General features: G+C 37.3%; 1 pseudogene; it reads left to right on the top strand.

Annotated features, from left to right (window-relative positions):
• The first annotated feature begins 25077 nt into the window (after positions 1-25077).
• On the top strand, positions 25078-45058 carry LOC138094067 (WW domain-binding protein 11 pseudogene; annotated as a pseudogene).
• The last annotated feature ends 27031 nt before the right edge of the window (positions 45059-72089 follow it).

Consider the following 72089-nt stretch of genomic DNA (forward strand, 5'->3'; position numbering starts at 1 on the left):
GTCATCCCCTTCTCCTCCTGCCTCCAATCCCTCCCAGCATCAGAGTCTTTTCCAATGAGTCAACTCTTCGCATGAGGTGGCCAAAGTACTGGAGTTTCAGCTTTAGCATCAGGCCTTCAAAGAAATCCCAGGGCTGATCTCCTTCAGAATGGACTGGTTGGATCTCCTTGCAGTCCAAGGGATTCTCAAGAGTCCTCTCCAACACCACAGTTCAAAAGCATCAATTCTTCAGCACTCAGCTGTCTTCACAGTCCAACTCTCACATCCATACATGATCACAGGAAAAACCATAGCCTTGACTAGACGGACCTTAGTTGGCAAGGTAATGTCTCTGCTTTTGAATATGCTGTCTAGGTTGATCATAACTTTTCTTCCAAGGAGTAAGTGCCTTTTAATTTCATGGCTGCAATCACCATCTGCAGTGATTTTGGAGCCCAGAAAAATAAAGTCTGACACTGTTTCCACTGTTTCCCCATCTATTTCCCATGGAGTGATGGGACCAGATGCCATGATCTTCGTTTTCTGAATGTTGAGCTTTGAGCCAACTTTTTCACTCTCCACTTTCACTGTCATCAAGAGGCTTTTTAGTTCCTCTTCACTTTCTGCTATAAGGGTGGTGTCATCTGCATATCTGAAGTTATTGATATTTCTCCCAGCAATCTTGATTCCAGCTTGTGTTTCTTCCAGCCCAGCGTTTCTCATGATGTACTCTGCATAGAAGTTAAATAAGCAGGGTGACGATATATAGACTTGACATACTCCTTTTCCTATTTGAAACCAGTCTGTTGTTTCATGTCCAGTTCTAACTGTTGCTTCCTGACCTGCATACAGATTTCTCAAGCGGCAGGTCAGGAGGTCTGGTATTCCCATCTCTCAGAATTTTCCACAGTTTATTGTGATCCACACAGTCAAAGGCTTTGGCATAGTCAATAAAGCAGAGATAGATGTTTTTCTGGAACTCTCTTGCTTTTTCCATGATGCAGCATATGTTGGCATTTTGATCTCTGGTTCCTCTGCCTTTTCTAAAACCAGCTTGAACATCTGGAAGTTCATAGTTCACATATTGCTGAAGCCTGGCTTGCAGAATTTTAGCATTACTTTACTAGCGTGTGAGATGAGTACAATTGTTTGGTAGTTTGAGCATTCTTTGGCATTGCCTTTTTTTGGGATTGGAATGAAAACTGACTTTTCCAGTCCTGTGGCCACTGCTGAGTTTTCCAAATTTGCTGGCATATTAAGTGCAGCACTTTCACAGCATCATCTTTCAGGATTTGAAATAGCTCAACTGGAATTCCATCACCTCCACTAGTTTTGTTCATAATGATGCTTTCTAAGGCCCACTTGACTTCACATTCCAGGATGTCTGTCTCTAGATGAGTGATCACACCATCGCGATTACCTGGGTCATGAAGATCTTTTTTGTACAGTTCTTCTGTGTATTCTTGGCACCTCTTCTTAACATCTTCTGCTTCTGTTAGGTCCATAAAATTTCTGTCCTTTATCAAGCCCATCTTTGCATGAAATATTCCCTTGGTATCTCTAATTTTCTTGAAGAGATGTCTAGTCTTTTCCAATCTGTTCTTTTCCTCTATTTGTTTGCATTGATCGCTGAGGAAGGCTTTCTTATCTCTTCTTGCTATTCTTTGGAACTGTGCATTCAGATGCTTATATCTTTCCTTTTCTCTTTTGTTTTTCACCTTTCTTCTTTTTCAGCTATTTTTAAGGCCTCCTCAGACAGCCATTTTGCTTTTTTGCATTTCTTTTTCTTGGGGATGGTCCTGATCCCTGTCTCCTGTACAATGTCACAAACCTCATTTCATAGTTCATCAGGCACTCTATCTATCAGATCTAAGCCCTTAAATCTATTTCTCCCTTCCACTGTATAATCATAAGGGATTTGATTTAGGTCATACCTGAATGGTCTAGCAGTTTTCCCTACTTTCTTCAATTTAAGTCTGAATTTAGTAATAAGGAGTTCATGATCTGAGCCACAGTCAGCTCCTGGTCTTGTTTTTGTTGACTGTATGAAGCTTCTCCATCTTTGGCTGCAAAGAATATAATCAATCTGATTTCAGTGTTGACCGTCTGGTGATGACCATGTGTAGAGTCTTCTCTTGTGTTGTTGGAAGAGGGTGTTTGCTATTACCTGTGCATTTTCTTGGCAAAACCTATTAGTCTTTGCCCTGCTTCATTTCACATTCCAAGGCCAAATTTGCCTGTTACTCCAGGTGTTTCTTTACTTCCTACGTTTGCATTCCAGTCTCCTCTAATGAAAAGGACATCTTTTTTTGGTGTTAGTTCTAAAAGGTCTTGTAGGTCTTCATAGAACCGTTCAACTTCAGCTTCCTCAGCGTTACTGGTTGGGACATAGACTTGGATTACTGTGATATTGAATGGTTTGCCTTGGAAACGAACAGAGATCATTCTTTCATTTTTGAGATTGCAGTCAAGATTGCATTTCAGACTCTTTTGTTGACCATGATGGCTACTCCATTTCTTCTGAGGGATCCTGCCCGCAGTAGTAGATATGATCGTCATCTGAGTTAAATTCACCCATTCCAGTCCATTTTAGTTCGCTGATTCCTAGAATGTCATGTTCACTCTTGCCATCTCTTGTTTGATCACTTCTAATTTGCCTTGATTCATGGACCTGACAGTCCAGGTTCCTATGCAATTTTGCTTTTACAGCACTGGATCTTGCTTCTATCACGAGTCACATCCACAGCTGGATATTGTATTTGCTTTGGCTCCATCCCTTCATTCTTTCTGGAGTTATTTCTCCACTGATTGCCAGTAGCATGTTGAGTACCTACTGACCTGTGGAGTTCCTCTTTCTTCATCCTATCATTTTGCCTTTTCATACTGTTCATGGTGTTCTCAAGGCAAGAATACCGAAGTGGTTTGCCATTCCCTTCTCCAGTGGACCACATTCTGTCAGACCCGTCCACAATGACCCACTCATCTTGGGTTGCCCCATGGGCATGGCTTAGTTTCATTGAGTTAGACAAGGCTGTGGTCCTAGTGTGATTAGATTGACTAGTTTTCTGTGAGTATGGTTTCAGTGTGTCTGCCCTCTGATGCCCTCTTGCAACACCTACCATTTTACTTGGGTTTCTCTTACCTTGGGCCTGGGGTATCTCTTCATGGCTGCTCCAGCAAAGCGCAGCCGCTGCTCCTTACCTTGGATGAAGGGGTATCTCCTCACTGCTGCCCTTCCTGACCTTCAAAGTGGGATCGCTCCTCTAGGCCCTCCTGCACCTGTGCAGCCACCACTCCTTGGACGTGGGGTTGCTCCTCCCAGCCGCCACCCCTGGCCTAAGGCACCAGGTGGCTCCTCCTTGCCACTGCCCCTGACCTCGTACATGGGGTAGCTCCTCTTGGCTGCCACCCCTGGCCTCGGACACAGGGTAGCTCCTCCTGGCTGCTGCCCCTGACATCAGACATGGGGTAGCTCCTCTCAGCCGTTCCTGCACAGTCGCAGACTGGCACTTTTGGCCACTGCCTCTGGCCTCATGGAGTAACTCCTCTTGGCCATCACCCTTTGGGCATGGGGTCCTTCCGGCTTCTGCCCCTGACCTTGGACGTGGGATAACTCCTCTTGGCCACCCAAAAAAGCAGGTGCTCAATAAATATGTCCTGATTTTATCAGTGGCTCAGCTGGTAAAGAAAATTCCCCTACAATGCAGAAGACCTGGCTTCGATCCCCGGGTGGGGAAGATTCCCTGAAGAAGCGAAAGGCTACCCACTCCAGTATTCTGGCCTGGAGAATTCCATGGACTGTATAGTCCATAGAGTCACAAAAAGTCAGACACTATTGAATGACTTTCACTTTCTCTTTCTATCAGCTTTGGAGATGATGATCAAAGGAATATGGTGGAAAGGGCATCAAAGCCTCTCACTTCCCTTCTATATTACTAGAAAACTACAGCACAGGCTACCTGTAGGAGATGGTACAAGCTACAAGATTATTTGTAGTGCTAGACCAGAACCTCAACATTTGGATAATCTAGCTCAAGGCAAGGCCTTTAACCAATTAAGAAGCTTCTCAAGGGATTTTATAGTGTGTTTATTCTCCCCATTGATTCTCTACTCTCCTTCTTAGAATTAATTCTACTTTCACATGAAATCCCCAAGTAAGATTGATGATTAGACTTTATAGATGGCCCCTAAATTCATTTTAAATTAATTATCCAGAATACTGATAGAGAGCTGATAAACAGATGCAATGGTTAATGATATATTCTCATTAGGTAATTATGCATGAACTTGGATATATCCTCTGCCTATAAAACCCAAGCATTGTAATCCTACATGAAAACATCTGTCTTTTTGTTTCAATCTGGAATACCCAGGTTAGCAGCCTTCAAGCAAATATCTCTAAAATCAGCTTAAATGAATAGGGATCCTTATGATACTATGATACTTCTTTCCCAAGTGAAAGACATCACAGATAGCAAGTTGAAACTGAAGAAAGTAGTAGGAGGGAGTGATGCAGTCAGCACAGAAATGCAGTATGAATTTATATTGTTGTCGTTCAGTTGATAAGTTGTGTCCTGCTCTTTACAACCCCATGAACTGCAGCATACCAGGCTTCCCTGTCCTTTACTATCTCCCAGAGTTTGCTCAAACTCATGGTCATTGAGTTAGTGATGCTACCTAACCATTTCATCCTCTGCTGCCCTCTTCTCCTCTTGCCCTCAAAGTTTCCCAGAAGCAGGATCTTTTCCAATCAATTGACTCTTTTTATCAGGTGGCCAAAGCATTAGAACTTCAGCTTCAGCATCAATCCTTCCAGTGAACATTCAGCATTTATTTTGATTGACTGGTTTGATCTCCTTGCTTCTAAGGGACTCTCAAGAGTCTTCCCTAGCACCACAAAAAGCATTAATTCTTCAGTGCTCAGCCTGCTTTATGGTTCAACTCTCACATCTATACATGACTACTGAAAAATCCATAGCTTTGACTATATGGACTTTTGCTGGCAAAGTGATTTCTCTGCTTTTTAATATGCTGTCTAGATTTATCATAGCTTTCCTTCTGAGGAGCAAATGTCTTTTAATTTATATAGGCATATTTAAAACATGCTATGATACTATTTAATTAAACCAGTTTAATGCATTCATCATCAACCACATATTGAACATATACTATGAATTCAGGGCTATAAACAGGCAGTAGATGTAGTGATAAATATTTCATTCTTGCCTTGGAGATGGCTTCATCCAAGAAAGAGAGAAAATCCCAGAGGAGACTATGATATTTGCTGCAACAGTATAAGCATAGGAAGTTACAAGTACAGGGAAAAAAGCACCTTTTCCCTGGAAGGATTGGCTAAAGAATGGAAAACTCTAGTCTCTTACCCATTAGACAGAACATGCCTCCTCTGTTACAATGAGAGAGGAAATATGGAAAAAATGGCCAGAATGTTTATTTTTGCAAAAATCGACTGAAAAAACTGGGAAACCAAGAAAATAGATGTTCTTTTCTAACATATGTGGCTAAAATGTTCAAATTAGAGTTAATTTAGTTCTTTTGTTGTTTGGTGGTAAGACAGAATGGTTTCATTTTTATGTAAAAACAAAAACAAAAACAATGTGCCCACAGGAATTATGAGAAGACTTCAAGTCACCATGAAGAGAGCTAGCCTGAAGACAGAGCTGACAGTGGAATAGAGCTAGATCCCCAGTAAACATGACTGTCTGTGTACTGCCTTATTGTGTAACATTTCAGTTTGGTCAATGCCTTCATTTTATTAAGACAATTGAGTTTTTTTTTTTTTTTCCTTTAAACCACAGCGATGACAATGTTTTGTGATTGATATACAGAATGATAGAAAATAAATTTCCTGAAAGATGTTTTAAATGCCCTTAAAGATTTTTTATGTCAAAATATATCATAGATATTATATCAGATTACATACTGTTATTATATATGTTAATAAGCCTAGGATATGTGATGGCATGCTAATATTCTCAGGAAGCACAGGCAATGAGACTTGCTAATTTGTTTTACTTCTTATATCTTGTGTTCTCTTTTCCTCACATTGAAACATTGCTTGTATTGGTCACTGGCAGAGGCAATCTACCTAACTAGATGGGACAGAAATCTAATCTGGTGTGACAAATTAAAGAGACACATAATTGGCTATGTTTCTAGAGTGGAACTGTTATAATTTTAAGCAATTGATGTTCTGAGAACAGCATTATATACAACACAAGTGATTACAATTACCGTGAAGAATCACTGAATGCTCTCTAATCTTTCAGTGGGTTATAAAAATTAACAGAAACTTTTGCTAACTGGTATTTTACTCACATATGGTGATGATCTGAGTTTAGCTTCTTTGATGCAAAATGTTTCTAACCATAAAGCTATTTCTTATTGTGGAAAGTATCCATCTCTAAGTGTAATAAGACTGCTCGTTTTCCTTTCACTTTAAATCATGTCAAATTCTCTTACCTGAAGTACCTTCCAAGTGTGCAGTCTGGGGCACTTGTTTTGGTGACCTCAGCTTCTATTACTCTGCTCACCTTGTGGTCTAGGAAAACTTCTAAAATCACTAATATTATTCTTTGAAATTCTATTGCTCATACACTTTCATATGTACCCTAATTTACCAGAAAACCAAACCCTTTGAGGTTTAAGGGAAGTCTAACTTTCATAACTGAAAGTTGAGAGAAACCCTAAGTAGGCCGTATAAAGAGTCACATACTAATCACTTCCTGGCTTGCATCTTAAGCAACTGATGAAATTTAGCCCAAACTTGGAAATGTCACTCTTTGCGAGAGATTGTGCTATACTACTGGTTATTTCTGTTTTTTCATTCCTCCAATATATCTCAGAGTTGGCTCATTCTCCATTTCACTGTTTTAGTAGATTCTGTATGATTTGGCAGATGGAAAGACGCAAATGAGACAGTTTTCCATGTGCCCACGTTCACCATGTGCTTACAATTAAACTATGCTCTTTAGCATAGCCTGATTTACAGAAAACAACTTTTGACAAAATATTCTGGATAACTCTGAAGCTGAAACGTTGAAAATATCCAGGAGACATTAATTCTCTATTATGTCCCCAAATACAAAATAATACTATAGCAGGACATAATAAATTTCTATGGCTTTGTAGGATTCTTAATGTAGAAGTGATCAGATAATTTGAAACACCTTAACAGGAGAGCTCTAATATTAATAACAACAATAAGATATATTAGTACACATTCAGTTTTTGCCAGGCACTGCATCAAGTGCACCATATACATTAAATTCTAATCCTTTCCACAAACTCTGAACATTTGTGATCACTATCTACTTTTTAGAGTGAAGAGTTTGAAACTCCGGCCATTTACCTGGCAAAAGAATGCACCAGGATTTGAATTCATTTGTGTTTCTCTTTAAAGCATGTGCCTTTTAAATTATAGCACCAAGCTCAGCTTCAAACTAGTAGTGCATTAAAATTTCTTTGTCACAAATTATATAATGGGCAAGAAGTAGATTCATTGTCCTGTTTTAAAAAGAAATAGTTGGAATATAAGGACCCAAAAGAAGGTAACATAGATGTCCAATATGTTATTCTATTAAACTCTAAAAATTCTGTTAAACTCTAACAATAGAGGTCTTAGTTCAGGGTTGTCAGGCAAACATACTGCCAATAAATTAACCAGATTTTTTTTTTTCTTTAAGTAATAAACTAGAACCACATGTAAGGTTTTTTCTTTTTCTTTCTTTTTTTTTTTTTTCCTTTTCTGATTGTGTAAGAAACAAAGCAAAATGTTTGAGTCATCAAAAACATTTCCTATTGCTTAGTGACTATAACTGTTTTATAGTAATATTGACTCCCATAATAAAAAAAGAATCCAAATGATTCAAGATTATCTCTGGGGATTAATTTGGAATTATTTAACTGGTAGATGTATTCTGGAAAGGAATTTAGTTTGTATAGCTATCAAAGGACTTCAAAATAAAGTTAGCTCACCGTTCTTATATACTAGAGCCTGATTAGCATTATGAGTTAAAGAAGACTTTTGTCACAGACAAAAGTTATTTGGACAAAGCCAAATTAAGGTGGAAATAAGTCCTGATACACAAAAACACTGCTCACTCCCCAATGAATCTAATGATAATTTATGTCTGGCTTAAAGGAACCTTTGGGAATGACTTGGAATGTTTTAATTTGTCCATCTTACTTGCCTGCAGGCTTTTCTGTTGTGGAGATGATTTAAGCCTCTCCTTGCTTTCAGTTAAATCTCAGCATGTCTCAGATTTCTGAAGCCACCTTTATCGTTTGAGGCCTTAAGGAAAATATGAATTATAATTCAGCTTTCATCTTACTTCATGGAGAATTAGAGTGTTACCATAATTTTAAAGAGAGAGTTGATAAAGAAAGCAGGAATCAATCACAAAACAAACAAAAAAAATAATAACTAGGAATGGATCTTTAGGAGTCCACTAATATGTATGACCTAATTTTTTCATGTAAAATATATCATATGAATATATATTTTAATTTAAAAGTCATATAAGATTGTTTGCCAAAATCACTGGGGAGACAAATTGAGATATGTTGAAATAGTACAAAGCCATAAATTTTCTAAAATCTATCAATATTTGGCATTCCTGTAACGAAATGAGACATGAAAATTACTGAATGTTAACTGTATTCTCTGCTTATATATTTTTACTGTTGAATACTTTGAATGAAACCCATCTGAGAGTGGTTATCAAAATAATGATATCCATTAAGAGTGCAGATCTAATTGAAGGCATTATCAAATGTGGTAATACTTGCATCTGGACCATCATGGAAATGGAAATAAATATGCAGATGGTTGAAACCCAGTCTGCCTGTCAATGAACCATTAAGGCACGTTATTCCAGCTGTCAAAATTTTTCCTATTTATATTGAGTATTCATCTTTGCTAAGTGGTAGACAGGCAAATTAATCTGTTTATCTTTTAAGACTGTATTTTTATAATTTTAGAAAACTAAACTATTGCTCGGACTTCTCTGCTGGCTCCGAAGTAAAGAATCTGCCTGATGCAGGAGACATGAATTTGATCTGTTGACCAGGACATCTTCTGGAGAAAGAAATGGCAACCCACTCCTGTATTCTTCCCTGGGAAATCCCATCAACAGAGGAGATTGGCAGGCTGCAATCCATGGGGTCTTGAAGAATCAGACACTACTTAGTGACTAAACAACAACAACCAAACTGTTGCTTTCTGGAAAGTTTTTATATTGGTTTGTTCAGTCACTCTCTTACTGTAAATGATATTATCCTAATTACAGATTATATCTATTATTATACTATCTATATTATAGTATGCTGCTGCTGCTGTTAAGTTGCTTCAGTCGTGTCCAACTCTCTGTGACCCCATAGACCACAGCCCACCAGGCTCCTCTGTCCTTGGGATTCTCCAGGCAAGAACAGTAGAGTGGGTTGCCATTTCCTTCTCCAAAGCATGCATGCATGCTAAGTCGCTTCAGTCGTGTCCGACTCTGTGCGACCCCATAGATGGCAGCCCACCAGGTGCCTCTGTCCCTGAGATTCTCTAGGCGAGAATACTGGTTTCCATTTCCTTCTCCATATTATAGTATATTACTAATTAAATATATTTGATATTAACTGCCTTAACATTTATTAACACATTTATTTTTCATGTAAATTCCTTTCATATAAACATCAAATCATTATTATGAAATTATGAAGAACACATCTCTTACTTTGGTTTTGAGCTATGTAGTTGTAGATGACATGTTCAGAAATGAAAATTTTAAAAATCTTTTGCCTGCAGAGAGAAATGGACAGCAACATATTTTATTTCCTTTTTTTGTTACTTTCACTACACACACACACACATAGAAGTCCCAGTATTTCTATTATGCAGAAATAGAAATGTCAGAATGAGTAGAAAGTAGAGTCCTGCTGTCACTGAGAGTACTTGAATCTCTAATTCTGAATGAGTTATCTGAGGGTGGCTGGTAAATAAAGGAAAATTCTTGTCAATCTTGTACTTAATTTGATGTACTTACTTATTTGTATCTATGGAGAGAAACTCTCTCAAAACAGTGGGCCAATAAAGTTTATAATTAAAATACTACACTTAAAGTTTTGCTTTCATTTAAGCTGGACAGATTTATTCTTTTAAGTTTCATATGAACACATTAACATGAAATATATGCAACAGAATCTGTGTAAGGTGAATATATACATGAATTTGAGTTAAAAAAATTTGTCTTGAATCTCTATCATTTCTAAATAATTTTTTCCAATTTTATGTGGAAAGAAATCATTGTTTTTTTTCACATTTGAGTATGGTGAAGTGTAGTGATATTCCATCAAAAAGTAATTTTGATACTAGTAAGAATTAAACTTGTGATAGGAAATATGTGAGAATACATTCCAAAGTTGCCCATAACCCAGATTCATCTTCAAATAATTAAATGGCTATGAAACAGGAAAAGAAATTGCAGTGGAAACCAGGAAAAAAAAAACAAAAACTTGTATATATGTGTCAAAATATAAAGACACTTCTGCCAGCAAAGTAAAGGTAAAAACGGACGAATGAAAGGAAAAATGATGAACGATGAACATGACACACCACAAATCACTTTAAAATTGATAGTGGAATTCATAATTTGAAGGGGTAAGAACTAGATCGTGTCAGGGAAATCAGTAGCCTTTCCAGGAATGTTTCTCAGATGTTCATGAGGCCATGTTGAACAGAGATCCTGATGTGCTCATTACTCCAGTCTGCAGTATCTGACAAAAGCACAATATTAGTCACAGCAAAGTGGCTGAGCACTGACCTTCCTGCTGTTCAGCTATTGCATCCATGCCAGGTGATAAACAGTTGGCTTCAGCTTAGAGTCCAGGTGCTTCCTCAACAAAGGAAAACCACCCATCCTCTCCTGTTTGTCTTCTCTCAATATCTTACCTATTGTCAAGTCTTACAACTAAATTGACTGTAGGAAATCTAAATGTTGTCCTTCATAGCAAATTGAAAGAAGAGATCAGTGTTTCCTACATTCTCTGGCAGAATCTTAGTTCACAATATGAAAGTTAATTTCTCTTTCCGTTAAACATGGAGCAAAGAGAAAAATTATCTGACATGAGAAAAAATATTGCAGTTCCAAGGAAAGAGCACAATATTAAGAAACAAACATGTCTCACTATGATAAATAATTATAAAGAGTCAAGAAAATATGTAGACAATGTATAACTGTACTTAAATTTATTAAGTTTAATATTACTTCTAGAACAACTCACTAAGAGTTGTGAGTAATAATTCTAAAGAGTGTTACATATAACAAATAATTTTTATCACTATAGTAAATTTTTGTTATAATCCCCTTTTCACAGATTTTATTCTTAAGAAGAAAATCAAGAGCATGCTCTATATAGGAAAATAGAGGCAAAAGACATAAAAAGGGAAAAATATAAGATCAAAAAAGGATCATGGCTTTGGAATAATACATAGCACATAGTAGGAGCTCAATAAATATTTGTTGACTTGAATTTTGTTGTATTTGGAAGAGAATTTCTGATTTTATAAATATATGTGTTGTACTGTGCTTAGTTGCTCAGTCATATCTGACTCTGCAACCCCATGGACTATAGCCCACCAGGCTCCTCTGTCCATGGATTCTCCAGGCAAGAATACTGCAGTGGGTTGCCATGCCCTCCTCCAGGGAATCTTTTCAACACAGAGATCAAACCCAGGTCTCTCACACTGCAGGGAGATTCTTTACTGTCTGAATGACCAGGGAAGCCCTTAAATGAGATTGAGTTATTCACATAGAAACAGTTCAGTTCAGTTCAGTTCAGTTCAGTCGCTCAGTCGTGTCTGACTCTTTGCGACCTCATGAATTGCAGCACACCAGGCCTCCCTGTTCATCACTGTCTCCCAGAGTTCACTCAGACTCACGTCCACCGAGTCCATGATGCCATCCAGCCATCTCATCCTGGGTCGTCCCCTTCTCCTCCTGCCCCCAATCCCTCCCAGCATCAGTGTCTTTTCCAATGAGTCAACTCTTCTCATAAGCTGGCCAAAGTACTGGAGTTTCAGCTTTAGCATCATTCCTTCCAAAGAAATCCCAGGGCTGATCTCCTTCAGAATGGACTGGTTGGATCTCCTTGCTGTCCAAGGGACTCTCAAGAGTCTTCTCCAACACCACAGTTCAAAAGCATCAATTCTTTGGCACTCAGCCTTCTTCACAGTCCAACTCTCACATCCATACATGACCACAGGAAAAACCATAGCCTTGACTAGATGGACCTTAGTCAGCAAAGTAATGTCTCTGCTTTTGAATATGCTACCTAGGTTGGTCATAACTTTTCTTCCAAGGAGTAAGTGTCTTTTAATTTCCTGTCTGCAATCACCATCTGCAGTGATTTTGGAGCCCAAAAATATAAAGTCTGACACTGTTTCCACTGTTTCCCCATCTATTTTCCATGAAGTGATGGGACCAGATGCCATGATCTTCGTTTTCTGAATGTTGAGCTTTAAGCCAACTTTTTCGCTCTCCTCTTTCACTTTGACACAAAGAAAATATCAGCATCAAAATAATAAAGAAGTTCAAGAATTTCCTACATAGTTAAAAATAAATGATAGAGGTAAAAATGAAATAAAGAAATAAAATATATTTATTAACAATTTTAGATAGTATTATAAACAGAATGCCAGGATGAAAAAATGGAAGAGAAGCAATACTAAGGAAATAAGATTTTTATAAAAGTTTAAGAAAATTTCTTTTTTAATATAAGCATTCATGATATATTTGGTAATTAAATTGATAATGGTAATGATGATAACTAGCATTAAAGTACAAGCATACCTCTGAGATATTTAGGATTTGGTTCCAGACCACTGCAAATCACAATAAAGTGAATCACATGAATTTATTGGTTTCCTAGTGCATACAAGTTATGTTTATATCATACTGTAATTTATTAAGTATGCAGTAACAGTATGTCTTTAAAATGTACATACCTAATTAAAAACACTGTATTGCTAAAAAATCCCTAACTAATCCTCTGACAACACAGAGTTGCCACAGCCTTCAGTTTGCAATACATAGTATCTGTGAAGCACAATAAGGTGAAGAGCAATGAGATAAGTTATGCCTATAACAATAATGATTAACTTCTAAAGTGCTCTATGTCTATAAATTCACTTAATGTTCATAACTTATTAACCCTATAAAAGCTTATTAAAGGAGTACTGTTATCAGCACTTTGCAGAAGCAGAAATTGAAGTGCATGACGAAAGTTAGAGCCTGGATTCAAACCCACAGAGCTTTTCCCTGAGCCCTTTCCTCTAATCACCTCTAACAAATTCTAGTGATGAAAAGAGACTCACATCTTAATAGAATAAGTAACTTCAAGAATAACAACAGCAACAACAGCTATACTTATTCGTGCAGAAATACATAAAAAATAAACAATACAAAGGAAAAAAAGAAAAAAACTCACAACAACTTGGTGCCTAATAAGATAGACATGAGAATTTTCAGACAAAAATAGGTGTCAAAGACTGTGAATCCATTTCCATATAGTTTTGAGTAAAACAAATTGTGATTCAAATTTTAAAGCGGGCCATAGACAATCTCAAAAAAGTTTACTTCTTGGAATAAAGAGTAATTCAAAGGCATATTTGGAATTAACCATGAGGTATATCAAGATAATTTATTTAGAAATATGGAAACTTGGTTAAAAGTAAATAGTTAATGAAATATAAGAAACTATTAATAGATTCATAAATTACAATGTATATGTCAATATACCATTAGATGTAGATGTTACATTATTAATTTAATCTTTTATTCTGTAATATTTACTGAGAGGTAACTCAGTGCTTGGTGCTAGAGATTCAACAATGAATAAGACAGATAGGTGAAAGCATGAAAGTGTTAGTCACTCAGTGGTGTCCAACTTTCTGTGACCGCTCACACTGTAGCTTGCCAGATTCCTCTGTCCATGGAATTCTCCAGGCAAGAATACTGGAGTGGGTAGCCATTCCCTTCTCCAGGGGCTCTTACTGACCAAGGGATCAAACTTGGGTCCCCTGCATTGCAGGCAGATTCTTTACCACTACAGCCATCATTAAGCCAAAACAGATGCATCCTTCTCTTATGTAATTTACTTTTAGCAAAGAGGGTGTGGTCACAAACACACACACACACATACACACAAATCAGGTTGTAATGAATGCTGTGAAGTAAAATAAAGCAGAGAAAGGCAATAAGGAATGACCTTTGTGTTAAGGAGACACTTGAATGAGATAAAGTAAGGGAGTGAGCCTTGTAGGTGTCTGGAGAATGATAATCCCAGGATGAAGGGACAGAAAGTACAAAGAACCTGGGGTTGAAGAGTGCCTGGCAGGTTTCAGAGTTAAGAGTGAAATGAGTGAGGGAAGTGAGTTAGTTTTTAAGATTAGAGAAAGAACCAGATTTTTAGGCCAGGAGTTGGCAAATGGTAAACGTATAGCTCAAATACTCGGTGGGTGCAGGTGGGCCGACAGGAGCTACCCCACGATCAAGGTCAGGAGGGGCAGCTGTGAGGAGATACCCCCTCCTCCAAGGTAAGGAGCAGTGGCTGTGCTTTGCTGGAGCAGCCGTGAAGAGATACCCCACGCCCAAGGTAAGAGAAACCCAAGTAAGACGGTAGGTGTTGAAAGAGGGCATCAGAGGGAAGACACACTGAAAGCATAATCACAGAAAACTAGTCACTCTAATCACACAGACCACAGCATTGTCTAACTCAATGAAACTAAGCCATGCTGTGTGGAGCCACCCAAGATGGGCGGGTCATGGTGGAGAGGTCTGACAGAATGTGGTCCACTGGAGAAGGGAATGGCAAACCACTTCAGTATTCTTGCCTTGAGAACCCCATGAACAGTATGAAAAGGCAAAATGATAGGATACTGAAAAAGGAACTCCTAGGTCGGTAGGTTCTCAATATGCTACTGGAGATCACTGGAGAAATAACTCTGGAAAGAATGAAGGGATGGAACCAAAGCAAAACCAATACCCAGTTGTGGATGTGACTGGTGATAGAAGCAAGGCCCAATGCTGTAAAGAGCAACATTGCATAGGAATCTGGAATGTTAGGTCCATGAATCAAGGCAAATTGGAAGTGGTCAAACAGGAGATGGCAAGAGTGAATGCCGACATTCTAGGAATCAGCGAACTAAAATGGACTGGCATGGATGAATTTAACTCAGATTACCATTATATCTACTACTGTGGGCAGGAATCCCTTAGAAGAAATGGAGTAGCCATCATGGTCAACAAAAGAGTCTGAAATGCAGTACTTGGATGCAGTCTCAAAAATGACAGAATGATCTCTGTTCGTTTCCAAGGCAAACCATTCAATATCACAGTAATCCAAATCTATGCCCCAACCAGTAACACTGAAGAAGCTGAAACTGAATGGTTCTATGAAGACCTACAAGACCTTTTAGAACTAACACCAAAAAAAGATGTCCTTTTCATTATAGGGGACTGGAAGGCAAAAGTAGGAAGTAAAGAAACACTTGGGGTAACAGGCAAATTTGGCCTTGGAATACAAAATGAAGTAGGGCAAATGTTAATAGAGTTTTGCCAAGAGAATGCACTGGTCATAGCAAACACCCTCTTCCAACAACACAAGAGAAGACTCTACACATGGACATCAGCAGATGGTCAACACTGAAATCAGATTGATTATATTCTTTGCAGCCAAAGATGGAGAAGCTCTATACAGTCAACAAAAACAAGACCAGGAGCTGACTGTGGCTCACATCATGAACACTTTATTGCCAAATTCAAACTTAAACTGAAGAAAGCAGGGAAAGCCATTAGACCATTCAGGTATGACCTAAATCAAATCCCTTATGATTATACAGTGGAAGTGAGAAATAGATTTAAGGGACTAGATCTGATAGACGGAGTGTCTGATGAATTATGGACAGAGGTTCATGACATTGTACAGGAGACAGGGATCAAGACCATCCCCATGGAAAAGAAATGCAGAAAAGCAAAATGGCTGTCTGAAGAGGCCTTACAAATAGCTGTGAAAAGAAGAGAAATGAAAAGCCAAGGAGAAAAGGAAAGATATAAGCATGTGAATGCAGAGTTCCAAAGAATAGCAGAAGAGATAAGAAAGTCTTTCTCAGCAATCAATGCAAAGAAACAGAAGAAACAACAGAATGGGAAAGACTAGAGATCTCTTCAAGAACATTAGAGATACCAAGGGAACATTTCATGCACAGATGGGCTCGATAAAGGACAGAAATGGTCTGGACCTAACAGAAGCAGAAGATATTAAGAAGAGGTGGCAAAAATACACAGAACTGTACAAAAGAGATCTTCACGACCACGATAATCACGATGGTGTGATCACTCACCAAGAGCCAAACATCATGGAATGTGAAGTCAAGTGGGACTTAGAAAGCATTACTATGAACAAAACTAGTGGAGGTGATGGAATTCCAGTGGAGCTATTTCAAATCCTGAAAGATGATGTTGTGAAAGTGCTGCACTCAATGTGCCAGTAAATTTGGAAAACTCAGCAGTGGCCATGGGACTGGAAAAGGTCAGTTTTTATTCCAATCCCAATGAAAGGCAATGCCAAAGAATGCTGAAACTACCACACAATTGCACTCATCTCACACGCTAGTAATGTACATAATTCTCCAAGCCAGGCTTCAGCAATAAGTGAACCATGAACTTTCAGATATTCAAGCTGGTTTTAGAGAAGGCAGAGGAACCAGAGATCAAATTGCCAACATCTGCTGGATCATCGAAAAAGCAAGAGAGTTCCAGAAAAACATCTATTTCTGCTTTATTGACTATGCCAAAGCCTTTGACTGTGTGGATCACAATAAACTCTGGAAAATTCTTCAAGAGATGGGAATTGCAGACCACCTGATCTGCCTCTTGAAAAACCTGTATGCAGGTCAGGAAGCAACAGTTAGAACTGGACAAGGAACAACAAACTGGTTACAAATAGGGAAAGAAGTCAAGGCTGTATATTTTCACCCTGCTTATTTAACTTCCATGCAGAGTACATCATGAGAAACACTGGGCTGGAAGAAGCACAAGCTGGAATCAAGATTGCTGGGGAAATATAAACACCCTCAGATATGCAGATGATACCACCCTAATGGCAGAAAGTGAAGAGGAACTAAAAAGCCTTTGATGAAAGTGAAAGAGGAGAGTGGAAAAGTTGGCTTAAAGCTCAACATTCAGAAAACGAATATCATGGCATCCGGTCCCATCACTCCATGTGAAATAGATGGGAAACAATGGAAAAAGTGTCAGACTTGATTTTGGGGGGCTCCAAAATCACTGCAGATGGTGATTGCAGCCATGAAATTAAAATACACTTACTCTTTGGAAGGAAAGTTTTGACCAAGTTAGATAGCATATTAAATGGCAGAGACATTAGTTTGCCAACAAAGTTCCATCTGGTATGGATGTGAAAGTTGGACTGTGAAGAAAGCTGAGTGCCAAAGAATTGATGCTTTTGAACTGTGCTGTTGGAGAAGACTCTTGAGAGTACCTTGGACTGCAAAGAGATCCAAACAGTCCATTCTAAAGAGATCAGTCCTGGGTGTTCTTTGGAAGGACTGATGCTGAAGCTGAAACTCCAATACTTTGGCCACCTCATGCAAAGACTTGACTCATTGGAAAAGACTCTGATGCTGGGAGGGATTGGGGGCAGGAGGAGAAGGGGAGAACAGAGGATGAGATGGCTGGATGGCATCACGGACTCGATGGACGTGAGTCTGAGTGAACTCCGGGAGTTGGTGATGGACAGGGAGGCCTGGCGTGCTGCGATTCATGGGGTAGCAAAGAGTCGGACATGACTGAGTGACTGAACTGAACTGAACTGTGCTGAACTGATAAGTCAAATTCTGCCCACTGCCATGTTTTTTTAACAAAGTTTTTTTGGAACGCAGACACATCCAGTCTTTTATTCACATATTCCATAGTTGTTTGCAACCTGCAATAGCAGAGTTTAGTTGCATATTATGCTTATTGCCCACAAAACTGAAATATTTACTTACTGATCTTTACAGAAAATTTTGCTGGAATCTCATTTATGCCACTGTTAAGTTTCTGAATAGAAAAGTGATACTATCTGACTTGGTAATATATAAGAAACATTATTGATGATATTTAGCCAATGATACTTTATTGAGACATGAGACAGAGAAAGGAAGTATTTGGTAGATTGTTTTCATAATCTGCACAAAGTTAGCTATGACTAGGTTGTACCTTAAATTTATATAATATTGTAAAGCAACTATACCTCGATTTTCAAAGAGAGAAGACTAACTGGGATGAATTAAACAGAAATTTGGGACAATATACAGTATTGGGGGGAAAATATAAATGTGCTTGCCTAAGATATTTACTTGATGATTTTTGAGCAGCCCTCTGTATGTGCCAAGCACTATTCTAAGCATTGGGAATAGTGTGGCAATGGAAACACACCAATTCCCTACCCTCCTGAAGTCCTGATATGGACAGTTGACACCTAAGCAGTAAGTTTTTACTGAAGTGCTAGTGAATGTTTCCTGAGCTCTCCCAATATAACACTACTGCCTCAACCTCTTGTGCTTACAAACAATATTGTTAATTGTTCTACAGAGCATTTGTCATTCTTGATTAAGATTAATCTATAGCAACATTTGTCTTTGCACATTCTAGGTACTTCAAAATCCCTAGTCTCAGACGAAAACAAGAAAACCTTGAGCATATTCTAAGTTCCTTATGGAAATGGGTTAGCTTACTGCCTGGATTTGGAATCATATTAGGAACTTAACATTTCACAACAGAATGTCAATTCAGCTGCCTGAGCGTCTGAAATGTAAAGCATATGGATCGTTTTATCAACAACACAAAATATTGGCATTCAGACACTCATTAAAAATGTCAATCATAAATTAACTGTGATGCCAAAAACTTGCTTGAGACATCTGATATTTGAAAGATAGGATCTAAAAGATATATGAAGCATCCATTTCTCTAGTCAGGCAATCAAGAAACTAAAGCTCCAATTTTCATTTAGTTCCAAATTACATGACTTGAAGGAACATGGAATCTGGTCTTTCACTCATGCCATTATGCCTATGATTTCAGAGAATAAACTGTGATGATTTAATTACTGTGTTCCTTCTTCACAAATATTTATAGACTTATTTCCAACCATTATGCCAAATATAAATATAAAGGACATATTAAATAATAAACTTGCTTTTTTCATAACAAAAAAACATTTTAGTAAAGAGCTCTACACTCAAACCAAACATGAGTTTAAATCACTTCCTATCTTACTCATAAGCTATATCCTTTTAGGAAAATTATATTAACCTTCAAAACATCAATATAGGGATTAATAACTTATGCCTGTTATAGAGTTCCCACAACAATTTAAAAATGATATTACAAGAGCCTAGCACTGTATATGATGCCTAGTAAGTAGCTGTTATGATCATGATAGTTAAATTCTGATTATTATTAAGAATGCTTTTTCAAAAAGTTTTATTTGGGGATAATTGTAGATTAACATTTAGTTTTAAGAAACTAGTAAAAAAATTCCATAGAAACTTTATTCAGTTTCTCTCAGTCTGAACATCTTGTTTTAACTGTAATATACAGAAGCAAAAAATAGTCATTGATGCATCACTGGCCTTATTCAGATTTCACATGTTTTATATATATTAATTTGTGTATGTTTAGAGCTATGCATATATTTTTGTGATAATGACCATAGTCAAGATACAGGATAATTCCATTTTTAAGGATTACTCTCCCTACTGTAAATGGCAAGAGCTTTGTCCCTCCCTCACCTTCTCTATAATACCTGATTATAACAGATAAGAACACTTATCTCTTTTCTATCTTTATAATTCTGTTATTTAAAGGATATTTTATGAATACAGTGATACAGAATGTGGAATTTTTTGTAACAGCATAATTCTTTTATGATCCATCCAAAATTTCAGATATAAGGATAATCTTTACCTTTCTAAAACTGAGTAGTCCTCCATGGAATAGAGTAACTATAGTACTACATTTACCTTTTCATCTACTGATATAATTCAATTGTGTCCAGATTTGGATCATTAAAAATAAAGCTACAATGAACATTTGTCTACAGATTTTGGTTGAACATAAATTTTCACTTCCAAGAGTGTAACTGCTTAATCTTATATGGTAAGCAAATGTTTAGTTTTTTAATTAATTGCCATGTGTTTTCCAGAATAGATATCCTATTTTTAATTCTCACCAATAACGTAAGAGGGATTTAATTCCTGGGCATCTTTGATGGCATATGATGTAATCGCTATGATTTATTTCAGCCATTCTTATTCAGTTCAGTTCAGTTGCTCAGTCGTGTCTGACTCTTTGCAACCCCAGAGATTGCAGCAACCAGGCCTACCTGTCCATCATCAACTCCCAGAGCTTGCTCAAACTCATGTCCATCAAGTCGGTGATGGCAGCCAAGTATCTCATCCTCTGTCGTTCCCTTCTCCTCCTGCCTTCAATCTTTCCCAGCATCACGTTCTTTTCTAATGAGTCAGTTCTTCACATCAGATGGCTGAAGCATTGGAGATTCAACTTTAGCATCAGTCCTTCCAATGAATATTCAGGATTTATATCCTTTAGAATAAGGGACTCTCAAGAGGTTTCTACAACCCACAGTTCAAAAGCATCAATCCTTTGGTGCTCAGCCTTCTTTATGGTCCAACTCTCACATCCATACATGACTACTGGAAAAACCATAGCTTTGACTAGCTGGATCTTTGCTGGCAAAGTAATGTCTCTGCTTTTTAATGCACTGTCTATGTTGGTCATAGTTTTTCTTCAAAGGAGCAAGCGTCTTAATTTCATGGCTGCAGTCAACATCTGCAGTGATTTTGGAGCCCCTCAAAGTAAAGTCTGTCACTGTTTCTCCATTTATTTGCCATGAAGTGATGCGACTGAATGCCATGAGCTTCGTTTTTTGAATGTTGAGTTTTAACTAGCTTTTTCCACTCTCCTGTTTCACTTTTATCAAGAGGCTCTTGAGTTCCTCTTCACTTTCTGCCATTAGGGTGGAATCAGCAGCATATCTGAGGTTAGTGATATTTCTCCTGGCAATCTTGATTCCAGCTTGTGTTTCATTCAGTCTGGCATTTCTCATGATGTACTCTATATATAAGTTAATAAGCAGGGTGACAATATACAGCCTTGATGTATGTACTCCTTTCATAATTTGGAACAAGTCCGTTTTTCCATGTCTAGTCCTCTGTTGCTTCTTGACCTGCATACACGTTTCTCAGGAGGCAGGTAAGGTGGTCCTGTATTCCTATCTCTTTAAGAATTTTCCACAGTTTGTTTTGATCCACATAGTCAAAGTCTTTGGCATAGTAAATGAAACAGAAGTGGATGTTTTGCTGGAACTCTCTTGCCTTTTCTATAATCCAACAGATTTTGGCAATTTGATCTCTGGTTCCTCAGCCGTACCCAAATACAGCTTGAACTTCTGGAAGTTCTCGACTTACTTCCTATTGAAACCTAGGTTGGAAAATTTTGAGCATTACTTTGCTAGCATGTGAGATGAGTGCAATTGTGCTTCAGTCAACATTCTTGGCATTGCCTTTCTTTGGGGTTGCAATAAAAACTGGCCTTTTCCAGTCCTGTGGCCACTGATGAGTTTTTCAAATTTGTTGGCATATTGAGTGCAATACTTTCACAGCATCATCTTTTAGGGTTTGAAATAGTTCAACTGGAATTCCAATCACCTACACTAGCTTGATGCTTCCTAAGGCCCACTTGACTTCACATTCCAGGATGTCTTTCTCTAGTTGAGTGATCACACCATTGTGGTTATTTGGGTCATTAAGATCTTTTTTGTATAATTCCTCTGTGTATTCTTGACACCTCTTTTCAATATCTTCTGCTTCTGTTTAAGTCCATACCATTTCTGTCCTTTATTGTGCCCATCTTTGCGTGAAATGTTCCCTTTGTATCCCTAATTTTCTTGAAGAAATCTCTATAGTCTTTCCCATTCTATTGTTTTCCTCTATTTCTTTGCATTGATCACTTAGAGAGGCTTTCTTATCTCTCCTTGCTATTCTTTGGAACTCTGCCTTCAGATGGGTGTATCTTTTCTTTTCTCCTTTGCCTTTGGCTTGTCTTCTTTTCTCAGCTATTTGTAAGGCCTCCTCAGATAGCCATTTTGCCTTTTGGCATTTTTTTTCTTGGGGATGGTTTTGATCACCGCCCTCTATACAGTGTCATCAACCTCTGTCCATAGTTCCTCAGGCAATCTGCCTACCAGATCTAATCCCTAGAATCTATTTGCCACTTCTGCTGTATAATTGTAAGGGATTTGACTTAGGTCATATTTGAATGGTCTAGTGGTCTTCTCTACTTTCTTCAAGTTAAGTCTGAATTTTGCAATAAGTCATTTATGATCTGAGCGATAGTCAGTTCACTGTTTTTGCTGACTATATTGAGTCTGCAAAGAATGTAATCAATTTGATTTTGTTATTGACCATCTGGTGATGTCCATGTGTAGAATCATCTCTTGTGTTGTTGGAAGAGGGTGTTCTTAACAGTGTGTATTATATAATATTGTAACTTTAATTTGTATTTTCCTTATGACTAACAAAATTGAATATATTTTCATGTACTTATGTGATACCTGTTAAATAGTTAATAAATAGCTATTTTGTCTTCTGCCCATTTTCTAACTGTATCATTCACTTTCTCCCTGCTGCTAAGTCACTTCAGCCGTGTCTGACTCTGTGTGACCCCATAGATGGCAGCCCACCAGGCTCCCCCATCACTGGGATTCTCCAGGCAAGAACACTGGAGTGGGTTGCCATTTCCTTTTCCAATGCATGAAAGTGAAAAGTGAAAGGGAAGTCGCTCAGTCGTGTCCAACTCTTCTTGACCCCATGGACCACAGCCTACTAGGCTCCTCTGTCCATGGGATTTTCCAGGCAAGAGTACTGGAGTGGGGTGCCATCGCCTTCTCCGCACTTTCTCCCTAGAGACCTCTTTACATATTCTAGGTATACTTATTATCTTAAACACATGACTTGGAATATTTTTTCTCTTTTGGAGCTTAATTTTTACCCTCTTTACAGAATTTTTTACAGAGAAGAGTTTGTTTGTTTGCTTGTTTTAAATGAGATCCAATTTTTAGATGATGTCCAATTTATCAGTTTTTCCTTTTTTTTTTTTTAATTGTGCTTGTGGTAATAAGTCTCAGAACTTGCCACATAACCCTAGCTCCCAAAGAATTCTTTATGTATTTTCTAAAAATTCTACAGTTTTAGTGTTGTATGTAAGTTGATAATCCATTTTGAGTTAAGTTTTGTATTACAGTATGGTTTTTTCCTGCCTTTTTATTTTGTTTGTAAATATTCAATTGCTTCATCACTGAAAAATAATTTATTTTGTTGAATTGCTTTTTCATTGTCTCAGGCACTTATTTGTGGGTCTGTGTCTCAGTTCTCTATTCTGCTTCATTATGGGACTCTCCTCCACCAAGACCATGCTATGTTCAGTCACTAGCTAATAAGTCCTAATACCAGAGAGAGTGATTCCTTATACTTCATTCCCACTTATCAAAACATTTTTTTTTAGATTTTTCTAGGCCTTGTATCATCCCATATAAATTTTAAGATAAGCTTGTCTAGGCTGTAAAATAATTTGCTGGGGCTTTTATATACCTTACATTAAAGAATTGGGCTAATTTGAAGAAAATTGACATCTTTTCATGTTGAATCTTCACCACAAATATAGTGTATCTTTACATTTACTTAGGTCCTGATTTCTTTGATCAGGATTTTATTACTTTCAATATACAAATTCAGGAGATATTTTGTTAGCTTTATATCTAAGTGTTTCATTTTCCTTAAAGCAGCTAAGGAATTTTGTTTTTCTTTTTTTCTTTAAGAATCAATATTGTTAAGGTTAACATACAACCCAAGGCAACTCACAAAGGTGATGGAACCCCTATCAAACTACCAGTGGTAATTTTTCAAAGAATAGAGGAACAAAATATTTAAATTTGTATGGAAACACAAAAGCCATTGAATAGTCATAGCAATCTTGAGAAAGAAAAACAGAGCTGGAGGAATCAGGCTCCCTGACTTCAAACTATACTACAAATCTACAGTCATCAAAACAGAATGGTACTGGCATAAACATAGACAAAGATCAATGCAACAGAATAGAAACCTCAGAAGCCCACTCACTTATGGTCTGTTAATCTATGAGAAAGGAGGCAAGAATATGCAGTGAAGAAAAGACAATGTCTTCAAAAAATGGTGTTCAGAAAACTAGACAGGATGGACTTCCTTGATAGCTCAGTTGTTAAAGAATCCACCTGCAATGTAGGAGACCCTGGTTTGATTCTTGGGTCAGGAAGATCCACTGCAGGGATGTTCTACCCACTCCAGTTTTCTTGGGCTTCCCTTGTGGCTCAGCTGGTCAAGAATCAGCCTGCAATGCAGGAGACCTGGGTTCAATCCCTGGGCTGAGAAGATCCTCTGGAAAAGGGAAAGGCTACCCATTCCAGTATTCTGGCTTAGAGAATTCCATGGACTGTATAGTGCATGAGGTTGCAGAGTCAGACATGACTGAGCAACTTTCATTTTCACATGTAAAAGAATGGAAGTAGAGCATTATCTAACATCATCTACAACAATAAACTGAAAATGGATTAAAGACCTATGTAAGATCAGACACTGTAAAACTCCTAGAGGAAGACATCAGCAGAAGACCTCTGGCATAAATTGCAGTGATTTTTTTTTTTTTTGAATCCATCTCCTAGAGTAACGGAAATAAATACAAAAATAAACAAATGGCACCTGATTAGGCTTAAAAGTTTTTTCACAGCAAAGGAAACCATAAAGAAAATGAAAAGACAACCTACAGAATGGGAGAAAATATTTGCAAGTAATGTGACCTAATGGGATTAATTTCCAAAAAATACAAACAACTCATATAGCTCAATACCAAGAAACAATCAATCAAAAAATGGGCAGAAGATCTAAATAGATATTTCTCCAAAGAAGACATAGAGATGGCTAACATCCATATGAAAGAGGGCCCAGCTTTGCTAATTATTAGAGAAATGCAAATAAAAACTGGTCAGAATGGCCATCAACCAAAAGTCTATAAAGTAATAAGGGCTAGAGAGGGTGTGGAGAAAAAAGAACCCTCCTACACTGTTGGCAGAAATGTAAATTGGTACAGCTACTGTGGAGAATGGTATAGAAAGTGAAAAGTGAAAGTGAAAAGTCGCTCAGTCCTGTCCAACTCTTTGCGACCCCATGAACAATACAGTCCATGGAATTCTCTAGGCCAGAATACTGGAGTGGGTTGCCATGTCCCTCTCCAGATCTTCCCAACCCAGGGATCAAACCAAGGTCTCCTGCATTGCAGGTGGATTCTTGACCAGCTGAACCAGAAGGGAAATCCACGAGGGAATGGTATGGAGGTTCCTTAAAAACTATAAGTAGAGTTACCATAAGATCTAATAGTCATGTATATGTATGTAGATATGTATATACATACATACATATATATGTATATACATATACCTGTATATATATATTTTTTCAGATTCTTTTCCATTATAGGTTCAGGATATTGAATATAGTTCAATGCACCAACAGTAGGTCCCTATTGTTTACCGATTTTAATATAGTACTATATATATATTACCCGAAACTTAATTTATCTCCCTCCCACACTACTATTCCCTTTGGCAGCTATAAGTTCCATTTATGTGTATGATTTTTAATCAAATTGAGGAAGTGTACTGGTTTGCTAGGGCTTCTAGAGTAACGTACCACAAACTAGGTGCTTTAAACCATGGAAATTTATTTCCTTACAATTCTGGAGACTAAAGATCCAAGACAAAGTGGTGTTAAACTTCCTTTCTTCTGAGGCCTCTCTCCTTAACTTGTAGATGGCTCTCTTCTCCTTGTTTCCACATAGTCTCTTCTCTGTGTGTATTTGTGTCCTAATCTCTTTTTGTAAAGTCACCAGTTATATTGGATTAGGGCACACTTCAATGACTTCATTTAACCTTAATTATCAAGTAGGCCTTAGGAAGCATCACTACAAACAAAGCTAGTGGAGGTGATGGAATTCCAATTGAGCTATTTCACATCTAAAAGATGATGCTGTGAAAGTGCTGCACTCAATATGCCAGCAAATTTGGAAAACTCAGCAGTGGCCACCGAACTGGAAAAGGTCAGTTTTCATTCCAGTCCCCAAAAAAGGCAATACCAAAGGATGCTCAAACTACCACAAAATTGCACTCATCTCACACACTAGTAAAGTAATGCTCAAAATTCTCCAAGCCAGGCTTCAATAGTACGTGAACCATGAACTTCCAGATGATCAGCTGGTTTTAGAAAAGACAGACGAACCAGAGATCAAATTGCCAACATCATTGGATCACTGAAAAAGCAAGAGAGTTCCAGAAAAACATCTATTTTGCTTTATTGATGATGCCAAAGCCTTTGACTGTGTGGATCACAACAAACTGTGGAAAATTCTTCATGAAATGGGAATACCAGACTACCTGACCTGCCTCCTGAGAAATCTGTACGTACATCAGGAAGCAACAGTTAGAACTGGACTTGGAACAACAGACTGGTTCCAAATAGGAAAAGGAGTATGTCAAGGCTGTATATTGACACCATGCTTACTTAACTTATATGCCGAGTATATCATGAGAAATGCCAGGCTAGATGAAGCACAAGCTGGAATCAAGATTGCTGAGAGAAATATCAATAACCTCAGATATGCAGATGACACCAACGTTATGGCACAAAGTGAAGAGGAACTGAAAAGCCTCTTGATGAAAGTGAAATAAGAGAGTGAAAAAGTTTGCTTAAAGCTCAACACTCAGAAAACTAAGATCATGGCATCTGGTCAGATCACTTCAAATAGATGGGGAAACAATGGAAATAGTGACAGACTTTATTTTGGGGGGCTCCAGGTCAGTTCAAACACTCAGTTGTGTCCAACTCTTTGCGACCCCATGAAGCGCAGCACGCCAGGCCTCCCTGTCCATCACCAACCGCCGGAGTTCACTCAGACTCGCATCCATCGAGTCAGTGATGCCATCCAGCCATCTCATTCTCTGTCGTCCCCTTCTCCTCCTGCCCCCAATCCCTCCCAGCATCAGAGTCTTTTCCAATGAGTCAACTCTTTGCATGAGGTGGCCAAAGTACTGGAGTTTCAGCTTTAGCATCTTTCCCTCCAAAGAAATCCCAGGGTTGATCTCCATCAGAATGGACTGGTTGGATCTGCTTGCAGTCCAAGGGACTCTCAAGAGTCTTCTCCAACACCACAGTTCAAATGCATCAATTCTTCGGCGCTCAGCCTTCTTCACAGTCCAACTCTCACATCCATACATGACCACAGGAAAACCATAGCCTTGACTAGACGGACCTTAGTCAGAAAAGTAATGTCTCTGCTTTTGAATATGCTACCTAGGTTGGTCATAACTTTTCTTCCAAAATCCCTGCAGATGTTGACTGCAGCCATGATTAAAAGACACTTGCTCCTTGGAAGAAAAGTTATGACCAACCTGGACAGCATATTAAAAAGCAGAGACATTACTTTGCCAACTAAGGTCCATCTAGTCAAGGCTATGGTTTTCCCAGTGGTCATGTGTGGATGTGAGAGTTGGACTATAAAGAAAGCCGAACACTGAGGAATTGATGCTTTTGAACTGTGGTGTTGGAGAAGACTCTTGAGAGTTCCTTGGACACAAGGAGATCCAACAAGTCTATCCTAAAGGAAATCAGTCCTGAATATTCATTGGAAGGACTGATGCTGAAGCTGAAACTCCAGTACTTTGGCCACCTGATGTCAAGAACTGACTCATTTGAAAAGACTCTGATGATGGGAAAGATTGAAGGTGGGAGTCTAAGGGGGATGGCAGAGGATGAGATGGTTGGATCGCATCCTTGACTCAATGGACTTGAGTTTGAGTAAACTTCAGGTTTTGGTGATGAACAGGTAGGCCTGGCATGCTGCAGACCATGGAGTCACAAAGAACTGGACAAGACTGAGCAATTGAACTGAACTGAAATGATCACTTCAAAGACCTTATCACCAAATAGTCATTAGAGACACTTAGGTTAGGATTTCAACATAACAATTTTAAGGGTTGGTAGAGAGACACAATAAGCCCATGACAGGAAGTTCCTATCTATTTCTTGTTTGCTATGAGTTTTTATCACAAACAAATGAATGTTGAGTTTTGTCAAGTCTTTTCTGTATCTGTTGATAGAACTGCATAAATTTTTTTTAAGAAGTTGGTGTGGTGGATTGAATGAATTATTTCAATGAATTATTTTTTTAATGTTGAGCCAACCTTGCATCAGTTCAGTTCAGTTCAGTCGCTCAGTCGTGTCCGACTCTTTGTGATCCCATGAATTGCAGCACGCCAGGCTTCCCTGTCCATCACCAACTCCCAGAGTTCACCCAAACTCACGTTCATTGAGTTGGTGATGCCATCCAACCATCTCATCCTCTGTTGTCCCCTTTTCCTCCTGCCTCCAATCCCTCCCAGCATCAGAGTCTTTTCCAGTCAGTCAACTCTTTGCATGAGCTGGCCAAAGTACTGGAGTTTCAGTTTTAGCATCATTCCTTCCAAAGAACACCCAGGACTGGTCTCCTTTAGGATGAACTGGTTGGATCTCCTTGCAGTCCAAGGGACTTTCAAGAGTCCTCTCCAACACCACAGTTCAAAAGCATCAATTCTTCAGCGCTCAGCTTTCTTCACAGTCCAATTCTCACATCCATACATGACTCCTGGAAAAACCATAGCCTTGACTTAGACGGACATTTGTTGGCAAAGTAATGCCTCTGCTTTTTAATATGCACTCTAGGTCTTAACTTTCCTTCCAAGGAGTAAGCATCTTTTAATTTCCTGGCTGCAATCACCATCTGCAGTGATTTTGGAGCCCCCAAAAATAAAGTCCAACACTGTTTCCACTGTTTCGCCATCTATTTCCCATGAAGTGATGGGACCAGATGCCATGATCTTCGTTTTCTGAATGTTGAGCTTTAAGCCAACTTTTTCAGTCTCTTCTTTCACTTTCATCAAGAGGCTTTTTAGTTCCTCAACCTTGCATACCCGGAAGAAATCCACTTTGGTCTTAGCATATAATTATTTTCATACATTGCCTGGTTCAATTTGCTAATACTTTATTGAGATTTTTACAACTAGGTTAATGAGAGCTATTGATCCATATTTTTATTTTTTTTATGTCTAATTTGGGTATCAAGGTAAGAGTACACTCACAATGAATTGGGAAGTGTTCTCCATCTTCTCTTTACTAGAAGTTGTTGCATAAAATTGTGTTAATTATTTGATAGGATTCTCCAATGAAATCATCTAGGCCTGAAGATTTCTTTGGGGGAAACTTAAACTAAATATTTAATTTCTTAAGTGGTTTTAGGACTATTCAGATTTTTTATTTTATCTTTTTGAGTTTTAGTAGTTTGACATTCTAAGACCGTTTTTTTTTCTAAATTGTATAATTTATGAATATAAAGTTATTGACTAATCTTTTACTATCCTTTTGATGCTGGCAGGGCCTAAAATGAATATTCCTGGCTTTATTTCTAATATTGATAATTTTAGTCTTTTTTTAATCTATGTCTGTTTTCTGAGGTTTTCATTTTGTTGATTTTTTAAAATACATCTGCTTTTAGAGTCATGCATTTTTTATTGTTTCCTCTTAAAAATTGAAAATTTTATTGATTTTGCCTTAATCCCTAATATTTCCTTTCTTTGGCTTGCTTTGTGTTTCAGTTCAGTTCAGTTCAGTTCACTCACTCAGTCGTGTCAGACTCTTTGAGACCCCATGAACCACAGCACACCAGGCCTCCCTGTCCATCAGCTACTCCCAGAGTCCACCCAAACCCAAGTCCGTTGAGTTGGTGACACCATCCAACCATCTCATCTTCTGTAGCCCCCTTCTCCTGCCCTCAATCTTTCCCACCATCAGGGTCTTTTCCAATGCATCAGCTCTTCGCATCAGATGGCCCAGAGTACTGGAATTTCAGCTTCAACATCAGTCCTTCCAAAGAACACCCAGGAATGATCTCCTTTAGGATGGACTGGTTGGATCTCCTTGCAGTCCAAGGGACTCTCAAGAGTCTTCTCCAACACCACAGTTCAAAAGCATCAATTCTTCAGCACTCAGCTTTCCTTATAGTCCAACTCTCACATCCACACATGACCACTGGAAAGACCATAGCCTTGACTAGACAGAGCTTTGTTGGCAAAGTAATGTCTCTGTTTTTTAATATGCTTTGTGTTTATTTTTTGTTAAAACATTTTTTTCCTGAAAGGTCTTTGATTTGAGACATTTCCTTTTTTTCTAATGTAAGAATTTGGTGCTGTAAATTTCCCTCTAAGCATGGTTAGTTGAATTATGCATACTTTGATATCTCACATTTTCATCTTTATTCATTTCTACATTTTTTTTTAAACTTTCTTTTGACCCTTTCCCTTAGACCTATGAATTAATTAGAAGTGTGTTCATTGTCATGAGTTTGGAGATTTCCTCTTGTCCTTTAATTATTAATTTTCTACTTTGATTCAGTTACAGTCAGAGAACATACTCTATTAGCATACTTTTAATTCTTAGGTTTTTTAAGATTTATTTATCGCCTATGCTATGGTCCATCTTGGTAAATATTTTCTTGAACCCAGTGTAATAGTTAGGACAGTTTTTTAACTTTAGCCAAAAATGAAAAAATGGGGCTTCCCTGGTGGCTCAGAGGTTGAAGCGTCTGCCTGCAAGGCAGGAGGGCTGGGTTCAATCCCTGGGTCAGGAAGATCCCTTGGAGAAGGAAATGGCAACCCACTCCAGAAATATGTTTTTTTTAATGTAACATAATAAGACACCAAAAAAGAGACTCTTAATCCTTTGTGCAAAGAATTTCATATAATAAGTATGTAGCTTGTTCATTCATAAATTAATAAAATTAGTGGTATAAGTGTTTTATTTGTATGTGAGCATATATTGAGGAGCTATTTAATAAGAAATGGCTACTTATATAGAGAGGATGATAGGCAAACTTGCAATGATATTATCTAACAAATTCTTCTAACTAAGTTATCAGTAAACTCCTTGGCTATAAATAACAAGAGATAAGTGAAAGATAAAATAACTCTGGTTATAATCTGAGTCTCTCATCTTTTCTTCCTCTGAAATTTTATGTATGTATTAGTACCAGATATTAGTTTTAGACAGTCATTGCTTCTAGGCTGAATCCTTTACAAATTCTGTGTTTTATGTTTGTTTTTTATTTCAATTTTAAATGTATAATTTATTCTACAGATTATCAGTTACATCTTCACAAACCTGAAAACACAGAAGGTGATTTGGTGATTATGGTGATCACATAGAAGTCCCCAGAGACACATCAGTTCATCTTGATTTATAACAGAGACAAAAAAATATACTGAATGGCATAGAATCATATCAGCATCAGGAGCAACATGTCCTATTCATTTATAACCAGGAACTGAATGTGTATCTGTGTGTGCATGTGCCACCATCTTCATAATTCAAAAACTTTATTTAAAGTATTGATGCGTATCCGCACAACAATCCTTCATCCCCCTCTTCCCTTCAGTGAGTATGTGTGGACCTTCTAGGTTCTACAGAACACTTTCCATGGAATAATCTGAGACTATGCTACCCTATATTTGCCTTTTGGTGTTCAATCACAGATAACTTATATATTTGAGATGCTCAATAAATACTTGATAATTATGGTGTGTGTTCAAAGTCACTTCAGTCATGTCCGGCTCTTTGCATCCCTATGAACTGTAGGCCACCAGGCTCCTCTGCTCATGGGATGCTCCAGGCAACAATACTGGAGTGGGTTGTCATACCCTCCTCGTGGGGATCGTCTGGACCCAGGGATTGAACTCTTGTCTCCAGCATCTACCTGCATTAGCAGGTGGGTTCTTTACCAATAGCACCACCTGGAAAGCTCTGATAATTATAGTAGTTGAAATTTTTTTCTATACCTATATTTGTATCTATATCAGGCTCAGAGTGGGAGATACTTTGTGTGGTGACATTTGAAAGGGGAAGAAATCTAGTTCTTATTTTTAGAATCTTTTTGTATCTGGGGTTGATTTCCAAGAACACTGTGGCTTAGGTCAAAACCACTTTGGCTATGGAAGTTCAAAATAAAATTAGCTTGTGTCTAATACTTCTTACAGAGAAGGCAATGGCAACCCACTCCAGTACTCTTGCCTGGAGAATCCCATGGACGGAGGAGCCTGGTAGGCCGTAGTCCATGGGGTCGCGAAGATTCGGACACGACCGAGTGACTTCACTTTCGCTTTTCACTTTCATGCATTGGAGAAGGAAATGGCAACCCACTCCAGCATTCTTGCTTGGAGAATCCCAGGGACAGCGGAGCCTGGTGGGCTGCCATCCATGGGGTCGCACAGAGTCGGACACGAGTGAAGCGACTTATCAGCAATACTTCTTATGGGCTTCCCTGGTGGTTCAGTGTAAAAAAAAAAAAAAAAATTCTACCGGCAATGTAGATGCAGGTTTCATTCCTGTGTCAGGAAGATCCCCTAGAGAAAGAAATGACAACCTAGCCCAGTATTCTTGCCTGGAAAATCCCCTGGACAGATACAGTCCATGGCATTGCAAAACAGTTGGACGTGACTGAGCAAGTAAAACAACAACAACAAATACTTCTTACAGAGTTTAAAGTGCCATATTAAAAGCTTTTGATAATTAGAATAAAACATAAAGTTACAGTGTGATTTGTGGGACCATACAGCACCAGCTCCCTGTGAATAGTCACTAATAATCAACAAGGAAGGGAATGAATCTTGATCTTGGTTAGTTAACAGAAAATCAATTTCAAATCAATTTCAAATTTCCTCTGAACACCCATTGTTGACTCAGTAAGTTTTGGTCACTGGTTTTGTATAAGATGTGAGTGTGGACATGGTGGTATTAGCTATCTCTTGTCACACAAGAAATGACCCCCCACTAAAATTAGTAGCTTAAAACAATGAACACTAGCTATTTCAGCTTTGTGAGTAAGGCATCAGGGTGTAACTTATCTAGATCCTATACTTCAGGGTCTCCCAGGAGACGGCAGTTGTGGTGCAGGTTGGTGCTGTGGTCACATCTGAAGATGTGAGTGGGAGAGGAATTGTTTCCAAGTTCATGAGAGTGAATACTGACAGGATTCGGTTCCTCACAAGCTGTTGGTTGAAGGTCCACCTTAATTCCTTATCATGAAGGTCTTTTTATAGCACAGATGAAAACATGGCAGGCAGCTCAATTCCCTCTGAGTGAATGAGCAAAAGAGCAAACGAGGTCACTCAAGACTGAAGTCGCTTTCTTTGTATAACTCAATTTTGAAAATACCTTTCCATCAGTTTTGCTTCATTCTATTCAATCCCTAGGTCTAGGTCACACTCAAGAGGAGAGGGTAATAAAAGGGCACGATAAAAAGTAGGCAGAGATTATTGGGGTTGCACTAGAAGCTCGCCTGTCACAAGATCTCTGTTGTCAGTCATGATATAAGCAAATTATTTTCTTTAAAAATCCAATTTGATCTTTTTCTTTCGTACTTGTAATTAAAGAAAATGCATATAAATGATCAGGAGAACAGACATACCCTGAGTATAATCCCGTTTTGGTGATATGAGTAGCTGTGTGGTAGGTGGAAAACTAACCATATGAAAGATTAATAAATTTAAATGCTACAGAGGCACACTGTCTCACCTTCAAAATAGCCATTTAAGTTAAATATTTTTAAATGTCAACAGATTCTACCAACATTTAAGACTATATTTATAACTCAACAAAAACATCTTGAAATTTCTGACTTTTTAATTGATTTTTTCAATATTGGGATAAAAGATATCTAGTTACCATGTTTCATCTTTATACCAAACTATTGCTTAAAGAGAAGACAACATTAGACCAAAAACATATTAAATAGCTTTGCATAAAATGATAGGGAACTATTACATTATTAAAGAAATGCATTTATACACTTTAGAAAATCAAGGTGGTATTTTGTTTTTAATTTTTATTTTTCTGTTTTGCTGTTAGTTTTTTAAGTATAATATTTTACCCCTGAAAAGGTCCCTGTTTTTAATTTAATTAATTAAAATGCCAATTTATTTTTTTCTCAAAATAATTTGTTCACCATGTCCATTAAAGTAGAATATAACCATAATTACAAACATCAGGTGATTTTGATACCTTCTTTCTTTCTGAATTCAGGTTTTCTAATCCAATATTACATCGTATTGATTTTTTCAGTAAAATCTCTTATTGTTGTTGTATGCAATATTGAACCACTGAATCCCTTTCTTGCTGTGAAATTAGACATGTAACCATTGTCTCATAATGAATATGCTGCCTAACAATGGACTCCTTTATAAACACAACAATAACATTTTGAATTTCATCATTATGAAAGATTAGAAATGTACAATTTAATTCCCAGGGTTTTAGCGTTAATACGATACTAGCTAAAATATTTACATTTCACTGCCAGTTTAATTAAGCATATTCATTGTCTTGAATCAAAACATAATTTGCACTGGGTTTAAATATTTCAGCATTATGTTTGTACAGAGTTTGAACACTGTCACAGAGGGTCTGGAGAGTTTATTTTAAACTCCAACAAATGAGTCATTTTAAGCTAACCCAAGCTTCTTGGTGCATTTTAACACAGCTTTACATTTTGTGACAAATTGAATTCCAGCCAGGTGTCACTTTTTAGAATCCCCAAGGTTTATCTCTGCCCTTTCTGCTCTGACATATGCTTTTGACATACCCAGAAAATTGTGCAATAGAAACCTGTGGAGTGGTAATACCCTCTACAGCAGGGGTCACTTGTAAAGAACCATTAATGAGACCTCCCATAAACAAACAGTTCTGAGCAGTGACAGTGGTAGAGGAAACAAAAAGAGATACGATCTACTATTATATATTGGATATAGTGCAAGATTCTCTTATAACACATTTTTAAGAATGTTTTACAGAAAACAAGCTGGTTTTTCTGTCCATCTCTCCCATGGGAAAATTATTTGACCTTGTTTAAATTATTATTTTTCCTTTCAATTAGAGAAATACTCAATATTCATTTTTATTGATGTTTCACAATGGGTGTATCATCTACTGTCTGTCTTCATTAAAAATGCCACCAGTCTTTGAAGACATGTACCAGAGCCCTTGAACTGAAATCAATTAATATTTAAATAAATTGCAATAAACTGTTCCTTGTGGACCCCACCATGTAGGTTATTCTGGAGTGAAAATAATGAAGAACAGAAACCACCTACCTACAATAAGTAAAAACTATCAAGTAAAAATGAAGTTGGACTTTCTGCTCATAAATTCTTAAAGTGAAATCTGCTGGAAATGTAATATTGTGTTTCAGGAGAAGCCCTTCAGTCATATTATTTACATTAATCCATAAGAAATAGATAGGATATCCTGGTACAGGAAGCAGGAATTAAGGTTTTGAGTAGATGACCTGGATAACAATTTAGTGGTTATTAACTAATTTGTTTAGATGTGATATTTGATAGTTATTTTTCATTTGTATATTTGTTGACAATTAATGTTTTGCTTCTTTATGTTATATGTAACTACCCTCCAAATAATTCATTAATATACAAAACTTTATAATTAAGTTCAAACCCAAAAAGTGAAAAAGTAGAAAAGTTTGCAAAACATTTAGCATGTTGCAATATGCTTCAAATTTCTTGAACTTGACATAATTTTTCTCAAGTTTGTTGGTTATAAATAGTGCACACATAGATTTTTTTAAACTCAGCATACCATATATGAAGATATAATTGAAGTTATTATATTAAATTTAAAAATAATTAGGAAAAATTCCTCTTCAGATTTTTATAAAATATGCTTAATAATATTATAAAGTTGTGCAGATGTATGATCTGTTTGTTTCACTGACCCAAAATGAATAAGTCAGCAAAGTAGAGTGAAATGAGATAAAGGGTTAGTGTGTAAATCACCACAAAATGAAATACTGACTTATGGAGTAAAACTACCCAAAGACTGTTGCCCAATTTCTTATCCCCACTTCACAAGTCTCCTGGACTATTCTAACATGCCTTTCTATCCAGTCTTAACTTAAGTTCAAGGACTCTGAATGAAAGAGATTTTATTTGCAGATTGTCCTCGTCTTTCCCCATCCTAATTCTAAGATAATAATACTATGAGCCTTAGGGGATATATTAAATGTGACAAAGTAGTGTGTGTGTGTGTGTGATGACATCATACTAACTGCATTGTCAATGATTTACATATATTAACAGTGCCTTAGAAATTTACCCTTTGGGAAAAATATCGTTATTATTTGTAACTTTTATAATTCCTCAATAGATAAATCAATATTCCTTACTTTGATTAGATGAATTTTGAATAGATTTGGGCAAACCTGACCCTCAAATATTCCTTTTATGAATTTCTCTGTAGCTTTGATATGGTAGGTGATGTGCCATGGAAAAAGTCCAACATGGATGAAAACCAGTTCCTGCCTTCAGTGGGCTGTATTTCCATAGGAAGGGACAGACATGTGCATAACTCTGTTAATGTTGGTATTCTTGTCTCTTTTCTCCTTACAGTTTTCTAAGTGTCTTTCTGGAGTTTTAAAATAAACATCATGAATAAACTTTCAAAAACATCAAACCTAAGAAATGTTAAAAGGTAAAGATTAGGTGGATGCAGTCATTTTGTAAACTATTGGCTTCCCAAAATCTTTTTTCCTATTTCAAGGAATAACATATTAGGTTGAACAAAAAGTTCCTTTAGGTTTTTCCATAAGCTCTTACTGGGAATCCCAAACAAATTTTGGCCAACTGAATACATCACCATATCAGATAATATGTACGGTCTAATGGTTTAATTTACATATATTATGTAATAATTACCAAAAAATCGAGTTAATATACATCATCTCATACAGAAACAATTAAAAAAAAATCTTTGTTATGAGAACTCTTAGGATCTACTCTCTTAATAACTCCCCTGTATACCATATGCAGTGATAACTGTGGTCATCATGTTCAGTGTTTCTGGTACTTATTTTATCATAAAAACAGGAAGATTGTACCTTTCAACCACCTTCCTCCAATTTTCCCTCCCACCCCCTACCTATGGTGACCACAGATCTGATCTCTTTTTCTATAATTTGGAAGTTTTATTTTTGGACTTCATATGTAAGTGAGATCATGCAATATTTGTCTTTCTGAGTCTGACTTATTTCACTTACCACAATCACAGTACCTTCATGGTACATCGATTTTGTCACAAATGATAGATTTCCCTGTTTCTTTCTTTTTTTTCCCTTTATGTCTGAATAATATTTCATTGTATATATATACTGTCTCCTTTATCCATTCATTAATCAGTGGATATTTAGATTGTTTCTATGTCTTCACTATTGTAAACAATGCTACTATGAATATGGGGTTAACTCAGTTCAGTTCAGTCACTTAGGCATGTCTGACTCTTTACAACCCTCTAGACTGCAGCATTCCAGGCTTCCCTGTCCATCACCAACTCCCGGAGCTTGCTCACACTCATGTGCATCGAGTCAGTGGTGCCATCCAACTCATGCTTTGTCATCCCCTTCTCCTCCGGCCTTCAAACTTTCCCAGCATCAGGGTTTTTTCCAGTGAGTCAGTTCTTCCCATCAGGTGGCCAGTGTATTGGAGTTTCAGCTTCAGCCTCAGTCCTTCCAATGAATACTCAGGACTCATTTCTTTTAGAATGGACTGGTTTGATCTGCTTGTAGTCCAAGGGACTCTCAAGAGTCTTCTGCAACACCAGTTTAAAAGCATCAATACTTCAGTCCAGTTCACTTCAGTCACTCAGTCATGTCTGACTCTTTACTACCCCATGTTCTACAGCATGCCAGGCCTACCTATCCATCACCAACTCCCAGAGTTTACTCGAACTCATGTCCATTGTGTTGGTGATGCCAACCAGCCATCTCATGCTCTGTCGTCCCCTTCTCCTCCTGCCTTCAATCTTTCCCAGCATGAGGGTATTTTCCAATGAGTCAGTTCTTCCCATCAGGTGGCCAAAATATTGGAGTTTCAGCTTCAGCATCAGTCCTTCCAATGCATATTCAGAACTGATTTCCTTTAGGATGGACTGATTGGATCTCTTTGCAGTTCAAGGGACTCTCAAGAGTCTTCTCCATCACCACAGTTCAAAAGCATCAATTCTTTGGTGCTCAGCTTTCTCTATACTCCAACTCTCACATCCATACATGATTACTGGAAAAAACAGCTTTGACTATACAGACCTTTGTGGGCAAAGTAATGGCCTTGTTTTTTAATATGCTGTCTAGGTTGGTCATAACTTTCCTTCCAAGAAGCAAGCGTCTTTTAATGTCATGGCTGCAGTCACCATATGCAGTGATTTTGGCGCCCCCCCCCAAAAAAAATAAATTCTGTCACTGTTTGCACTGTTTCCCCATCTATTTCCCATGAAGTGAAGAGACCATGATCTTAGTTTTTTGAATGTTGAGCTTTAAGCCAACTTTTTCACTCTGCTCTCACTTTCATCAAGAGGCTCTTTAGTTTTTCTTCTCTTTCTGCAATAAGGGTAGTATCATCTGTGTATCTGAGGTTATTGATATTGCTCCCGGAAATTTTGATTCCAGCTTGTGCTTCATCCAGCCTGGCATTTCACATGATGTACTCTGCATAGAAGTTAATAAGCATGGTGACAATATACAGCCTTGACGTACTCCTTTCCCTATTTGGAACCAGTCTGTTGTTCCATGTCCAGTTATAACTGATGCTTCTTGACCTGCATACAGATTTCTCAGGAGACAAGTAAGGATTTCTGGTATTCCCATATCTTTAAGAATTTTCCATAGTTTGTTGGGATGTACACAGTCAAAGGCTTTGGAGTAATCAATAAAGCAGAAGTAGATGTTTCTCTGGAATTCACTTGTTTTTTTCTATGATCCAATACATGTTGGCAACTTGATCTCTGGTTCCTCTGCCCTTTCTAAATTCACCTTAACATTTGGAAGTTCATGGTTAATGTACTGTTGAAGCCTGGCTTGGAGAATTTTGAACATTACTTTGCTAGCATGTGAGATGAGTGCAATTGTGCAGTAGTTTGAACATTAATTGGCATTGCTCTTCTTTGCGATTGGGATGAAAACAGATCTTTTCCAGTCCTGCGGCCACTGCTGAATTTTCCAAATTTGCTGTCATATTGAGTGCAGCACTTTTGCAGCATCATCTTTTAGGACTTGAATAGTTCAACTGGAATCCCCTTACCTCCACTAGCTTTGTTCATAGTGGTGCTTCCTAAGGCCCATCTGACTTTGCACTCCAGGATGTCTGGCTCTGTGTGAGTGATCATACCATCATGGTTATCTGGGTCATGAAGATCTTTTCTGTATAGTTCTTCTGTGTATTCTTAACACCTCCTCTTAATATCTTATGCTTCTGTTAGGTCCATACCATTTCTGTCCTTTATTGAGCCCATCTTTGCATGAAATGTTCCCTTGGTATCTCTAATTTTATGAAGAGATCTCTAGTCTTTCCCATTCTATTGTTTTCCCTATTTCTTTGCATTGATCACTGAGAAAGGCTTTCTTATCTCTTCTTACTATTCTTTGGAACTCTGCATTCAGATGGGTATATCTTTCCTTTTCTTCTTTGCCTTTAGCTTGTCTTCTTTTCTCAGCTATTTGTAAGGCCTCCTCAAACAACCATTTTGCCTTTTTTCATTTCTTTTTCTTGGGGTTGGTCTTAATCACTGACTCCTGTACAATGTCACGAACCTCCATTTATAGTTCTTCAGGCACTCTATCAGACCTAATCCCTTGATCTATTTCTCACTTCCACTGTATAATACTAAGGGATTTGATTTAGGTCATACATGAATGATCTAGTGGTTTTCCCTGCTTTCTTCAACTTAAGTCTGAATTTGGGGTGCAGATATATTTTTGATTTAGTGCTTTTATTTCCTTTGGATAATTTCCCAGACATAGAATTGCTGTATTGTATGGCAGTTCGGTTTTTAACTTTTTTAGTAATCTCCATTTTGCTTTCCATACCGGTTGTCCCAGTTTGCAGTCCCCTTGACAATTTACAAGAGTTCCCTTTTGTACACACCCACACTAGCATTTGTTATCTCCGGTTTTTTATTTTTTAATTTTTATTTTATTTATTTATTTATTTTGATTCTTACATGATAGTATACATGTCTCAATGGCATTCTCCCAAATCATCCCACCCTCTCCCTCTCCCTCTGAGTCCAAAAGTCCGCTATACACATCTGTGTCTTTTTTGTTAATAATAATTCCAACAAGTGTAAGATTATCCCTCATTGTCGTTTTAATTTGCATTTTGCTTGTGACTAGCAGTGTTGAGCATCTTTCATGTACCTATTGGCCAACTATATATTTTCTTTGGAAATGGTCTAGTCAAGTCTTTTGTCCATTTTACTTGCATTTCTTCATTATTGAGTTGTATGAGTTCTTTGGATATTTTGGATAGTAACCCCTTATCAGATATATGGTTTGCAAATTTTTTCCCCATTCTATGTGTTAACTTTTCATTTATTGATGGTGTCTCTTTCTGTAAAGATTCTTTGTTTGGTTAAGTCCCAGTTTTGTTGGTGGTGCTTTGCTTTAGGTGCGATTTCTAAAATGTCGTTACCGAGACTCATGTGACAGGAGACTTTTTTCTATGTTTCTTTTTCCCCCCTAGGAGTTTCATGGTTTCAGGTCTTACATTTAAGTCTTTAATCTACTTAGAAAAATTTTTGTGAGTAGTGAAACATCCCAAACCTATTTTTAATGATTAGAACATCCTTTAAGTTAAAATAGGAAACACAGGGGTCACCAAACACACAGGAGTCACTTCAATAGTTCTTTACCTTTTGTTTTTGCTTTACATGACCCTTTCATAACATGACTCTTTCACTGAACACATGTATACAAACAATTACATTAACTAAATAGTCTCAACATGTTCTTTACTGAAAAATAGCAAATGAAATTTATAATGACATGATCTATCTGGAGATTGTTAAAATAGTAATGGGATGGAAGGTAACTCTAATATTTTTATTAAACATGTGGGATGATTAAATAATATTTAAAATATTACATCCAGAACACTGATTAAATTTTATTTCTCTTTATCCTACATTGAATTTATATTATTCAGCTACTGCAATCTAGCCTGTACATATGTACAATGGGATCAACATCAAAGGAATCTATTTATTTGTTCTTGTACTTGCATTTCCTTATAGTTATCAAAACATAAAGTCCTTAAGTGAATAATTACTTTATCACAGAACTAATACAAAGAAACACAAATTGTTTCAATTATTTGCTATTTTGCTTTGCATTAATTAACCGATATCTCCTGATACATATACATACCTATTTATATTCATTTATTTATAGTCATGAATTAAAATGTTTTTGAAATGTCTATAGCAAATGTATTAATATTTGAACTGCAACAAACAGGAAATGTGTTAAACCCAGTGAGACTTTGAAGTAGCATTATTTTCAGATGATACATCCCACAAGATTAAGGAGTTTTACTCTATTTCACATTGAATTGAAGTTCTCGTTTAGAGTTATTGGGATTACAATCCAAACAAAAAACCTCAAATTTTTATTCTTGCACAATAAGGTTTGTATTATATCTATTAGTAAAACATATACTTCCAGAGCTTCCTCTATCCTTTTAAGAATAAGAAAGACTGACAATCTTTACTCCTTGAGTTATAGACCTGAAGATAAACCAGTGAAAGCCTTCAAAGAGAAAAACCTTGCTTGGTTAACACAGCTTCTCTGATAACTGTTCCAAAGCTGTACCTTTCACTCTGGGGCGGTGGCAAATAAACCTCTCCATGATCCTTTCTCCAGCAGTGACAGAACCCACGGTTTTGGACTTGGTTCATGGAGAAGCAATGGCACCCCACTCCAGGACTCTTGCCTGGAAAATCCCATGGACGGAGGAGCCTGGTGGGCTGCAGTCCATGGGGTCATGAAGAGTCGGACATGACTGAGCGACTTCACTTTCACTTTCACTTTCATGCATTGGAGAAGGAAATGGCAACCCACTCCAGTGTTCTTGCCTGGAGAATCCCAGGGATGGGGGAGCCTGGTGAGCTGCCGTCTATGGGGTCGCACAGAGTCGGACACACCTGAAGTGACTTAGCAGCAGCAGCAGCATGATGTCTTAACCTAAATTTTGGAGCAAAGACAAGAATCTTAAAATCATGAATATATTTTAAGCTAGTGATCCCCGTTTTGATGATTCTACTCTAAAGAATGAATTTGAAAATACATAAAATGTTTTATGTTGTATCATAATGTAAATTGGTATAGCCGGGAAACAGTATGGAGGTTCCTCAAAATACTAAAAGAATGACCATATGATCCAGCAATCTCACTTCTAAGTTTATATACAAAGAAATGAAAACAATATTGACAATAGCCAAGATAAAGAAGTAGTAACCCAAGTTGTCTTTTAGTGGATGAGTGGATAAAGAAAATAAGGTGTAAGGTCTAAAGATCTAGTGTAAAACATGGTGACTATAGTTGATAACACTGTACTACACAATTGAAGTTTGCTAAGACTATAGAACCTTAATGTTCTCATCAAAAACAAAAACATAAATAGGTAAAGTGATATGTTAATTATCCCACCATTATTAAATGGTGGGAATTTCACAGTGTATACATACATCAAATCATCATGATGTACAGCTTAAATGTCATAATTTTATGTCAAATTTACCTCAACACTTGTAAAAAAAAGCTTTTTATTATATCATTTCCCCATTATTTATAATAACAGTTAAAATAAATTGTGGACCCCAAATTAATGATATACATTATGACTGAAATAAAATATTTTTACAGGCTAATTCAATGAAAAGTGACATATTAGATTGGATTAGATTAAACAATTAGCATGAATATTCAAAATATATAACTTCTTTCTTTTTTTAATATAAATTTATTCATTTTAATTGGAGGTTAATTACTTTACAATATTGTATTGGTTTTGCCATACATCAACATGAATCTGCCACAGCACTATTATATATTGAAGATATTTACTTATAAAATTTTAAAAATTGCTAAAGAAAATTAAAGAAGAACAAAAAACAGCACATGATGGTACGAGCTACAGTTTTAAAGATGAAGGATCCCAAACAAATTATCCGGGACATGGAAAAATTGGATGAAATGGAGTTTAACCCAGTGCAGCAGCCACAGTTAAATGAGAAAGTGCTGAAAAACAAGCGTAAAAAGCTACGTGAAACATTTGAACGTATTCTACGACTCTATGAGAAAGAGAATCCAGATATTTACAAAGAATTGAGAAAGCTAGAAGTAGAATATGAACAGAAGAGGGCTCAACTTAGCCAGGATTTTGATGCTGTCAAGAATGCCCAGCATGTGGAAGTGGAGAGTATTCCTCTGCCAGATATGCCGCGTGCTCCTTGCAACATTTTGATCCAGGACATTCCACTCCCTGGGGCCCAGCCACCCTCCATCCTTAAGAAGACCTCAGCCTATGGACCTCCAACTCGGGCAGTGTCTATACTTCCTCTTCTTGGACGTGGCGTTCCACGTTTGCCCCCTGGCAGGAAACCTCCAGGTCCTCCCCCGGGCCCACCTCCTCCTCAAGTCTTACAAATGTATGGCTGCAAAGTGGGCTTTGCCCTAGATCTTCCCACTCGTAGGCGAGATGAAGACGTGTTATATAGTCCTGAACTTGCTCAGCGGGGTCATGACGATGATGTTCCTAGCACCAGTGAAGATGATGGCTATCCTGAAGACATGGACCAGGATAAGCATGGCGACAGTACTGATGACAGCGACAGTGACAGATCAGATGGAGAAAGTGAAGGGGATGAATTTGTGCACCGTGATGACACTGAGAGAGAAAACAAAGAAGAAAAGAAATCAGGTCTGAGTGTACGGTTCGCAGATATGCCTGGAAAATCTAGGAAGAAGAAGAAAAAGAACATGAAGGAGCTGACTCCTCTCCAAGCCATGATGCTTCGAATGGCAGGTCAGGAAATCCCTGAGGAGGGATGCGAAGTCGAGGAATTTTCAGAGGACAATGATGAAGATTCGGATGATTCCAAAGCAGAAAAGCAATCACAGAAACAGCATAAGGAGGAATCTCTGATGGCACGTCTGCAGCTTCCCAGCAGCAAGCCCCTCCACAGTCTGTTCCTCCATCTCAGATACAAGCACCCCCCATGCCAGGACCACCTCGGCTTCGACCGCCACCTGCTCCACCTTTACGGCCACCTGGACCACCTACAGGCCTTCCTCCTGGACCACCTCCAGGAGCTCCTCCGTTCCTGAGACTGCCTGGAATGCCAGGACTCCAAGGGCCTCTATCCCGCCTCTTACCTCCAGGCCCACCACCCGGTCGACCCCCTGACTCTCCTCCTGGCCCACCCCTAGGTCTGCCTCCTGGCCCTCCTCCTCAGGGACCCCCACCACGGCTACCTCCCCCTGCAACTCCAGGTATCCCTCCACCCCGTCCTGGCATGATGCGCCCACCTCTGGTGCCTCCTCTTGGACCTGCCCCACCAGGGCTCTTCCCACCAGCTCCCTTACCCAACACGGGGGTTCTAAGTGCTGCCCCCAACTTGATCCAGCGACCCAAGGCGGATGACACAAGCGCAGGCACCATCGAGAAGAAAGCCACGGCAACAATCAGTGCCAAGCCACAGATCACTAATCCCAAGGCAGATAACACACGATTCGTGCCGACCGCACTGCAGGTGCGTCGGGAGAATAAAGGGGCTGCTGCTGCTCCCCAGAGAAAGTCTGAGGATGATTCTGCTGTGCCTCTTGTCAAAACAGCACCCAAATCTGGCCCATCTGTTCCCGTGTTGGTGCAGACTAAGGACGATGTCTATAAGGCTTTCATGAAAGAGATGGAAGGGCTGCTGTGACAGCTTTGGATGCTAGATCAGGCTTCTGTTCACATCAGTGGTTCATGGAGAAAGAGGCTCTTACTCAGCTTAGGTGGAAGAGTTGCTTTCACTGTCAGGGTATTTTTAATTTCATTTCAAGGAATATCTTAAAGTTTAGCCTTGTTCAGAATTTACTGCATATAAAAGAGAGGGTATTTCATTCAAAATAAATTGGTTATTGAAGCAGTGCTGCGAATAACATCCATCCCCTTTCGTACCACCATTTTCATCAGATTTCTTCCCCTACTCCAATTCCTTGGAAACTTGTGATCAAGGGGAACTTTGTTATTTGTTTTGGCTCTCTTATCGTGTGCTGTGGGCACTGGAGTAGAGATTTCTGGAAAAACCAGTTTATTTCATCCCCATTTTGCCTTTCATGTTTGAGTTATTTTTAATATTTTCTTGTAAATATTCTGTAATATTGTAGTGAAATGGACCACAATGTCATTTCCTGTGGGAAGAAAATGTACAATTCTTTGATTAAAATTCCCACTGATCTAAACTTTGAGTGTTCCATGGAATAAATAAATAAATGTTCTACATCAAAAAATAAATAAATAAATAAAATTTAAAAAAATATTATGTGGGTAATGTATATTTCATTCTCTGAATTGTGATCAATATGGTTTATTTTCAAAATAATATTTTCCACTATGTATCAGGAGTAATGGTGACTCAGAGGTTAAAGCATCTGCCTGCAATGCAGGAGACCTGGGTTCGATCCCTGGGTTGGGAAGATCCCCTGGAGAAGGAAATGGCAACCCACTCCAGTATTCTCGCCTGGAGAATCCCGTGGACAGAGGAGCCTGGTGGGCTACAGTCCACGGGATCGCAAAGAGTCGGACATGACTGAGCGACTTCACTTCGGGTAACATAAAAGATAAGCACCCTAAAGAGTGATATTAATATTTCCTTTAGCCTTCACAATGTCATTATGAATGAAACAGTTTTTTTTTAATTTCTAGATTTAAAAGGTTATTTTAAGTTATTATAAGAAGTAGTGCATGAATTTAAATCAATGCTTTGTATAAAAGTAGAAGTTAGCTGCCCTTGCTTCAGTACATTTGATTATTCAGTGTTTAAGAATATGGGCATACACAAAAAGAGATTTAAGAGAATTCAGACATAAGAGATAATGAAAGAGAGATGTAGAAAGTGAGAGAAAATGACAAAGAGAGGAAAACTTTATGTGTATGTATATATATGTGTGTACACACACGTATAATATAAAAACATTAAAAATGAAATAATATGGCTGTGGCTCAGCTGGTAAAAGAATCCGCCTGCAATGCAGGAGACCTGGGTTTGATCCCTGGTTGGGAAGATCCCCTGGAGAAGGGAAAGGCTACCCACTCCAGTGTTCTGGCCTGGAGAATTCCATGGAGTGTATAGTCCATGGGATCTCAAAGAGTCAGACACGACTAGGCAAATTTCACTTCACTAATAAAAGTTTTAAGTACCATTCAGAGCATGAAATATATTTGGAGGAATTTGAGAGTTTGCTTTGTTAAAGGAAAATTAAATTTTAAGCAAGTTTTCAAAAAAATCTTTCTGATGAGGTAATCTATTTGATTAAGGATTCAGGGATAGGAACATTAAAGCCAGGTGGTTCAAAGCACTCAGGCTATCTCAGAGTGGCTTTGCTCTGAAAGCAAGCACGGAAGTTATTTGATCCACTCTTTCCTTCTCCAGTCTCTACAATTTCATTCTAAATGAAAGAATACACACACATCAAGATCTTTTTTTGGAACAAATTATGGAATACAAATTATGCTAGCTTAATTTTTTTAATGCTTGATTTATATTTTCCCCTAAGTTTTTATGTTTTATTTTGTCTTATGGGCATGAAAAGTTTCTATTTGTTAAAAAGAGAAGTGCTTGTTTTGGAGGTGACAAATAGCTAAAGAAAAAGGATCATATCAAAGGACTGCATTATCACATAATCAGTGGTGGGGATAGCACCTTAAAAACTGCACAAACTGCTAAGTTTTTTCTTACAAGAATAAGAAGTTACAGATGAACAAATGACTACTTTTTCAGCAGTCCTGTAAGTTCCTTAGGTGCTAATGTTTCTAAATGAAAATGGTAGAGTACCACGGCTATTTTAGGGACATTAGTGCTTAAAACTTTTACATGACTCACTTTTATTATAGATAGTCATTAACCAAGACTTATTTGAGGTTTTCTTTTTTTAAAAAGTACTTAAATTTTGACTTCTGAAACTAAATCGTTTGTTTGTGGGAGTCTGGTAAAAATACATTTTTTATTACTTTAAAATAATAGAATACTGGAACTGTGATCAGTGTATCAATGATGTTTTCCTCCTATACAAAGTCCATGAGAAATGTGTTGCACCATCATTAGATAAGACCACCTGAAAAATAGCAGTAATGTTTGGTTTATAATAAATACAGAGATCTAAATAGAATTATAGTCCTCATTTTAGAATGTGAGGACTCTGTTCTGATCCTGGGTAGATATTTATTGCTCTGTTTTTTTTGTTTGGGTTTTTATTTTTTAATAAGGAATTGCAACATCGTGTAGGTGCTGATCATTTGACCAGTAGGTGGCAGCATAGCTCTTTGGTTGCTCGGAAGAAGTGTTCTCCAATTTTGAATCAAAACAACTCTACGGTGATTTAAAAAAATAAACTTTTTCTATATGCTTCATATGCTTCTTTTGTTTTCACACCATTTTCATGCATGAGCATATAATATTTAGGCTTTAGTTTTACAGAAGATTAGCAATCTGCCTTTTCAGATAGATTATGTGATGTTTTTATATATAGGCTGTATTTACAATATAATTTTCATTTTTAGATCATAACATTTTAGACCATAAAGGGGCACTTTTAAATTTATTACTTCACCCTGATCATTTTACAGATGAAGCAAACATGGAGTTCCAGAAATATAAAGTGATTTGTCCAAGATCAACCACAGGCAGTTTCAGAAATCAATTCATCCTCCTCTCTCAATAAAAAGTTATCTGCAACAAATTTTCTTTTGTACAAATGTTGATGTATGAACTAGAGAGTATAGACAACTACTTATATTTTATTTTGTTTATATTTTAAAGTAAAATCTCTCTCTCTTTTTCTTTTATTTGATCAGCTTAAACTGTATGGAAAGGCCATTGATGTGTGACAGTATTTTTTCCTGGTCACCAATGTTTTTAATCAATAACAACATCAGATTAGGTGACTAGTCAATGCCAGCTGATGTGACAGGTTTAAATTGTGAGATGTCACGTTAGTAACCACTTGTCTCCAGTCTTTCAGAATTTTGGTAATTTTGGTAATTTTTCTTCAGCTTAAAGATAAAAGTAAAGCTTGAAGTTGTTATTGTGGGAAAGGACCCTAACAAACCTCCCCTCCCTTACTTCTTAGAATTGGTGCTCCCCTTGGCCCTCACCTCACTCCATTACTCAGACTCCAGCCGGCTCCTGGAAATTGCCAAACAGATTCCAAGCCAGACCCAGGCTTTCGCATTCACTAAAACAGTGGTACCAAATATTTTCAAAGATTGCTCTGTTGTCTTCTTTGGGTTTTGGCACAAATATTATCGTTGCAGGGAAATTGCATGATCATCTTAAATTACAACTGCCCCCTTGTCATTTTTCCAATCCGTATTCTCTGATTTCTTTAGTACTTCTTTTGGCTGCCATAAATTTGAGAATATTTCTTCTCAGCAACCAAAGAACTATGTACTATTATCCACATAGGCAAACAATATATGTCATTTATTTATTTTATTTATTTATTAATTAGTGTATTATCATTTATCCCACTAAACTATAAGCCTCAAGGGGCCCCAGATTATGGATATCTTGTTTTCTTCTATATCTCCAACACCTAGAATAGTCACTGGCAAATAGTAATAACTCAAGAAATGTAATGTATTTTATTCTTTTAAATAAAGCTCCTGAGATTGTTGGAAGGAAGCTGTATATAAGAAATTGCTACTTAAATGCCTAATTAACATACAGCTTACTTCCTGAATTATTTGTAATTCTTACAAAGTATTACAGCCTTGATTTGGCGAGTTCCTATATCTTTGCTAGTAACTGACGACTATTGTAAGGAAAAAAAAAAAGAAAACATTGATGGTGTATTATGCTTTCCAGATACATGGTGAATATCTTTTCTCCCCCCTCTTATTCTATTTTTTTTTTCTTCTTCTCTTTTTAAAATAACTATATAATAAAATACATAAGTCAAACTAATGAAGCCATCTTGGAATTTTAATAATCTCAAGTTTGTTGTTGTTGCTGTTGTTGTTCAATCGCTAGTCATGCTCAACTCCTTGTAACCTGATGGACTGCAGCATGCCAGACTTCTCTGCCTTACTATCTCCCAGAGTTTGCTCAGATTTATGTCCACTGAGTCACTGATGCTGTCTAACCATCTTGTTCTCTGCTTCCCTCTTCTCCTTTTGCCTTCTATCTTTGCCAGCCTCAAGGTCTTTTCCAGTGAGCTAGCTCTTCACTTCAGTTAGCCAAAATATTGGAGTTTCAGCTTCAGCATCAGTCGTTCCAATGAATATTCAGGACTGATTTCCTTTAGGATGGTCTAGTGTGATCTCCTTGCTTTCTAAGAGACTCTCAAGAGTCAACTCCAGTGCTGCAATTCAAAAGCATCAATTCTTTGTTGCTCAGCCTTCATAATGGTCCAGCTCTCACATCCATGCATGACTACTGGAGAAACCATAGCTTTGACTACACAGACCTATGTTGGCAAATTGCTGTCTTTGCCTTTTAATACACTATCAAGTTTTATGATAGCTTTCCTTCCAAGGAGCAAGCATCTTTTCACTTCATGGCTCCAGTCACCATCCACAGTGATTTTGGAGCCCAAGAAAATGAAATCTGTCTCTGCTTCCACTTTTTCCCCATCTATCTGCCATGAAGTGATGGGACAGGAGACCATGATCTTAGTTTTTTGAATGTTGAATTTTAAGCCAGCTTTTTCACTCTCCTCTTCCAATTTCATCAAGAGGCTCTTTAGTTCCTCTTCACTTTCTGCCATTAGAGTAGTATCATTTACATATCTGAGGTTGATACTTCTCCCAGCAATCTTGATTTCAGTTTGTGGTTTATCCAGCCCAGCATTTTGCATGATATACTCTGCTTATAGGTTAAATAAACTGCATAACAATATACAGCCTTGTATTCCTTTCCAAATTTTGCACCAGTCTGTTGTTCCTTGTAAGATTCTGTTATCTTAAGTTTAGATACAGAATAATATTGACTTTGACAGATGTATTAATGTGCTACCCATTCTGAGGTGAGCAACTATGCACATTTTGTGTGCACATCCTTATTTCACTAGAATGTTCCTTTCTAGTCAAAAGGCTTATTTTTGTTACTAGTCACATACTGCTGGTACTTTGTGGCTTTGTGACTATAAAACCACCTAATCTAGGCTACAAATCAGTGACAAGTGATGGCAGAAGAGATAATGCTAATGATATGCATGGCATTTTTCCTTCTAAGGGAATATTGATCCCGGGTTCTCACATTCAGTTTGTAGGGAGAATTTTTTTTACATGAAACACTGTCTTATGAGAAACATAGACACCATATCCTTTGCTTTGGGGTCATTCCAGATTCTCACATGTGTAAAATGCTATAATCTATATTTTGAAATATATATTAAGCAAGCTCCGTCTGTTCATATTAAATTCACACTACTCTTATTCATTTAGGTTCAATGATATGAATTTTGTATTATGAAAGGATGAAACCTTTTTTTCATACAAATGACCCATGAACGCATTAATTGCTCCAATAATGCATTTGTGTATGATGTTATCACCAACAAAGATCTAATAAAAAGGAATTCTTATTGTCATAAAAGTAAAATTGAATGAAGTAAAATGTGCATTTCCTCATTTAAATCATGAGTGATTGATATTGCTCACTTTGAACAATTTTTTTTAAAAAATAGTGAGATGAAAGAGTGGATCATGAGATGACAGGCGGTTTTACATCCATATACATACATGATCACCTTCTTCAGGAAACAGTATCAAAAATAGTAAGTGCAGAGTTATCAAAATCTCTGAAATCACTTGATATTGCCTTAAATGAGATCTGGATATTTTATGTAGGAATGCAATTAGTCACCTGTCAGTCCACTAATGTAGAAAAAAATGTAATGCAAAAAGTGTAATATCAAAAATGTCCATTTTTATATTAAATTTGAAAAATAAAATGAATTCACACATGCAAAATTTTTGCGTTACAGAGGCACATACTTTTTATAATGTTATTTACTATGTGAATGATCATATGGCATATTGTCACTTCAAATATTTTAGAGGAAAGATCTGAGTAAATTAACCAGATGATGTGGAAAATAAGCCAATAAGCCACCTGTAGTTTTGTTTGTACACAATATCATACACATATAGTTGATCCTATTGATTTTGGACAACACAATCTGTAACATCTCTAAACATGAAATGAATATCCATAGTAGCCTCCTTAGGTTCCATCTATGCAAACAGTTTCCTGAGCACAGAGCTTAAATGGCATTAGGACTCTGCATGACTGCTGTAATTTAGAAAACACACTAAGGTTTTTGGAAAATTTAAAATATGGCCCTTAGCATTAATATTACCTACTTTCCTCATGGATAAAAAGAATGTTTTTTTTTTTCCTTAGATTAGCATTTTAAAGTCAATTGTGACTCTTACATATTAAAATTATTATTAGACATTATGTTACTGAACAAATTGAGATATAATTTATTGAAGAAATTAATATTTTCATACCATGCTGGAAAGCATATTCTATCATGCTGCTGTATTATAGTCCATTCATACCAATGTAGCATTCACCTCTTTTATACTAATGATTAGTTTGTTTCTGTCTTCTCCCAGTAGGTTGTGATCTCTTAGGCAATGGAACTGTTTTTATTTTTATTTTTTGTCCGTTTTGGGACTTCAGGTATCTAATATAGTGGTTGGCATCAGGTATTATTCAAGAAATGTTTATTATATGGATCATAAACATTATGGAATTTTTTCCTTTTTAAAGCTTCTTGAGGCATATAAAAACTGAACAACAAATGAAATATTATACTTATTTACACATTATTTTAATTTAAATGATAGTTATAAACTTTTATAGAAATTAATTAGCTTAGTCTTTATTTGCTTTTCTTATTTCTACACTATTTTTGATGAAAATATATAATAAGAAAATGAAACCTATTTTCATCAGGGCTTGCCATTTACAGGGCTTCTTTTACATAAATTTTGACAAACATTTATGAGAAAAATGTAAAAACACTAGAAACTATCTCAGTGCATTTTGAGGACGTGATTTATACTTGCTAGCTTTATTTCCTTTTTTATTCTTTCTGACCAATAAACAAAGACTTCTCAGTCAGGTCATGTCCTTTCTGATATGTCTCATATTTGAATCCAAATATGCATACACTTTTATATTACTTACCAAAAAAAAAAAAAAACACTAATATAAAAACAATTTGTTTTCTCTGTTTTGTTGTTGTTGTTGTTCTAAAGTCAAGACTTGTCATCAGCTTTCTGTGTAATATTCATAAGACAAGAGTCTGAATGTGAAAATTATCACATTTATTTGTTAATATTTGTCTTAGTTAAAATAAGACCCTTTTATGGAGAAGGAAATGGCAACCCACTCCAGTGTTCTTGCCTGGAGAATCCCAGGGATGGGGGAACCTGGTGGGCTGCTGTCTATGGGGTCACACAGAGTCGGACACGACTGAAATGACTTAGCAGCAGCAGCAGCATGAAAAGTAAATGAAAAAAATGGGGGTCTTAAAAAAGAAAGTCTTGAGAAAATTAAAAAGGAACAGAGGCTATGCTTGTGTCATTGCATTTCTTTTGTGTTATTAAACTATTTTTAAATTTCATGAAGAGGAAGTCAATCTTATATCTTGTTAAACTTGTTTTAAAGCATTTTCTCTTTCTAAATCAGTGTTGGTGTGAATGTATATGTACTTGCAGGCCTTACAGGACACCATCTCACAAATTGGTGTTGCATTGTATCTTGGGCTTAAGTTCTATCTCAGGCTTCCTTAATTACCTAAGTGTAGAAGAAACCAGTCTATAAGGCATGGTGTTCATTCTGCTCCCTTTGGCCACCAATACTGGTTTGCAATTTTCTGTAGATTCATCAGACACAGGCACCTATCTTTTCACATATATATTAAGTAGATAAATTTTAAAATTGAATATTATGAAGTTAATTCAATGCATTTGGTAAGAAAATAATTAAAAGATACCATGCAGTAAAATTTTATATATTTTTCATTTTAACCTAAAGATGACTAAAACTACAACTTTTATACATACAAAATCACAGTACATTTCTGATATTAACTTATACGTCTTCTTCTCTAGAAGTTAGTGTCACTTTTAGTGGTTATGAGTTGATGTAGTTTCATTATGGTCTGGTTCAGCCCCTCCATTGCTTTCATCTTCTGTTAATCCTTTCTTATCTTTTGATGCCAACCGATATCTTTCTGATTCTGTTACATCTATCTGTTGTTACTAAGAGGGAAGATAATTAAAAACAAAGTCATTCATTTTATTTTTAAATAACTTCTTAGTAATGTTTTGAATCTTACTGCAGAAGTGCAAGTAATTCTAGAAATTAAGAAGATATTTTTTCTAGGTTATAGTAGCATCTTCCATCTAGAAATTATGAGTTGTGTTTCTTAAAAGGTGTTTTGGGTGTAAACTACATACGTGAAAACAATTTTTTAAGTCATTGTTATCATTATCCTCATCTCATCTAGACTGATTATTTTGAAAACAAAATGCTGGTTGAGAGCAAGTTCATGAAGGATTATGGAACCAGTAGTGTTTGTAACATAGCTATTCAAAGCCTACCAATAAAATAAGAAATATTCAGTTCAGTTCAGTTGCTTAGTCATGTCCAACTCTTTGAGACCCCATAGATTGCAGCATGCCAGGCCTTCCTATCCATCGCCAACACCCAGATTTATTCAAACTCATGTCCATTGAGTTGGTGAGGCCATCCAAACATCTCATCCTCTGTCGTCCCCTTCTCCTCCCGCCTTCAATCTTTCCCAGGATCAGGGTCTTTTCCAATGAGTCAGCTCTTTGCATCAGGGGGCCAAAGTATTAGAGACTCATCTTTAACATCAGTCCTTCCAATAAACATTCAGGACTGCTCTCTTTCAGAATGGACTTGTTGGATCTCCTTGCACTTCAAGGGAATCTCAAGAATCTTCTCCAAAACCACAGTTCAAAAGCATCAATTCTTTGGCTGTCAGCTTTCTTTATAGTCCAACTCTCACATCTGTACTGACTATTGGAAAACCTATGGCCTTGACTAGACGGACATTTGTTGGCAAAGTAGTGTCTCTGCTTTTTAATATGCTGTCTAGAATGGTCATTACTTTTCTTCCTAGGAGCAAGCATCTTTTAATTTCATGGCTGCAGTCACCATCTGCAGTGATTTTGGAGCCCCCAAAATAAAATCTGTCACTGTTTCCACTGTTTCCCCGTATTTTTGCCATGAAGTGATGGATTGGAGGCCGTGATCTTAGTTTTCTGAATGTTGAGCTATAAGATGAGTTTTGAGATGACTGCAATTGTGTGATAATTTAAGCATTCTTTGACATTGCCTTTCTTTGGGATTGGAATGAAAACTGACCTTTTCCAGTCCTGTGGCCACCGTTGAGTTTTCCAAATTTGTTGGCTTATTGAGTGCAGCACTTTCACAGCATCATCTTTCAGGATTTGAAATAGCTCAACTGGAATTCCATCACCTCCACTAGCTTTGTTCATAGTGATGCTTCCTGAGGCCCACTTGACTTCACATTCCAGAATGTCTAGATATAGGTGAGTGATGATACCATCATGATTATCTGGGTCATGAAGGTCTTTTTTGTACAGTTCTTCTGTGTAATCTTGCCACCTCTTTCTAATAGCTTCTGCTTCTGTTAGGTCCTTACAATTTCTGTTCTTTATTGAGCCCATCATTGCATGAAATGTGCCCTTACTATCTCTAATTTTTTTGAAGAGATCTCTAGACTTTCCCATTCGATTGTCTTCCTCTATTTCTTTACACTGATCACTGAGGAAGGCTTTCTTTCTCTCTTTACTATTCTTGGGAGCTCTATATTCAAATGGGTATATCTTTTCTTTTCTCCTTTGCATTTTGCTATTTTCTTTTCATAGCTATTTGTAAGGCATCCTCAGACAGCCATTTTTCTTTTCTGCATTTCTTTTTCTTTGGAATGCTCTTGATCCTGTCTCCTGTACAATTTCATGAACCTCTGTCCATTTTTCATCAGGCACTGTGTCTGTCAGATCTGGTCACTTAAATCTATTTCTCACTTACACTGTATAATCATAAGGGATTAGATTTAGGTCATACCTGAATGGTCTAGTTGTTTTCCCTACTTTCTTCAGTTTAAGTCTGAATTTGTCGATTATGAGTTCATAATCTGAGGCACAGTCAGCTCCTGGTCTTGTTTTTGCTGACTGTATAGAGCTTCTTAATCTTTGGCTGCAAAGACTATATCTGATTTAGGTATTGACCATCTGGTGATGTCCTGTGTAGAGTCTTCTCTTGTCTTGTTAGAAGAGGGTGTTTGCTATGACCGTGTATTCTCTTGGCAAAACTCTTAATATCCTTTGCCCTGCTTCATTCTGTACACCAAGGCCAAATTTGCTGTTACTCCAGGTGTTTCTTGATTTTCTACTTTTGCACCCCAGTCCCCTATAAAAAGGACACCTTTTGGGGTGTTAGTTCTACAAGGTCTCAGAGATCTTCATAGAATCATTCAACTTCAGCTACTTCAGAATTGCTGGTGAGGGCATTGACTTGGATTACCCTGATATTGAATGGTTTACCTTGGAAACAGAGATAATTCTGTCATTTTTGAGATTGCATCCAAGTACTGCATTTCGGTCTCTATTGTTGAATGTGATGGCTACCCCATTTCTTTTAAGGGATTCTTGCCCCTTTATATTAAAAAAAAAAAAAAATCTTTCAGGTCTTCTTAGGAAACAATGTTAATTGAGACTGTGGTATACTGACAGGAGTACAGGAAAACTTGGCCTTGGAGTACAGAATGAAATAGGGCAAAAGGTAAAAGAGTTTTGCCAAGAGAACACACTGGTCATAGCAAACACCCTCTTCCAACAACACAAGAAGAGATTCTACACATGGACATCACCAGATGGTCAATACCAAAATCAGATTGATTATATTATTTGCAACCAAAGATGAAGAAGTTATATACAGTCAGCAAAAACAAGACCAAAAACTGACTATGTCACAGACCATGATCTCCTTATTGCCAAATTCAGGCTTAAATTGAAGAAAATAGGGAAAACGACTAGACCATTCAGGTATGACTTAAATCGAATCCTTTACTATTATACAGTGAAAGTGAGAAATAGATTCAAAGGATTAGGTGTGATAGACAAGAATGCCTGAAGAACTATGGACGGAGGTTCATGACACAGTACAGAAGGCAGGAATCAAGACCATTCCAAGGAAAAGAAGTGCAAGAAGGAAAAATGGCTGTCTGAGGAGACCTTACAAATAGCTGTGGATAGAAGAGAAGTGAAAGTCAAAGGAAAAAAAGGACAGATATATGCATTTGAATTCAGAGTTCCAAAGAACAGCAAGGAGAGTTAAGAAAGCCTTCTTCAGTGATCAATGCAAAGAAATAGTGAAAACAATAGGATGAGAAAGACTAGAGATCTCTTCAAGAAAATTAGAGAAACAAAGGCACATTTCATGCAACGATGGGCTCAATAAAGGACAGAAATGCTATGGACCTAACAAAAGCAGAAGCTATTAAGAAGAGGTGGCAAGAATACACAGAAGAGCTATACAAAAAATATCTTCACAACCCAGATAATTACGATGGTGTGATCACTCACCTAGAGCCAGACATCCTGGAGTACAGAGTCAACTGTGCCTTAGGAGGCATCACTATGAAGAAAGCTAGTGGAAGTGATGGAATCCCAGTAGAACAATTTCAAATCCTAAAAGATGATGCTGTGAAAGTGGTACACTCAATATGCCATCAATTTGGAAAGCTCACCTGTGGCCACTGGACTGGAAAAGGTCAGTTTTCATTCCAATCCCAAAGAAAGGCAATGCCAAAGAATGCTCAAACTACTGCACAATTGCACTCATCTCACACGCTAGTAAAGTAATGCTCAAAATTCTCCAAGCATGGCTTCAACAGTACATGAACCATGAACTTCCAGAAGTTCCAGTTGGTTTTAGAAAAGACACAGGAACTAGAGACCAAATTGCCAACATCCATTGGATCATTGAAAAAGCAAGAGAGTTCCAGAAAACATCTATTTCTGCTTTATTGACTATGCCAAAGCCTATGGCTGTGTGAACCACAGCAAACTCTGGAAAATTCTTAAGGAGATGGGAATACCAGACCACTTGACCTGCCTCATGAGAAATTTGTATGCAGCTCAGGAAGCAACAGTTAGAACTGGACATGGAACAACAGACTGGTTCTAAGTCTGGAAAGGAGTACATCAAGGCTGTATATTTTCACCCTGTTTATTTAACTTATATGCAGAGTACATTATGAGAAATTCTGGCCTGGATGAAGCACAAGCTGGAATCAAGATTGCCAGGAGAAATATCAGTAACCTCAGATATGCAGATGACACCACCCTTATGGCAGAAACCAAAGAAGAACTAAAGAGCCTCTTGATGAAAGTGAAAGAAGAGAGTGAAAAAGTTGGCTTAAAATTCAACATTCAGAAAACAAATATCATGGCATCTTGTCCTATCACTTTTTCACAAGTAAATGGGGAAACCCTAAAAACAGTGACAGATTTTATTTTGGGGGGCTCCAAAATCACTGCAGATGGTGACTGCAGCCATGAAATTAAAAGATGCTTGCTCCTTGAAAGAAATTTATGACCAACCTAGACACCATATTGAAAAGCAGACATTACTTTGCTAACAAAGGTCCATCTAGTCAAGGCTATGGTTTTTCCTGTGGTCATGTATGGATGTGAGAGTTGGACTGTGAAGAAGGCTGAGCACCAGTTCAGATGCCTTTGAACTGTCATGTTGGAAAAGACTATTGTGAGTCCCTTGGACTGAAAGAGATCCAACCAGTCCATCTTAAAGGAAATCAATCCTAAATATTCATTGGAAGGACTGATGCTGAAGCTGAAACTCCAATACTTTGGCCACCTGATGCGAAAAGCTGACTCATTTGAAAAGACTCTGATGCTAGGAAAGATTGAAAGTGGGAGTAGAAGGGGATGCAGAGGATGAGATTGCTGGATGGCATCACCGACTCGATGGACATGAGTTGGAGTAAACTCCAGGAGTTGGTGATGGACAGGGAGGCCTGGTGTGCTGCAGTCCATGGCATTGCAAAGATTCAGACACAACTGAGCACCTGAACTGAACAGTGGTGTATTAGAAAACTACTCTGAGATTAGAGTAGTAAGTGTCTTTTTCAGGCAAAGAAAAACTGTTAATGCTTCATGTGCTTTGCGTGCTTAAAATACAAGTACTTCAGATAAAAGAGTATTTGTGCCACATATTTTCAATATACGGCCTACTAGCTGATTTTATTTCTTTTTCCACCTGTATTTTTAAAGTGATATGTTTACTTAGCCATTTCATCTCTTCATTTGGCATTGCATGGGTGATTGATTGATGGTTGGTGACATCACATAAATTGTAGCTATGTCAAACTTTGGCAAAATGAAATGTAAAGAATCTTGTCATCATTACTTGACCTTTGCTTTAATGCAGTTCTTATGAGGCTGCCGGTTAGTTTTGGGGATATACTGAAAGAAATGCAGTGCCTGCCCTCGATCATATTAAAAAAGAAAAAAGAATGCACTCTCTTAGCATACTTATGTTCTCCTATACATAATGGTTATTATTATATTGTTGTTTCTCTCATGATAAAGTCAAAGAATTATCCTTGTCTGTGAGTTTCCCCATCTGTAGTAATAATTTTTTACATTACTATTGTGTAAATGGGGTATAGCTTGACTCACTGTTGGTTAAAATAGTAAGAAACACCTAGAAAACAGTCAGTACGATATAAAAATGATTTGCTAGTTGGCCCAGTGCACAAACAATTTACCTTTCATAAGTGTTTTACCTTTCACTTGTAAACAAGTAGTTTAAATTAGATTCACTCATTCATTAAAAATATAATTAAAATTGACTGTATCATTGTAATGTATTAGAAAGAAGAAGCTCATTATTAGGTTAATTTTGTAAGTGGCATATCATTAGAATATTTAATAAATATAAATATATTTAAGTTGTTTATGATAGTAACAGTTGATGTCGTATTCAGACTTTTCAAAAAAGCTAATCTAAGCTAAACCATATGCTCTCTATCTAGAAACTTTAAGGTATTTTTATAAAAGATTTGTCTGATGTTATTTTATCCAAATAAGCAATGTTTCATATAGTTGCAGAAAAATATTTTTTTCAAAATTATTATGAATATTTAGTTTATTTTCAAAGAAATAAAGAGACATTTTTATTTAAAATTAAAGGGTTAAAAATTCCTATTACTCTATTATATATTAAATGGAGCCAGCCTTGTTTTTTCAGTTAGACAGCATTAAATTTCAGAAAAGGTATTTCCAGGCTTTGGACCACAGGCAGGGAGTGACTATAAATCTGAAGAAAGGAGAACAAACAAGGTGAGCCTGTCACAGAGTCAGCATTTCTGACTCAGAAGACCTTCTCTCCCACAGTGCTGTAAGTTGAAGTCCAACCAGAGTACAACAGCCTCACTGAATTGAGGGAGAATACTATAGTTTAGGGCAACTAAAGTGGTTGAAATTGATAGGACAGATGCTGGAGAGGAGAGAATGCCAAGAGAGGTCTCAGAAATCTGCAGAGTATGCCCCATGTTTCCATGACACAGGGAAAATTTGCAGATGTGCTGAGGAAGCTACTATTAATAGAAAGTTAGTAGATAGTCACTGGTACAAGGGACCAAGAACAGAGAGAAATACCAGAAATTATGAAGTGCTGAAAGGCACTGGTTGTCTAGCCCATTCAGATACAGAGCCCTCCCCAAGCTCCTTATACATTCAGTTGAGACTGTGAAATAATCAAGACTTGAGAAAAACATATATATTTGTTTTTTAATATCCTGGGATTAAGGGAAAAACTAAAATAGCTGTGTTCTAACAAAGAATAAAACCAAGCTTACAAGTCTAGAAGTAATGTATAGTAATTTAACAACTTACTAGAGCAAACAAAACGTAAACACCTTGAAATGTACTGCAGTCTCACTGAAATGTACCATATGGTATCATGGTATAAGAAAAAAAACACCGGATCTAAAGGGAGCAGCAAACTGTAATCCACAATGTAAAAAATTAGAAAGCATGCATAGAGGCAGGAAAATAACCAGTAACCAGGAGCAAGGAAAATCAATCAATAGGAACAGAAAAGAATCATGCCTAAGATGATAGTATTGGAATCTGTGCGAATGCTAAGTTGCTTCAGTCGTGTCCCACTCTTTGCAACCCCATGGTCTGTAGACCTCAGGCTCCTCTGTCCATGGGATTCCCCAGGCAAGAATACTGGAATGGGTTGCCATGCCCACCTCCAGGGGATCTTCCCAACCCAAGGATAGAATCTGCGTCTCTGAATTGGCAGGCAGGTTCTCTACTGCTAGTGCCACCTGGGAACCCATACAGATGTTAAAATAGCTATGACTCACAAAGGAGTAAACGTAGAGTGACAGCAGGCTTTCACCTGGAACCACACAAAACAAAAGATAATGGAACGTTATTTTTAATGTAACAAAACAAAAACAACTGTTGACCTATATTTCTATACCCCCAAAACACTTTTCGAAATGAACGGATTAATTCCTAGCTTAAGAGCACTGGGGGTTTTTGATAACATAGTCTCCAGTGAAACTCATGGAAATTATTTGTAAAAGCAACCATTTAAACCCTCTGGAAATAGTACTGTGGGCAAACAGAAAATGAAGAAACATCTACTGAGAAAAATATATGAAAATTCAGTTGTGTTTTGTTGTTCAGTCACCAAGTCGTGTTCAACTCTTCACGAGCCCATGGACTTCAGCAGGCCATGCTTTGCTGTCCCTCACCATCTCCCGGAGTTTGCCCAAGTCCATGTTCATTCAATAGAAAAGACAAAAATCTGTGATATTTGAGCCAAGATCATTCCCTCTCTTCTCTCTCCCAGCTCAGCAATAATGAGACTCCATTCCAGACTGCTCTAGCCAAGAAACAGAACATTCCTCTCTTTCCAGCTCCCAGTCAGAGGTCTTTCTTCCCAAGAGAGGCATGACTTCAGTATTTCTCATCTTGCCCATAAACACTGATGGCTGAGGCTAAATAAATCACATGCATCTGCAGCCTAGAGGAGGGGGCTTCCTTCTTTGTGACCTTCATTTGTGGAATGTAGGCTCTACTTTGAGTGTGGCATGAGTGTGGAAAAGCCATAGCTCTTCCTCCAGTTTGTGAAGTAGTGGGTTCACATGAGAGGTAAGCTCAGAGAGATATAGACTGTAGCCTTCCTCTCCACTGACTCTACTCTTAAAACAAAGATGTTACTAAGAGAGAAGCTTTCCGTTGTCCATCCTCAACTGTTTAAGAGATTGTACCTTTGGGCAAAAGCAAGATGTAAAACAGATAGTTTCTAATCTCATCAAAGAAACTGACTTCTTTAGCAAGAGAGTATGGAGAACTTTAAATCTAAGTGCACTCTCAAGGGCAGTTGACGTTTTGATGAAAAACAATTGGGAGGAGATTGGTTGCTCCAATGAAGATATCTTATACTATGGGCCTGCTATTTTTCAGGAGGAAACTCTGCAATAAGACAGCTAGGGTTTGCATCTATGTTCATCAGTGATATTGGCCTATAGTTTTCTTTTTTTGTGGCATCTGGCTTTGGTATTAGAGTGATGGTGTCCTCATAGAATGAGTTTGGCAGTTTACCTTCCTCTGCAATTTTCTGGAAGAGTTTGAGTAAGATAGGTGTTAGTTCTTCTCTAAATTTTTGGTAGAATTCACCTGTGAAGCCACCTGGTCCTAGGCTTTTGTTTGTTGGAAGATTTTTTATTACAGTTTTGATTTCCATGCTTGTGATGGGTCTGTTAAGATTTTCTGTTTCTTCCTGGTTCAGTTTTGGAAGGTTATACTTTTCTAAGAATTTGTCCATTTCTTCCAAGTTGTCCATTTTATTGGCATAGTGTTGCTGATAGTAGTCTCTTATGATCCAATATCAGAAAATATTTCCTCAAAGGAGACAAATTTGACTGCCTTAGTTCTAAGACTAATTTTGCTCCAGGGCCTTACTGGAATTAATAGAAAATTTTTCCAGCAGGGAAATTAGTGGCATTTCACAGATAGGTGGAGCCAGGAATAAAGTGGAAGAGAGCCCTACCAGCAATACTGGCATGCCATGGTGACTGTGGGCTTATTGAACACTGTGACCCTCAGAGGAGAATTTTCAGGGTCTTACATTGTGGGGTTAGGGGACATGAAAAAACTTCAGTAAAATAATCCAGCCAGCCACTGAACAAATAAACAAGTAAATTGTAATAATAAATCCAGGAGGAGAGACAGTACCCAAAGAATACCTAGAGTTGCTACAATATGTTATCTAAAATGTCCACCTTCAAAAAAAAAAAAAAAGTGAGACTGGTCAAGAAATTGGAAAATATGACCCATACACTGGGCAGGGGTGGGGGCGGGGGAGGGTGGCGGTGGGAAAGGCAGGAAAAAAAAAATGCCTGTAAGAGGAACTATGTCACGTTTAATGTCAAAAGACTGCAAAGAAGTTGTTGAATACATAATTGCAGAAGTAAAGAAAAGAATGATTAAAGGAGTAAAGGAAAGTATGGCAATGTTGCATCAAGTAGAGGGTATCAATAAATAAATAGAAATCAAAAATAATTAAATGTAAATTCTAGAGTTGAAAAGTTCAGTAGGTGAAATAAAAACTTAATAGAGGGACTCAACAGTATATTTGAACTGGTAAAAGAAATAATTAGCAAATTTGAAATTAAATTGAATGAGATTATGCACTGAAAAATAGAGAGGGGGGAAAAAAGAAGAAAAATGAAAAAGGCTCAAAGAAGAGTAGAGGGACAACATATGTGTAAGAAGAGTGTAAGGAGAGGAGAGAGAAAAAAAATTTTAAAGACATAATGATTAAAAACTTACCAAATTTTTTGAAATAAAGAAAGAAACAAATTCCAAGTAAGATCAAAATAGACCTGCAAAGTTCCATCATTTTAAAAGTTGCTGATAATAAAAAGTAAGGAGAAAATCTTGAAAGCAGAAAGAGAAAAACAGAATATTATTTACAAGAGAAGCCCAAGAAGATGAACAGCTGACTTCTCAGAAGAAATACCTGAGGCCAGAGGCAAGGAGATAATATATTTAAAGTTCATATACACAAAATAACTGTCAAGCAAGAATTCTATATCCAGCAAATCTATCATTTACAAAATCAAGTTGAAATAAAGACTCTCACAGATGAACAAAAACTGAGAGAATTTGTAGCTAGCAGAACAATACTAAAGTGCTTTAGGTTAAAAACAAGCAACTCCAAACAGTATCACAAATTCTTGTGAACAAATACAGAACACTTAAAGATAACTAGTGATAAAAGACATTCTAAAGGCACATCTTCTCCTTTCTCCTATTAACTAATTTAAAAACCAATTATAGTTTAAAGTAGATTCATTAACAAGGAATAATTCAAAAGTTAAAATGTGATATTTAGTGCATTTTTGATTCACCAAAAGGAAATGTGTAAATGTGTAAGAATCTAATTGTTTCAAAGCATATTTAAAAAATGATTTCAATCCAAGGAGAAATCCCAAAATCCATAAATATAATTGTGTATTTCAATTATTAAAGTCATCTTATTAATTGAAAGAGGAGATTAAGTGTATAGATAACTTGAGTGATACTGTCAACTAGGTAAAGCAAACTAAACACTCTACAACAACAAAACACATTTTTTTCAAGTATATATTGGACATTCACCAAAGTAGACTATATGAGGTACAAGAAAAAACTCTTAATAAAGAGTAGTGAAAGTATACAAAGTATGAATTCCTGCCAAAACAAAATTATATTAAAAAAAAATCAGTAACAGAAACAGAACTTAAAACTCATCATATATGTATAAATTAAGTAAATATTTATAAATAATCCATGGCCAATGAAGATACACAAGGAAAATTAGAAAATATTTTTAACTAAAATATGACATATTAGTAGTTAAAGAAATTCCTGATAGAAATTATAATATTAAAATGAATATTAAAAAATCTAGCATCATTTTTCTTACCTTTTATATTAAGATACTAGAAAAATTGAACTGAAGTATACCTATCATATCTATAAGGATTAAAATAAGACATGTAAGAGTAGAAATCAATGAAATAGAAAACAGAGAAATGAAATGAAGGACTTGTTTCTTTAAAGATCAATAAAATTCATAAATTCTAGCTTATCTGAATAATGAAAAAGAGAAAATGCCAATTTCAGTATTAGTAATGAAAACAGAAACATCACTGCATTTTACATACGTTAAGCGTATGAGAAGGCAATATTATGAACAACTGTGGTACCAACAAATTTGATAAGTTAGATGAAGTAGAGAACTCCTTGAAAGATACCAACTATCAAAGCTCATTCAAGAAGAAATAGGTATACTGAATAGCTCAATATCTATTTTAAAAATTGTATTAGTAGTTTTAAATGTTTCCACCAAGATCTGCTGCTGCTGCTGCTAAGTTGCTTCAGTCGTGTCCGACTGTGCGACCCCATAGATGGTAGTCCACCAGGCTCCCCCATCCCTGGGATTCTCCAGGCAAGAATACTGGAGTGGATTGCCATTTCCTTCTCCAATGCATGAAAGTGAAAAGTGAAAGTGAAGTCGCTCAGTCATGTCCGACTCTTAGCGATCCCATAGACTGCAGCCCAGGAGGCTCCTCCGTCCATGGGATTTTCCAGGCAAGAGTACTGGAGTGGGGTGCCATTGCTTTCTCCACCAAGATCTAGGAACACTAAATAATTAATTTAATCAAACATTTTAAAACAAATATTAACAGTTTCTTACAAACATATTGCACAGGATTGGAAAAGATCAGTTTTCATTCCAATCCCAATGAAACGCAATGCCAAAGAATGCTCAAACTACCACACAATTGCACTCATCTCACACGCTAGTAAAGTAGTGCTCAAAATTCTCCAAGCCAGACTTCAGCAAATATGTGAACTTCCAGATGTTCAAGCTGGCTTTAGAATAGGCAGAGGAGCAAGAGATCAAATTGCCAACCTCTGCTGGATCATGGAAAAAGCAAGAGAATTCCAGAAAAACATCTATTTCTGCTTTGTTGACTATGACAAAGCCTTTGACTGTGTGGATCACAGTAAACTGTGGAAAATTCTGTAAAAGATGAGAAAACCAGATCACCTGACCTGCTTCTTGAGAAATCTGTATGCAGGTCAGGAAGCAACAGTTAGAACTGGACATGGAACAACAGATGGGTTCCAAATAGGAAAAGGAGTATGTCAAGGCTGTATATTGTCACCCTGCTTATTTAACATATATGCAGAGTACATCATGAGAAACGCTGGACTGGACGAAGCACAAGCTAGAATCAAGATTGCCAGGAGAAATATCAATAACCTCAGATATGCTGATGACACCACCCTTAAGGCAGAAAGTGAAGAAGAACTAAAGACCCTCTTGATGAAAGTGAAAGAGGGGAGTGAATAAGTTGGCTTAAAGCTCAACATTCAGAAAATGAAGATCATGGCCTTCGGTCCATCACTTCATGGCGAATAGATGGGGAAACAGTGGAAACAGTGACAGATTTGATTTGGAGGGGCTCCAAAATCACTGCAGATGGTGACTGCAGCCATGAAATTAAAAGACCCTGGCTCCTTGGAAGGAAAGTTATGACCAACCTAGACAGCATATTAAAAAGCAGAGACACTACTTTGTCAACAAAGGTCCATCTAGTCAAGGCTATGGTTTTTCCAGTAGTCTTGTATGGATGTGAGAATTGGACTATAAAGAAAGCTGAGGACAAAAGAATTGATGCTTTTGAACTGTAATGTTGGAGAAAACTCTTGGGAGTCCCTTGGACTGCAAGGAGATCCAACCAGTCCATCCTAAAGGAGATCAGTCCTGAGTTTTCACTGGAAGGACTGATGTTGAAGCTGAAACTCCAATACTTTGGCCACCTGATGTGAAGAGCTGACTCATTGGAAAAGTCCTTAATGCTGGGAAAGATTGAGGGCAGGAGAAGGGGATGACAGAGGATGAGATGACTGGATGGTATCACCAACTCAATAGACATGAGTTTGGGTAAACTCCTGGAGTTGGTGATGAACAGGGAGGCCTGGCATGCTGCAGTCAATGGGGTTGCAAAGAGTCGGACACGACTGAGCAGCTGAAATGAACTGAACTGAACTGAACTGAACAAACATATCCAGAAAATTGATGAGCTGGAAACACTTATCACTTCATGACACAGATGTAAAATCCTTAAACGTAGTTTAGCAAATTTAATAAAGCAATTTATATAAAAAAAATATTAGGTCACAGCCAGGTTTGTCCTAGGAATGCAAGGCTTGTATAAAATTTCTAATTAATATAATCACACTATTGAGAGACTAACATTAAAAATTAAGTGCCCATCCCTATAGATGCAGTAAAACCATTTGGAAAAAATTCAGCAATATAGTCATGATAAAAGCTCTCAGCCTACTAGAAATGCAAAAGAACTTCCTCAAACTGATTAAGTGCACCTATGAAAACTTACAGCTAACATGATGCTTAATGTTGAAAGGCTAAATGCTTTCCCTCTGATATAAGGAGAAGAGCAGGTATTTTCACTTAGAATTGTCTAATAAAATGTTCTCAAGAGCTTGATGTTAATATTTTGTTATATCTTGTATATCGATTATTAACATTTTCATGATTATACAATGAAAAGAATACAAAACTAGTTCCAGCTAATTATTTGAGTGGTCTAACTGACCTTAGTTAAATACTTTATATCACTTTAGGCAAGACATTAAAAAAAAGAAAGTTTTCCTTTTGTTCCCAGAACTAGGCTTGATGTTCATATTTAAGTTGATTACATATTTAAGTTTCTCTCAGCCTTTTATCCATACATTTTGTTCGAATTTATGTATTCTTGACTACACAGTTCTTTGAAGATCAGTGAATGCTCAAGTTCAACATTATGTGTAATTCTGTACCACATTCCATTTATATCTAGCTTCTTTACCTTCAGTGTCTGAAATCCAAATATACAGAATAGAGAAAGAACAAGAAAGGGGGAAAAAGAAGCCAAAAATAAATGAACAAATAGAAAGTAATATAATTTATAAATTATACAGGTGGAGATAAAGCTATAATTGCACCAGCAAGTTCCAGCTGGACAATAAGAATTTGAGGAATGAGAATTAGGTTCCTGGGAGAGATAGGTTCAAAAATGTTATGAATGATAGGGTGGCAGATCTGGTGGTGTTTCACCCAGATTCCTTCTCAGCCACTAGGTACCCATCCTCCAGCTGCCAAGCCTATAATTTTGGTCACTGATTATTTGCAGCTCTATTCCTCTCTTCAGTTCAGTTCAGTTCAGTCACTCAGTCGTGTCCGACTCTTTGCGACCCCATGAATAGCAGCACGCCAGGCCTCCCTGTCCATCACCAACTCCCGGAGCTCACCCAAACCCATGTCCATTGAGTCAGTGGTGCCATCCAACCATCTTATCCTTTGCCATCCCCTTCTCCTCCTGCCCTTAATCTTTCCCAGCGTCAGGGTCTTTTCCAATGAGTCAGCTCTTCGCATCAGGTGGCCAAAGTACTGGAGTTTCAGCTTTAGTGTCAGTCCTTCCAATGAACACCCAGGACTGATCTCCTTTAGGATGGACTGATTGGATCCCCTTGCAATCCAAGGGACTCTCAAGAGTCTTCTCTGACACCACAGTCACAGGAGAATGTTTCACTCAAGGCTCTTCAGCTTTCCAAGGGTTATCAGAGATTAAGCTGATGTGGCAATACAAAGGCCTGGTCCTTTGCCTAAATTTGAAACTACCCTGAAGGGTGATTCCAGTTGCAGAGCTCCATGTAAGATTAGCTGGGATCTTGGTTGCACAGCATTACAGTAGTCCCTCTGTCTAGTTCTGCTCTTCTGACTTCTGACAGGTTCTGTCTCCCAAATGCTCCCCCGTAAGCATTCTGCATAGAACTCTGTTTTAGAATCTGTTTCATTGGAACTGTATGTAAAACAAATGACCATTGAATTAATACTTGTAGTAGAGTGGCTTTTCAGGTACATGGTTCTATCTTGAAAGGGGTAAGGTTTCAATGAGTTGAGTAGTGAACATGAGAGAGTGTGAGTGAGGCATGTGAAATGACCAGGGTAACCAAAAATGAATGGAACTGCTTAATTTATATAATGAATAGCATATGGAAAATATTTCTCAGAAATTTACTTTAAATTACTAACTAGAAGTAAAGTTAGCTTGCAAAAATCCCTTATTTAAAATGAAAGTAGAACAAAATCATTTTAGAATTTGACACCTAGATCCTGTGACTGCCAAGTACATCCTGGCAGTATTGGCACTGAAGCCAGGGTGAGCTTAAAGAGTGCCAATGGGAAAAGATGGTGCCAATCTAATGCTGAAAATTGCTTAAATTGAACACTAATGCCAGTTTGCTTTTGTACCACAATAAAATAAAGAAAACACTAAAATTTCACTTTTACATGATAAACATTTTTGGTGTCCATATCCAGTTATTTCTGAACTTGTCATCCATCCCTCCTCACTTTCCCCTCCTCCAGTATATCTTCCGGGAATGATTCCAAGCACTTAGTTCCTAAAACAAGAAATCTAAGAGCTAATTTAGAGTCTTACTTGCATAATCCTTGCATGCATTCCCTACATCATGCCCAGGCTGGCTGCTACCTCCTTATTAACATTTGATTTCATTCTTCTCTCTAAGTCCATTGTTGCTTTTGTGATTCTGATGCAATATTAGCTAGATTATTTCATAGCATTCTTACAGCTAGTATCTTCCAAACCAAGTTCAAAATTATCAGGATAAATATTCTAAATGCAAAATTAATCACGCTATCTTTCTATTACATGTTCCATGCCCTCTATCTTTAAGACTTTCCAGCTGCCGTCTCTGGGGTCGCACAGAGTCAGACACAACTGAAGCGACTTAGCGGCAGCAGCAGCAGCCTAGCATAACATAGAAGGCTCTAGAACTGTGTCTATACAGTACTGTTCCAGACATTTATCTTATCATCAAATCTTATGGCCCAACTATATTTTACTACTTTCAGTTTCCTCAAATTTGGGCCTGATCACATCACAACTCCTCTTCCTAGAAAACCCACTGGTTTAGATCTCAGAAATTATTATCCTCCATAATGTGGTGTGGAAAAAATATAATTAGCTGATTTGTTGAAAAATTGAATTTGAATGGCTTGAGTAGGACCTCCACTCTCCAGTTGACTTTGCAACCCCCTGACTTTTATGATATCTAGGCAAGTTGCTTATATGTATCAGTATTTGTCCTACGAGACTCTGAGTACAATCTGAAACTTCCCTGACTGTATGGTCTTATTTAAGTTTTCCACTTCTTAAGGGCTCCTACAAGTACCTTTAAATTTTCTTTTATAATAGAATTTTCAATAGTTTTCTCATATTACTTTCATTTTTCATATTACTTTCATTTTTCATATTATCTTCATTTTTCATATTATCTTCATTTTCTTCATTTTCCTTGCTGATGTTTTAAACAAGAATGTGCTATGTCTGATAAACTAAAACGTTGATAATTCTATCCAATATGTTCTCTATATTTTATATCAAGCTCTTCTGTATGGCAACTTAAGTTACTGTAAAATGGCTAGTCAATATAGAACAAATACATCCATATTATCAGGTCTCCATTGGTGATGAGTTTGCCATCCAGAGAACGTTTGCAGTGTCTGGAGACATTTTTGGTTGCTACAGTGATGGGTGGAGGGAACTACTGGCATCTGGTGAACAGAGTCCAGGGCACTGCTAAATATCCTACAATAGATAGTGCAGAACCTCACAACAAAAAATTATCCATTCCAGTATGTCAAGAGTTCTGAGGTTGGGAAACTCTGATTAATAAGGAAACACACATCTCTGAGGCTCAGGAGTCAAACTATTTGGGTCTAAATTCTGCCTCCACATGGGAAATGTCTGAGTGACATTGGCCAGTTTACCTATTCCTCAGTTTTCTTGAAAAAGTGGAAGTAGTGACCATGCATCAAAAGGTTATCATCAGAATTAAATGCTTAGAACAGTACTTGTATATAGGTAACAATTAGATATTTTAATTATTCTTGTCATATATTATAAACATAGTTCTCTTGCTTATGAATGCATATGACTTCTCAGTCACAAAATTGTTAAAGCAGGTTCTCCAGAATCCATTTCTCTTACTGCAATATTTGCTTTTTATCTCATTGTGAGATAAAAATTCATTTTGGTTTTAATTAAATACCACCTAAGTTAGTGACATGTTTTGTTTTCATTTTCTCTTCTCTTCAGTCATGCTATCAGTACGTCAAAATTGTTAGTGTTTCAGTTATATAACGAGGAAAAATCATACTGAACAAACATATAGAAAGATTTAGTGTTTGGACAAGGCAAAAATGACATGTAATTCCACCCACACTGACAACTGGAAATAGTTGACTTGGTTCTGATGAATATTATGAGATTGCTGAGATTCTTAAGGGTAACAGCATTCTAAATTTCAAATAAAGGAACCATTTACACTGTTGGTTACAAAGTCTAAAATATCAGTGTCAGTTCAGTTCAGTTCAGTCGCTCAGTCGTGTCCGACTCTTTGCGACCCCATGAATCTCAGCACACCAGGCCTCACTGTCCATCACCATCTCCCGGAGTTCACTCAGACTCACATCCATCGAGTCTGTGATGCCATCCCGCCATCTCATCCTCTGTCATCCCCTTCTCCTCCCTTCCCCCAATCCCTCCCAGCATCAGTGTCTTTTCCAATGAGTCAACTCTTCACATGAGGTGGCCAAAGTACTGGAGTTTCAGCTTCAGCATCACTCCTTCCAAAGAAATCGCAGGGCTGATCTCCTTCAGAACGGACTGGTTGGATCTCCTTGGAGTCCAAGGGACTCTCAAGAGTCTTCTCCAACACCACAGTTCAAAAGCATCAATTCTTCAGTGCTCAGCCTTCTTCACAGTCCAACTCTCATATCCATACATGACCAAAGGGAAAACCATAGCCTTGACTAGATGGACCTTAGTCAGCAAAGTAATGTCTCTGCTTTTGAATATACTATCTAGGTTGGTCATAACTTTTCTTCCAAGGAGTAAGTGTCTTTTAATTTCATGGCTGCTGTCACCATCTGCAGTGATTTTGGAGCCCAGAAAAATAAAGTCTGACACTGTTTCCACTGTTCCCCCATCTATGTCCCATGAAGTGATGGGACCGGATGCCAGGATCTTCGTTTTCTGAATGTTGAGCTTTAAGCCAACTTTTTCGCTCTCCTCTTTCACTTTCATCAAGAGGCTTTTTATCAGTGTATACCCAGCATATTTTCAATATTATCATTTATATTGTTTTTTCAGTAGTATTAAAAGTTTCATAGTTTATCAGCAAATGCTTGCATTTTCTGATGTGAACAAAGTAACTGTTACAAAACAAATAATTTTGCACTCACCCAGGTAGTTAATATAATATAAACTTAAAGTTGAATTCCTTCTCCCTGCAAATAATGGACTATATGGAATTTTCTACCTTCCCACTTATTGTAAGCTTTTTGATAAAATATTTATTATCTGTTGAGGCACTGGATACTAAAGAGAAAAAAAAATGTTGTGGAACTCTTTTCATAATAAAAATGCAATTCATCACAGTTAGGGAATTTCCAGGGAAACTTATGTATCTTTCTTCATAGT

The sequence above is a fragment of the Capricornis sumatraensis genome, chromosome 17 (genome assembly GCF_032405125.1).
Source record: "Capricornis sumatraensis isolate serow.1 chromosome 17, serow.2, whole genome shotgun sequence".
Taxonomy (NCBI): Eukaryota; Metazoa; Chordata; class Mammalia; order Artiodactyla; family Bovidae; genus Capricornis; species Capricornis sumatraensis.